General features: G+C 39.3%; 3 protein-coding genes across 3 annotated transcripts; all 3 read right to left on the bottom strand.

The window, feature by feature from the left end:
- Nucleotides 1-30,771: 30,771 nt before the first annotated feature.
- On the bottom strand, nucleotides 30,772-45,109 carry LOC147325703 (uncharacterized). The gene is made up of 23 exons (XM_086300329.1): nucleotides 44,630-45,109; nucleotides 43,815-43,935; nucleotides 43,569-43,731; nucleotides 43,263-43,455; nucleotides 41,840-41,941; nucleotides 40,875-40,946; nucleotides 40,605-40,706; nucleotides 39,648-39,719; nucleotides 39,378-39,479; nucleotides 38,427-38,498; nucleotides 38,157-38,258; nucleotides 37,197-37,268; nucleotides 36,927-37,028; nucleotides 35,973-36,044; nucleotides 35,703-35,804; nucleotides 34,741-34,812; nucleotides 34,471-34,572; nucleotides 33,522-33,593; nucleotides 33,252-33,353; nucleotides 32,932-33,037; nucleotides 31,967-32,125; nucleotides 31,832-31,888; nucleotides 30,772-31,399 (listed from the first exon to the last, which is right to left on the bottom strand). Exons 1-23 carry the CDS (start codon nucleotides 44,666-44,668, stop codon nucleotides 31,152-31,154), a joined length of 2,406 nt encoding a protein of 801 aa, XP_086156455.1. The 5' UTR covers nucleotides 44,669-45,109; the 3' UTR covers nucleotides 30,772-31,151.
- A 908-nt stretch (nucleotides 45,110-46,017) lies between these two features.
- LOC147325701 (uncharacterized) lies at nucleotides 46,018-59,528 on the bottom strand. Its single transcript, XM_086300328.1, has 18 exons — nucleotides 59,012-59,528; nucleotides 58,198-58,318; nucleotides 57,952-58,114; nucleotides 57,641-57,833; nucleotides 56,219-56,320; nucleotides 55,261-55,332; nucleotides 54,991-55,092; nucleotides 54,033-54,104; nucleotides 53,763-53,864; nucleotides 52,810-52,881; nucleotides 52,540-52,641; nucleotides 51,593-51,664; nucleotides 51,323-51,424; nucleotides 51,008-51,113; nucleotides 49,248-49,318; nucleotides 48,874-49,147; nucleotides 46,725-46,883; nucleotides 46,018-46,646 (listed from the first exon to the last, which is right to left on the bottom strand). The coding sequence occupies exons 1-18, from the start codon at nucleotides 59,048-59,050 to the stop codon at nucleotides 46,450-46,452; spliced, it is 2,121 nt and encodes a 706-aa protein (XP_086156454.1). The 5' UTR covers nucleotides 59,051-59,528; the 3' UTR covers nucleotides 46,018-46,449.
- LOC147325702 (uncharacterized) lies at nucleotides 47,873-49,161 on the bottom strand. The gene has a single exon (XM_086302350.1). The coding sequence runs from the start codon at nucleotides 48,842-48,844 to the stop codon at nucleotides 47,873-47,875; it is 972 nt and encodes a 323-aa protein (XP_086158476.1). The 5' UTR covers nucleotides 48,845-49,161.
- Nucleotides 59,529-72,089: the final 12,561 nt, after the last annotated feature.

Genomic DNA, 72,089 nt, shown 5'->3' with positions numbered 1-72,089 from the left:
CTGAACTAAACCCAGGTTTGATTTAGCAGAAAATGACGTATGGTGTGAGGCATGATTTAGGCATTTGATTTAGTGGAAAATCAAACCTGAGCAGGTTTGATTTTAATGTATGTAAGCTATTTCAGTTTGGCATTCGGCCCATTTTTATGGAAATTATAGACAATTTTCCAGTCTAAATGGCAAATAATTTTAAAAAAAAGTTTAAATGTCGGGTTTGTTATGCATTTAAACTGTCCCAAAGGACAAATGCATGTGATATATTTATTTATGGCATTAAGAAAACTTGCATGAAACTTAAGAGAACTTGCAAATAAACTTAAAGAAAACTTAAACAAGGATGACATTATGGCCTCTAATGTGTTTGATATTTTAATTCCACTCAGGGATTCTTTAACAGCATAAAAACTCAATTTGATGCTTATTCAAGGTTCAAGGTTCAAGGTTCTTTATTTGTCACATGCATAGTTATACAAGTATAACACACAGTGAAATGTAGCCTGACACGCTCCTCGACATGTGCAAAAATTTTTTTTTTTTTGGGGGGGGGGGGGGGTAGAGGAAGAACATTATATATATATATATATATATATATATATATATATATATATATATAGTATATACACTGGGTGAATGTGCAGTAGTAGCAGCAAGCAGGTGAATTCTGTACATTAATATGAATAGACATCTGACTATTTTACAGGATAGACAATATAAACATATTTAAAATTAAAGGAATTTGATATGTACATTGTGCCTTGGTTTAGTGTCTGGAAGAGAGTCCTGACTCAGTCAATTATAGATGATGTGAGAGGGCGGGTGTGTGTGTTTAGGGCACGGATGGCTTGGGGATAGAAGCTCCTCTTGAGTCTCTCTGTCCTTGCCCGGAAGATGCTGAACCTTCTACCAGATTGCAGAAGTTGGAACAGTTTGTTGCCAGGATGGGACGGGTCCTTCAGTATCTGCGCTGCTCTAGTCCGGCATCTCCTGGTGTAGGTGTCCTGAAGCGGGGGGAGAGCAATCCTGCAGCAGCGTTCTGCTGTACGGATCACTCTCTGGAGAGCTTTTTGGTCCTTCACACAGCTGTTCCTGAACCACGATGTCATGTTCTGTGTGAGGATGCTCTCCACAGCGCCTGTATAGAAAATCCTGAGGATCTTTGGAGAGACCCTGAACTTCCTCAGTTGTCGTAGGTGATACAGGCGCTGCCTAGCCTTTTTGGTCTGGACCTGAATGTGGGCAGCCCATGTCAGGTCTGAGGAGATGTGGACACCAAGATACTTGAAGGACTGCACCCTCTCCACTGGAGCTCCATTGATGATAATGGGCTTGTAGTCTCTGTGCTGACCCCTTCTGAAGTCCACCACCAGCTCCTTGGTCTTGCTGACGTTCAGCTGGAGGTGGTTGTCCTGGCACCACGATGCCAGATTCTTCACTTCTTCCATGTAGGCCGCCTCATCGTTGTTGGAGATGGCACCCAACACCACTGTGTCGCCAGCAAACTTCACAATGGTGTTGGAGCCATGGGTGGCCACACAGTCTGAAGTGTAGAGGGAGTAGAGCAGTGGCGAGAGGACACATCCCTGAGGTGCTCCTGTGTTGATGGAAAAGATATAAAGGAAAATATATTTTAAATTATAGTTAAATTATAGTTATTACCCTAGGCTTCAGTGTGCATAGTATTATTACTATTTAGAGTGGCATAAGACTAGAGTGGACAGATACTGGTTAAGTTATTATAAGAAACTAAGAATGGAAAAACAACATCCTTGTACTTTACCTGAATTATTCAATAGTTATTCAAAAAACAGACAAAGCGCGGACTGAAGGCAGAACTACATTCTCCCTGGACTGTTGTTTGAGCTTCAGGCTGCTGGGAAATGAATAAATGAGGATGATCAGGAAAGCAAAACTGGACTTACCTGAATTCTCTGTCATATATGTGACAGAAGCCAGGCAGCACACTCAGCCATGGACAATGGTACAGTAAAAACTTAGCTATATATTTAATATAATTCAACAATATAATGTTGTTGTTTTTTTTACAATGTTCATGTTTATAAATGACAGTTTTAAAGATGATTTTAAAAAATAATAAAGGATAGGGGCTATGTTACTTACTTGCTCTTTGTCTTTTTACACTCTAGCTGTTGTTGTTGTTGTCATTGGGTTTTGTCTCTCTCTCTCTTGTAGCTTTTGTTGGGGGATTACTGTGAGACATAGACTACAGGGCTCTTGAATAGGCTGGTTCAGTAGGGGGAATTTGTTTCCAGGATTTTGCTCATCATTATCTGATACAATTCATGAATATTCTAACATAATAACCCTTGTACCCAGAGCCACGACGTACAGGGATAAATACAGGAATAATGTGGTTTGGTGAGTGTAACAGCAGTGCAGGCAGAGTAGACAAACTAAAAGCTCAACGAGTGAAAAGTAAATGAACTTTAAGTAAATATAACCTGTTGCTATGAAGAATGTCTTTAAAATAAACTAAAAAACACCCGAGCCTACTCACACTGTGACCTAGTAATACTGTATTTGGTGCAAATGAACTTGCCTGTATGTGTGCTGGTGGTTGTTTGTATTTTTGTTAAGGCTTGCTGTCAAAGAGTATGGCTGTATTGGAACTTCTATGAAAGTTTCTGTAAACTCATATAACACCAAAATATGCCAGGGAAAAATTTAGATTTTGTACACTCAGATGCTAAGGAAATATACATGGGTCAAACTGCACGAGTGTTTTCACTGTCCAGTGATCTGTAGTCCAGCTCACAAACCTTAAGTAAAACGAATCGTAAAAAACGACAACATCTGCTCTAAACTATTTCTCATCTTTTGTAAACAGTAACAACAGTTGAAGCAGAGCTGCAGACAGGGCAGTCACTATTTGTCTGTCAGTGTTTTTGCCTATGCGAGATTATGTAAGCGTGGTATTATGTAAGAAAGGAAATTTTTATTTAAGAAAAGATGACAAAGAGGTAACATGACAGACTGAGAACCATAAAGGAGAGGGGAGGGGGACAGGACAACAGGAATCAGCAGAAGAAACACAGGGGAAAAATTTGTGCTGACAACATATACACATATAGGGAATGATATGTGGACATTTTAAATGTCACATTATTTTATTATGACTTTGCTACATGCATTACAGTAACAAGTAATAATAATATTAATACATAATAATTGAATACAAATTGAATACATGTACAATATTCCTGAGTAAGTATGCATTTTTGGAAAACAAAATAAACCTGTGCTCAAAAGATTTTCATTTGATATTTATTACTAAATATTTATTAAACAAATTTACTACACCTTAAAATGAATGCTACACATGTACTGCTCCACTTCACATAAAAAATATTAACTCTTTCACTCTTTATATGCTTTCAACATATATGTACAAACAGGGATGAATAATAAGAATAAGAATAACTTTATTTATCCCGAGGGAAATTCTTTTGTCATGTACAACCTCAAAGCAGCAGGAGAGACAGAGGAACAGATGAATAAGATATACAATATATACAATAAGAATAGTAGTATGCATTAATATACAGTAGGATAGTGCAAGACATAGTATCAAATAACTCTAACGAAGTAATACATATAACTACATCCTGGAGAATAAATAACGTAACTATCAGTGCAGGCGATTCTAGAACGTGACATACAAACCTCAGTGTCCCTTAAACCCCATAAAGAGAATAATAATTCCCCAAAGAGTTCCTGAAAACAGGCCTCAGCTCGGTGGCATCTAAAAGAGCAGGGCTACACAATGCCTTCATCCTACAATGAATTTCATTTTGATAGCCATTTGTCATCTGACAACTGGCTGTCATAATCAAAGTAATGACACGATTCCAAGTCGCATAACCAGCTGTGTTGAAAATATTTCCTCCAAACATCTGTCCCCATGAACACACCACTGAACATCAAACGTACACATTTGTCCTGGCAGTAAATTAAAGTACACTTCTAGTTGAAATTATGAAGAGTGAGAGAAAGCTGTGAGCAGCATGCACTCTCACTCTACTGACTCATAAACTCTTTTATGCACAGCTGAGTTGGCTTTTACACACAGCGACGGTTGTTCCTACATGCTGTTGTACTGAAGCATGTAAAAGATCAAAAATCTGAATGACAAACCAGTTACGATGCCTCAAAAGTAAAAGTAGGGTGAAAATTTAAGCCTCACTCTCCTATATGAGAGTTAAAAATGCATTATTGTTTTTCCTTACAAATGTCTTACAAAAATGAAGGTAGGAAGCCAGTCATGTATATCTATGTAAGAACAATCTTTCTTCTTGTGGGGCAAGTAATATGCAATCCGTCTCTCACAATTTATACTGCTGTTGTGGGTCAATCACCATGGCATACACTGCATGGGTATGCAGGTACATGTCTCTGTGGTTTTATGTACATGCGTATGTGTGCGTGTGCTGTCTTCTTAGGCCTGAGGGGCGGCAGGCAGAATGACAGAAAAGAAGATAAGCTGCGGTGACCTCCCTCGTCTTCTCCTCTTCTATACCTATTTAACCTTCCTGTCTGACCCATGGGACATGTGTTTGCTATGCTGTGCACTTGGCAGTGAGAGCGTTCTAACAAATTTAAGCTGCAGATGCTGCAGGTGGAACAGAGACTTATGAAAGAGTTGTGCTTGTGTGTTGCTTGGTGACAGATGTGATGTGTTTCCAAAGAGTGAATTCAAAGAAGTCTTTTCAAGGATGTTGTATGACTTGTCTCCAGGAAAAATAGCACATGTAAAGGTGCTTCTCTCTTTTAAAAAAAAAAAAAGGGTGTTACATCAATCAATTCAGGCATATTTAGTTACATAAAAAAGCATTACTTTGACTTTAAAAATATTATTTCTAAAGTGTTTAAAGCATTGACTTGATGTAAATGCCATTGCAATTTGGGACAAAAATGCATCCAAGTCTCATGCACGTGTGATAAATGTGAATTATCAGGTAAAGATCTTGGGATTTAATTAGCAGGTTACCCTCAACACCTTTTTATGAAATAAGCATGAACAAACTATTGTGTATAAGTGTAAGACCTTTGATAAATGAGGCCCTAACACGTGTTTGTTTTTCAGGGAAAATTGCTCACATGTAGTTACAATTAGTGAAAAACATGCAAAAAAAATACAAATAAAAACTGTTTTTGCTATCTTTTGTCCAGTTCTTGACCAATAAGGAGCTGAAGGCAGGCCACATAATGTAGTTAATTATCTAACTGATTTGTCATAAGCTTGGCATGGTGGCAAACCAGCTGCCTGAGTCACTATTTTCATGGATGTCAACAAGATTAAGCAAATTACATTTGAAATTTTATTTCGAGGGGAAAGCCCTAGAAGTGTTCTGGGAATAACTGGAAGTCACTTTTATTTATTATTTTATTTTTCATGGCGTTATAATACGATACTGGTTTTATAACATAAGCAAGAGGAGACAGGTGGCAGAGTTACCTATGTATTACTGTTACCTCTTGTTTCTACAGTATCGGCATCAGGTGGGATGCACTGGATCATTTGTTACTGTTCCTCTATCTTCACCTACTCAACAACAATTGTGCCATTATTGCTGCGAGGAGGAAGCAAAGAGTTTCGTGAGTTGCCTGAAGCCAAATCTCAGTCTCCCTTTTACATTCTTTTCACTTTCTTTCTTTCTTTGCACCCCCTTACTGCCCTTCACACTACCTCATTCTCCACATCTAATTATTTGGTTCCATATTTCATGTAGTTTAACACTGAAAATATTCACAAGCATATGATATTAAAACATATAGATCTACATTTAAGCACCAACATACACTTCAGTTTTTCTCGCACACCACGTGTCAGCACAGCTAGGAAATCCTGGTAAATGATGCATCAACTCTTGTACTCTGCACGAGTGTCTTTACGTTCAGTGGATTACTTGCTATCATGAATGTGGGCTCCTGCTGGTTTTCTTAACTACATCACATGCTGGGCAACACTTTGTGATTAATATACTTCTTTGGGCTTGTTCCTGTCTTTGTACGCCACCCTTTTTCCCCGGCATGAATTTCTTTCTCATACATAAGCTTTTAAAAGTGTGTGTGTGTGTGTGTGTGTGTGTGTGTGTGTGTGTGTGTGTAATGGTTTGTGAGAGTGTTTTTTTGCAACACATTTGTTGCATTCAGCTTTGGATGTACAAAAAGGTTCATGTCTGAGTTTGTCTGGGGTCTTATTGAACTAACCATCAGATAGTGTTGCAGGAAGGTTTGGCACACTTATCGAGGAAAATGAGAGTTACAACATGTCAGACACTTGGGGTTCACAGAAGGAAAGAAGTAGTGGAGTTCACTGGCCTGTCCACACACATAACAGTCTGAATATATCTGCACTTCCATCTGTCTAGGACAAACACCGACATAATCTATTCCTTAGTATTTTATCCATCAAAACCAAAATGACTTTCCTCGACCCTTATTGTAACCAAATTGTAATTGTAATCTCTGCCGTAAAACCAGATGTTATCTCTCAGACATGGTTTTTAAGATGTCACAAAGTGAGGACTGGCCAAAATGTCCTCATTTGTCTATTTGTGCACATAGTCTGTGTGAAAGATGCCATCTGGTCTGCAAACACTTGCCAACTACAAGCCAAATAGTAGTGAAAATTAAATATATTATTCTCTGTCTCCAATTTGTGTTGCAACTTTTTAAGTTTCACCAATGCTCAGTGAGCAGTTGTGTGTTTGCAGAGAGGTGCCTTCAATGCAACCATGGGAATTGGAATGCACATTTTTCCACTGGTTGCCAGGTGTTTGCTGACTGGTCTCTAGGCCTTTGCAACTCGAAACTTAGCTTGCCAAGTATTTTGAAAATGATCTCTCAGGCTATAATAATTCAACTATAAATGCATTTTTGATATAAATTAGTCTAATTAAAACTTTCTGAGTTCTTTTTTTAAAACATAATCCTCAGTAGGCGTCATCATATATGTATTAGTCATCAGTTTCAATATAAACGATCTACATCTTTCCCACATTTTCATGAACTGACGTTGTTGAAATGAGTCATGCATCCCTGACAAATATTCTCTTTTTATGTACTTATATTTATATCTCTTACCTCAAGGGGTAAGAAGCTATCAAGTCCAAATTCTAAGTCAGCTATATTTATATAACACTTTGGCTTGCCAAATGGAGCTTTACAAAATTTACCACAAATTGTGTTCACAAGAAACATTGCCAGAGCATATGTGTATGTGACCGCGCATACGCTTTGCTAAACCGAGTCTCTTATGTGCCGCTTCAGCAGACAGCAGAAGTGTGCTGTTTTACAAGTTCCCTTTTAGCTGCATATGTAACTCATTTACATGCTTTCCTATAACTATAATTGACTGGTAATTCTTTTTTGAGAGTTATTTTTCTTATGTGTGCAGGTTACTTAACCCTAGAACACTATCGCCGGGTGATTTTCACCCGAGCAAATGTATTTACATAATTTTCAATATGTTGCGTTTGTCTGAGTGTGGTGGGTCTCTGGGTAGCTTCAGCATTGTCTTTGACGTCTTTGAAGGCGTGGGTGTTTCCCTACCCCAAATCCCGCTTTTTCCTACAGGCATTGTAGAATAAGGAGGGGATGTTTTTCTCATTATCATTTAATATTTTAATATGGCATTATTAGTTCATTAGAAGTATATAACCAGCTTTGCATTAAGCATAAATTGAAGTTTTTGACCTTACATTATTCTTTGCATTACAGTGATGGTGATAACTTTAGTTTGATCTTTCCTTGCAGGTACCAGAATAATAACATGATTTTCCATTGCAGATGTAACCCTGATCATTCCATACACATTGCAGTTTGTTGCTTTTTCTAGAGTTGTGCTCAAGGTAATTAAAGGTTAAAAGCTACAGCCAGCGCGAGTCTGACTGATCTATGGAGGGCAAAGGCTTTGAGCTTGGAAGGCCGCACGCGCTTACACAGCACTTATAAGATGTTATTCTTGGTGATTTTGTGCTTAGTCATGTTTTAATATGTTTTAAGTAGAAGTAGCTGATCCAGCAATATTCATTTAATATTATAGACTTGATTTAGAGCAATACACACTGATGGTCTTAACAAATGAAAGAGTCCTCGTAGCTGCCATGTTGTGTCTTAGCAGGGTACAGACGGTTCCAGGAGACGGGGGCAGTCAGCGTCTGCCCTCGGGAAGGAGACAATGTTATTCTTTGTGTTAAATAAAATTGTCAACATTGATTGTATTACACCTGTCACTAAGCATGAGGGGGCGTTCTAATACCCTGATTTCATAAAACTATGGTGATGTGTTTTTTGAGATGAGATCTGAGACTGTCTGCATACAGTGTCCATCTCCCACGTGTGTGATCATTAAATCATCGTTTGACTCAACCCGACCGGACCAGTGTTGTTATTGTGGGTTTTTTCCTCTGGTGTCCATCCCCAATATTTTGAACCTTAACAGCATGTGTTCGGGTGAATTTCACCCGGCAATAGTGATAGAGGGTAAAGTAGGTTTTGGGTGGATTTCACCCGGTGATAGTGTTAGTGTATAAAATCAGGTGATCTTGCCGCATTTCAAGGGTGACAACATTCAGGCTCACCATATTTACTGTCCCTCTTCAACTACAGCTGTCACCCTGTTGCAGGTTTAGTGTCTTTGGCATCTCAGCTAGTGAGTAACACAGAGGTAAGGTTTGTTTAACTTGGCAATTGTTAGCTGATTAGATTTCTTTTTCTTTTCTTTTTTTTTAAATCTAAAAGCTATGTTATATAGCTAGCTGTGGCATGACCTTAGTGGGAACAATAAAAGCAAACAAAAGGGAGATCCCACAAGTGATGAAAGTTAAAGAAAATCACGCGCCAGGCTCCAGTGCATTTCCCTTTACCAAAGAACTAACCTTGGTGTCCTTCCTCCCTGACAAAGCTTCAAAAAAGAAGGTTGTACTGCTCCTGTCATCCATGCATACACAACCAAGCATAGGACCCACTCGTAGGCCCGAAGTGATTGAATTTTACAACAAAACAAAGGGAGGTGTCAATACTTTTGACCAGATGTGCGCTCACTATGGTTGTGGAAGAAAAACCAAGAGATGGCCCCTTTGCGTGTTCTATGGCATGATCAGTGCTGATGTGATAAACTCATGGATCATTCACAATGAGAATGCAATGAAGAGAGGTGAAAACCAAATGCAGAGGAGGCCTTATATGCAGGCTTTGGCATTGGCACTCATCAAACCATGGGCAGAGCAGAGGCTCCCCTCTTCAAATCTGTCACGTCAACTCAGAGTCCTGATCTGTAGCGTGCTCGACATCCCTACCCCTGGCACTCTTGAAGGTGAGGCACGACCAGTGGCAGCAGAAAGCAGTGGTCCCTTAGTGAGGTGTGCCCCACAGGCTTGGACAGGAAGACGCGATACAGGTGCCATGTCTGCCGTCGACCGGTGTGTCCACGCCATTACTACCCTGTGTGTACTGACTGCATGTAAGGAATAGGTAAGTAAGAGTGGTCCTGGAATTTGCATGTTATCCTTATTTAGTGCAGTGGTTATGAATAAATATCAACAAGTGGTGATTTCCAAGGGAATTCATATGGTAAAAACAAATATTTTAGTCAACTGGTCATTTTTACCCACTCAAAAAATGCCATTTTTTGTTTCTCTCTCCTGCAGCTGTTCGCGTGTCAGGGAGACTGTGCCTTCACCAGGGAAGACTCAAATATCCCAGGAATGGGTGGACCAAAGACCAAGTTTCCAGCATCATTATATTTTTGTTTAGGATTTGTTTTGTTCTCCAACTGCTAATTTTCCAGAAATTTTGGAGCATTTTTTAGGGTCCCCCCATGAAACTTTTTTTCCATTTTGTTAGATATGGCACAGCTGAAAATAAAAGAAAACCCCTCTAATTTGTCATGTGTTGTCATATATTTTATATATTTTGATGACAAGTACTTTTTGTTGGGTATATTATATTGGGTAAAAATCACCCGGCGTTAGTGATGGTGTTACTATTTTTAGCGATAGTGTTCTAGGGTTAAGAGTGAAAATAATCAGGATATATTATTGACTTTGAAAGACAATGACTTGATATATACTAAATCTTAAAATACACATTTGGTAACATTCTGTAGCTCTTGTTAAAACTTCATTCAAGTGGAAACTTTGAATTAGCATGCTATGTGACTAATTTGACTTGGAGGTCTCACAGGAGTATCAGTCAGAGAACCTGGCTCACTTCCATCTAAAGGACCTGGCTCACCAAACAAACTCCTTTCCCTCAGCTTTTCACACAGAAGGAATTTAACCTAATTATATTATATTTATATTTAGTAACAAATGAGTGCACTCAGTTGCCGCAGTTATAAAACCCGAATAGAATTTTATTCTTTAAATCTTCTTTAGGAAAAATCTTTACATGGTGTGTGGCACCCAGCCATTTTAGAACATTTTAGAACATTTTTCAACTTAAGAAAATCTAAATTTTCCTAAGAGAATACAAAAGGGAAAGAAAAAAAAAGAATGTGTTAAAGAATTTGGGCATTCTTTTCCTCCTGCAAATGCACCAATGGGTCCTCTGCGTTTATGGTAAAATACTAATTATAAATATGAATTTACAGACAGTAACAGAATAACCATTTTTTCCAGTTTTCCAGTTGCAAGTGTAGGATTAAACTAACTTTCCAAAAGTTCCCCTGTTTGGAAATACATTTTCGTGTCAACACTGAGAACTATGTGCTGGCTCATTGTTGGAAGTGCCTAAGATGGAGAGAGTGAAAGGTGGATGTCAGATGGAGTTTACAAAGGCTGCTGTCATCCACTGTTCCAACTCAGTGGAAGCAGTCTCTTTGAATTGGCCAACACCTGGCCCCACTTGCTCATAACCAAACATAAGCTCTGAAGATAGGAGTGAGAAGTGCCACATCAAACAAATATCATAACAATCATAACATTTTTACCCATTATGTGACTTGTATGGCTCTTTTTTAATTTTAGAGATGATGTGTGGCTTTGATGGCAGTTTTGGTCAATGGCATATACTTACATCCACATCCAATCCGTGCAGAATTTATTGAATTATTTTCTAGATATAAAACAGCCAGACTTTATATGAACATGCTTTTTCTTAAAATCTAATGGGTATGTGAGAAAAGTAAAAAAACAAAAAAAACCCCCAAACATCTCCATATAATAATGGCAATGTTAGATTATTTCATTTTGGTTCTTCTTTTCTAGAACAATTAAACGAGCTCAACAACTTGTAACATATTACAAGTTTTTGCTGTCCCAAGAGGATTAAACCTGGAATTCCCTCTACCAGCACAAGTATTTCAAAGTTTTTGTGTAACAAACAAAAAAAACCTGAACATCTCATGAAATAAAAGAGGACAGGTAATGTTTTACTGTGATGTTGTAATTGCTTAGAGAACTTGTTACATGCATCAAAGAGACAACACATCAGTCCAACATAATACAAGGAAAGCGCAAATTATTGGGCATTTTGAATGCAGGAGCTGGTAGAATTGAAATAGTAATTAGCTTGAGGATGCAATAAATATCAACAGAGCATTTATGTATTTGTTCATTCTTTGGCTCATTCTTAAAGTAGTGGGGCACAGATGCACAGGTATATTCTCTGTCTCTTTGATCGGATGAACCCACTCACTTGGTTTGAATACATATTATTCAGAGTTTCTATGAAAACTGCTAATTCAGACTAACTTTCCTACACAACATATCAGAGAACATATGATTAAGCTCTCATGTGGACAATTAATGATTCAGAAATTTAGCAATGTGTTCCACTTTACTCCATTTTGTTTTCTGTATAAACAAGTCCAATTCGTTGCTCACTAAGCTGCCTTATGTTCCTTTTGTATGCCCATCCTTGCTCTGACATCTTACTCATTGTTTTTACTTTCTCCTGATTCCCTCTTCCACCCCTATCTTCCCATCCTTAATTTGATTTTATTTGTTCTTCTGATCAACCCCTCCCACAACCCATCTCACTCTATTTTAGTTAATCATTTTGATTGACTCGATCAATATGAGGAAGTGGGGTTGCACAACAAAGCATTTCTTCTGTGAGCTCACTGCCTCAGCACAAATTCAACAAACTCTAAACGGCTTAGGAATCATATTTTATAACAGTGTGCAGATACAGAACGGAAGAAGGAAAGGCGTGTCACATGTTACTGACTTTTGATGTTTCGTAACATATGGACCAAAAATACCATTATTTTTTGGGCTGTTGCAATTGTGCACTGTTTGTAGAAAATGTGATTTAAAAAAGAAATAGCTGAAACTTGCAGCTTTAATAGACATGCTATTAGAATGGGCACATGTATAATTCCATATATAGAATTTTATTTGTAGAGACTACAGATACTGTCCTTCTAGTGTAGTAAGTTATATGACTTATGTGATGTGTCACTAGCTTAAGTACCGTCTTTACAGAGGAACATGAATAATATTTCACAATTTACATGACAAAGAAAATGAAGCAAATAAAATGACCTAACCTACCTTGGACAAACCAATATCTTAATGTCTGAATGAAGAGCAGACGTGTGTACTTCAGATGCACTAATCGTTCCATTGTAAGCTGGTGTAGAAGTAGTAGTTAGTGTATGAAGCACATACCAAGTAATCCTTTTGTGCATTTCAGCAGAAATGTTGGTAATACCTCTTCTAAAAGTGGAGTCTTTGAATTTCATGGATTTTAAACTGTTTGACATGCTTAATTTAAGAAGAACCAAGTGTGACAAATTTTCTTATTATTTTACCTTTAATTGGATGTCCACATGAATTCCTCAAAGCATTTCAACTGTTTTCTTTTCAGCTATAACATCAGGTATACAATTACTGAATGCTGAAAATCAATAATAGCAACAACAATAATACAACAAGGAAACAAGCAGTAACATGTTTGGACAGATTTTTAGCAACACTACTTTGCTTACATTTGATTATACCTCAGAAAGAAGTATCACCTCACTTGGTGTTATTCATATTGTGAACCTCATATAAAAAGAGACAGACGCAGTTGGGTCGAGAATGAAAACAGACATCTGGACAGAGAAATTTAAATCTTTTTTTTCACCCTGTCAGAGCATTGGATTAGGGGAATGCACAGATGGAGTCAGACCCAGAGCCCAAAGACCAATGCTGCAGAGGTGTTTGAAGGATGCTGTTATCAAACAATCCAACTAGCAGTACTTGCAAAGCATACTGGCCTTTAATCTATGGGTGACTCCATGAACAATGATCTAAATATTTGATTTTTCAAAGAATTAACATTGTATGTGTGTGTGTTTTACTATATACTTTATAAATAACAGTAATAATCGTATCCCTATTGTAATTTGTTGCTGTTTATTTATCTGTTGTATTTGTAGAACAGAAAGGTTTCACAGCGTTTCATCTTGTTTTCGTGTACTTTCTGAATTCTCCATCTGATGTTTGCTTGTGCAGTATCTGGCTGGATGGCAGCTGCATCTTTATAATTCATATGTAATTTAGCTGTGTTTTCAAAGCCTTGTTCCTGGTGGAATTTCCCAGTGTTTGTTGTCAAGTATCAACCTCTTATAATGGAAATGTCCCCTTAGGTATGTTGACACTGTGTGACCAAGGGAGAACAAGAAAACATGAAGGACTTTTCTTCTTCACTCGTTTACGCTCTCATTATATGCCGGCAAAATACCCTTCAAAAGGTAAGAAGGGGGTTAAAAGGGGAGAGACGAAAACCAGGAAGAAAGAGAATATAAATGAGAAGGAAAGAAATTAAGCCACAGGAGGTAGAGAGAGGTATACACAAGGGGAAGGGGAAGTAAAAAAGGATGAAGCACTAACTGCAGTGGCGAGCAGGTTGTTGGCTGAGCTCCAATGAGCTCATTGAAGACGACCCTGCTGTCAGCTTCTATCACTGTGACAGACAGAAGTCCTGCCACTTGGGGGCCTGCTAAGACACATGCATATACACATGCACACACACATGCAGCTGAACACCAGAGGGCAACCTCCAGAGCGGAAAAATGAAGCCAACAAGGACGACAAAAACCGCAGTTCCTCAAGGTTCCACTTGAGGCTGTCTCCAAAAGGAACTGAATCCCATATTAAAATGCCCGCATGAAATTGCAGCATCAAAAAGCATGTTTACAGCCTGATACTAAAAACAGTTTTGGCCTCTAAGGATAGTTTCCCCTTCAGAACAACTCTGAGTGGGGTGAACTTCTGTTTGCAATTTATCCCCCTGTTATCTGAAGTTAGGGATATGGAAATGTTGATTGACAGGCGTCCTGACACAGGTATGCAGAGCAGCTCACCACCTACTAGGCCTCATCCATTCCTTTGAGTCATGAAACTGGGCCTCTTCACTCTGTACCTGTGCTGCTGGTGTGTTTTGCACCAAGTCTATGCTAAATTCAAAACAAATGTAGAGAGAGGTGGTACAATATGGACATACTGTTTGTGCAATTTAAGAAACAAACATAAAAAGAGTATAGAGCAAATACATCCATAATAGAGACAGTCAAGCATGCATATGTATACTGGGGTCAAAAATTATGCTTAGATGCATACATACTGTATAATATAGCCTCACACATAGGCGTACAGTGCACACAAACACACACAAATTATGACAGCATACACACTGTTACACATTCAAAAATTCAAACACTATTGTGCACATATACTACACTGAATTATACTTGGGCAATACCTACTCTCTTATCCTTATATTACGTTTACATGCACAATATTTTTTTAACCTTAACTCTAAAGGAAAGGAAAAGTCAAATTTTAAAAAAGCTGTAATAAGTGTAAGTAAAGAGTAAAAGAAAATGAGCACAAGCTTAGATCTGCATGTATATGAAAACACTAACAAACAGAACACATGGAGAAAAACACTAATTTGCTCAATCATTCAAGGATGTCTGTCTTGCAGCTTGATAAGACACACTGCTTCTGCTTTCCCCTGTGTGAAATATGATCCCACAAAAGCCATTTGTCTCTGTAAATTTGTGTGAGTAAATGACATATGTTGCTTTCTTCCTCTCCTCTTTGTTTCTTATAATTTGGACACCTCTGACCTGCCATGTTCCAGTCTCCCCCCTAGGACGATGTAACCAATCCGAGGTGGACTTTCTCTGTGAGGGAAATCCTGTTAGAAACCTTGTCGAGCAATTAGAAAGCCCGATGGGAACCCTGGTAGAGTAAGATGGGTAAGATGATCAGCTCCTCAGAACATCTAAGAGAGACAGAAATAGCTTGCCTCTCCCGCTGATGGTGTGTGTGTGTGTGTGTGTGTGTGTGTGTGTGTGTGTGTGTGTGTGTGTGTGTGTGTGTGTGTGTACGCGTGTGAGAGTGTAAGAGGATCTGAGTGTGCATTTCTGTTGTACGTGTGTGTGTGTGTGTGTCTATCATGAGACAGGCAGGTTAAATAGAGGCAGCAAAGCCATTACCGTACAGCATGCCCGATCAATAACCGCACAGTTTTCCAGACCTCCTTCTTGCCCCACTAATTATCTGTCATCTACCTCTCTGTCACTGATTTCCTGTTGTCTGAAATGCTGTCAGCATGTGGCCAGATTTTGGATGTTCACCTCAGGGTGTTTTATTAAAAGCTAACACTGAATTACTTGAATTTCTTTGTGTTCTCACAATCTACGAAATAAGCATAGCTCTAGATTATTGCCAAAGAAAATGGATGTTGGGAAGATGATATTATGACGATATATGAATTTAGGTTATTTTAACAAAAGATATTTGTCAATACAAAGTTTACAGAGGTGGGAACTTTGCATGATAAGGACATGTAATTAGTAGAGAAAGTGCATGAGACATAGAAAGGAAACCAGGGGAGACAGGTAAGTGACAGGCAGTTAAAAACTGGAAAGGCGGATTTGGAGTGTGAGAGGATTTAGAGACGTTCACTTTAAACATATATTGTTGTTGCTCCAGAGGCCACAGCACTAATGACTAAACAGTCTCTTGCTGCCTGTTGTTTTCTAGAAAGAACATCTGCTTCAACTGTAATTGGATTGTTTTACCAATAGTTGCATTCCCTTGTGTGCTAATTGGAATTCCAGCCTGTCAGAAAAATCAACTTTGGTACACTGAACATCAACAGGTGTGTATGTCCTTTGATAAATCCCTACTTTCACTTATTTCTTATTCTTTCCTGCACTTTTTCCTTTTCCTTTGTATTCAGTTCCTTACTACACCATGAAGGCACACACCCACACATGCATCTGTGCACACACGCACACACACACACAACCATACACTGGGCATCTTCTATCTTTAGGTTTAGCTGAGCTGTGATTACCATCAAAATAGCTTTCTTTAAAAGGGCTACAATAATAGCTGTTAGGCAAAAGGAGACGCTGTCTTATCTTGTCTGTTCTCATCCTGATTAGTACAACGGACCTCTGCTGAGCTCCTCAGTGATCCTTATGGAAAACTTTTCCCCCTTCTTGCAGTTCTTAAAATGGGGACATAAATGGCCTGTGTCACATTGTGTGAATCAAATAATAGAAAAATATATATTCTTTGTGGATGTAAAAGCATAAAATGTTAGGGAAGATAGTCACAATTGATTTTAACTAAAGAGCAAATTTAGAAACCTTTTTTTTTTCAAGTTGATGCAGATAAGCTACTGCATAACTGAGTTTTCCAAAGTATAGCAAGGGAAAAACAAATAAACAAACTAAGGTATCCTTTAAATATTAAATTACAGAATGTGTTACAAAGGTATTTGTAATACTGTCAGTTTTGTAGATGCCTCGGCATTCAGGAGAGTGATCTAAGATGATAAAGGATATATTATTAAAAAAATATACATTTATTAACTAATTGCTCAAATAGGAAAAACAGTCTTTGCAATTACTGTAAATTATGTTCAGTTGAGTCTTGGCAAACACAACTGGCAAAAATAAAATGCTGCTCATCATGCACTTTATCCAGACATGTAAAAGATAATTATAGTCCATTACTGAGATCTGAACGTTATTTATTGAAAAGTTCTATATTTTAGACCAGGAGTGTCCAAACTTTTTTCACTGAGGGCCACATACATAAAAATATAGGGCCACTTACTAGAAATTAGGTATATATATTCTTAACTTTAGTGTATTAAAGTTAGAAAAATCACTTAAAAGTGGTCGAATATGTTATATTGTTGAATATAATTAAAGACAAAACTCATCACAGCTTAAATGGATCTTTATGGATTTATTCAGAAAAAGCTTTGGTAGCTCATTCTCAGAACAGCAGCCTCAGATTTCTTCTTAGACAGAAGATTTACAGCGCAGAGAAAATAAACAATAAAGGAGAAAATGGGACGGGTAAATTTCAAGTTTGTTATTTAAGTTATTAGGCTTAGCAACACACCTATTAACGTTTGTTTGAAACCGTTATCAACATTAACAGACTGAACTGGACTTAATAACAGGAGTGCATAATTTTAGTAAATTATTCTGGTGAGTATCAGCTGCGCTGGGTATGTAAATCGGGCCATCCAGCTGCGGTGCTGATCACCACTCGTGCCAAAAATCCGGACAAATGTCACTTGATCAAGGAGCAAATCTGCATCAGATGAGATCAGCTGACTTTGCGTGTGTGCGCTGTGCACAGCGGTGTGCACTCTGTGTGTTAACAAGAAAAACGCATATAAGAAAGTGGTGCGCGAAAGCAGGGTAGTGACAGAATTGATGCGCATTATTGATATTTGAAGTATGTGTACCTGCACATGCATGCTTATTAACTAGAGATGGACCGATCCGATATTACGTATCGGTATCGGTATGATACTGACCTAAATTACTGGATTGGATATCGGAGAAAAATAAAAAATGTAATCCGATCCATTAAATATCACGAAAGCACCTCACAAAACTTGCAACCCGCTGTAACTCACCTCAGAACGTTAGCACGTCGGAGCAGTATGCATCACGTGATAGAGCGGCTGTGGCATGCGGGACCTGTTGGTGGTCTGGATAGCATGTGGAGCTTCGCTAGCAACCCGGCATGTCATCTCCGACAAAGTTATCCCCGAGAGAAGTAAAGCAAGTGTGTAAGTCCATCTCTGAATGTATGTAAAGCATTCCTGCGTTAAGCTTAACAAGCGACTGCCTCTTCTTGCTGCTACTTCAATCATGAAACTGCTTAATGATCAGCTGATCGGCTTTTCTGTCGCGAGTCCGTCTCTCTGGTTTGTTTTTGGCCCACTTTGCACCAGAAAGAGGAAACCAGTGGCTGAACAACAGCAGCACGTTTAAGCTTGATAAGCTGTTGTTAGAATTTATTTAATATTACTTTCTACTCGAGGATCTTTTTCTACGTAACTGACGGCTGGTAACTGTGCAGGGGCGGATCTAGCAAAGTTTAGCCAGGGGGGCCGATAGGGCATTAACAGGGAAAAGGGGGCACAAAGACATACTTTTCTTTCTTATTCTCATTTAAAATGTCTAGCTTTTAATAAATAATTATCCGAATCTTACACCCAAAGTTTTAATTTGATGTAAAATGAATAGAAGTCAATTACTGTATATAGTATATAGTGACTATTAAGTCTAATATATATACCCTAGTAAGCTATAGTACTTTTTCCTTTGGGAAGGTACCATCTGTGCAGTCTGCAATTTTGTTGAAGAAAGATGTTGAATCTATTTAATATTTCTTGAAAAATAATTGATTTCTGTGCATTTTTTTTCACACTGAATCAAATTAAGGTTGATTACGTCGATTAAGCATCATGAGGTGGAGTGTGAGGGGTGGTTCCCTATTTTTTATTTATTTATTTTTGTTGTTGCTGGGAGTTGGAACCCTATTAGTTAGGTTGCTTAATATTTATGCTAAGTACTCTTTAAAATACCAGAATAGGGAGGATGGTGTAGGTTTAAGTTTATTAGATTGATCAGTATTGCTGAACTATGAATTTTTTTTTTTTTGCATACAGGTATAACAGAATAGCTTTAGTGTAGTTGTTGTTTTAAACTTGAGTATGAACTTATACAAAATGCAGCAAGATATTTAAAAAAACAGTTTTGTTGATTAAAAAACACTATATCGGATTCATATCGGTATCGGCAGATAACCAAATTTATGATATCGGTATCGGTATCGGACATAAAAAAGTGGTATCGTGCCATCTCTATTATTAACACACGGGTACTGTGGAATATATTTTTACTCACCTAAAGTGCTCGTGCTCTTGTCCACTCCCCGCAAAAAAATTGCAGCTGTGCGGTGTCTGTGGCATCGGTGCTCTCATCGCATGCGATGGAGTAAAAATCAAAAGCAAATCCAAAGTACCATCAGGGTGTACACCCCACCCCTGGCGTCGTTGCCCACCTCTCAATTTTAAATACACGTAGACATTGAGGGCTAGCAGGAGGGACCATGCGCTTACCTGCTGCTCTCTGGCAGGTAGCTCCAAGCCCTCCTGGGTTTTAAATGCACCTTAGAACACACATGCATCAACATTACAATGAGCGGGTGGAGGGAGGTTTGGAGTCTTCTCTCACCCCCATTCTCTGCGACCTGCTGGAGCGGGGGGGCTAGGAGGAGGAGTTGGCCGTCCGACTGCGGTCTGGAGTGTGGGGCCTCCCTGCTGCTGCGGAGTCGGGGCGGTCTGCCTCCCCCCACCGCAGGGAAAAGGGTAACACCACCTGGGTCTGGGTGCAGTTCCCCCCCTCCAGGGGCAAGGGTACCTAGACCCGGGGCTTAGAGTACGCTTGGGGAGTGTGAATGTATGTACAGTGTCTCTTTATGTCTGTCCCCACGTTGGGTGAGTGCTGAGTAATTGCATATGAGAGCATGAGGGTGGGAATGGATGTTTGTATATGTGTGTGCCTGCATTTCTGTGTCTATATGTCAGGTTGGGTGTCAGGCGCCACCTCTCTGGGGACATCTTAGGCCCTCCAAGGTATGGAGGCCTATCTCCCCCTACCACCACTTCCCCTGCCAGTGGCGGACCCCCTCAGACATCGGTGCGTTGGTGGTTCTTTGTGTCCGGGGATGGGCGTCCAGGTACACACCGGCTCACTCCTTGGCGGCCGCTTATCGGGGCCTGGAGCCTGGGGCTCGCTCGGGCCACTTTGGAGGTGGGGTGCCCCCGGCCTCTCGGCCTGGGGCTCGGTCACTCAGGCGCAGCTGGCTGCCGGCGGAGCTCACGGGCGCGTCACTGCAACTCCCCCTGGCTTCTGCTCCGCGGCTGCTGAGTGAGCCCTCATCTGGGACTCTCCTCAGCTCTTTCTGGGACAGTGGCGCGGCTGCCCCTCTGTTGGTCTTCCTTGGTCTCTTGTGTTCTGGGGGCCTCTGGATGTCTGGAGTTTTGATCTCCTCCATACCTGCTTCATGCCCTGGAGGACGGGGCTGTGGCCCCCCCACACCCTCTAGCAGATCATTACATGAAGGAACCTTTTAAAAAACAAAAAACAAGCGCGTCCATGCTCACAGGTGTACACACGGGTGATCACACCCACAAACTACACCCTTTTTGGCTCCTACCTCAAAGCACACTGTGTTCTGTTGATCTTATGTGCTGCACAATAATGTTTAATATTTAGTATTTACTGTCATATTCCCATATATCATTGTGATGTTGTTTATTCTATTTGTTCTCTTCTGCTTGTTTTCTTTTTTCTTTCTCAGCAGGTGACCCAGGTGATCGATATATGCATTTTTTTTTCTTCTTTTTTTTTTTCTGCTCATTCTGTTGGTTTTTGTTTTTTGCCCTTCTCCCCCGTCCCTCTTCTCAGCTGTTTCTCTTTCCCTCTTTCTTTCCCCCAGTCAAGTCTGTCCCATATTCAGTAAGTGAAAATAAAATAAACAATAAAAGGTGAATCAAATGGACCATTACGGCAAGGCTGGGATGGTCAATTTGGTAAAGTAAATCCGTTGGGCATCTTTCTTTGCCTTTAGACAACAATTCTGATGGCAAAAGAGCCAAACGGGACAGGCAAAAATCAAATCAAATCAAATCAAATCAAATCAAATCAAAAGCACAGCTTTATCAGACAGTTGCAGTTTCTGGACAACTGGATTTCTGGACACGCTGACATTGTTGATGTCCTGCACTTTTTCCGGGCACATTATTTCGGTGACTTTAACGAGGCAGTGCTTTATGAGGTCTCCATCTGAAAAAGGCTTACCATGTCTTGCGATGAGTTGGTCGACCTCATAGCTGGCTATTGGAGCCTTTTCCTGGACCCTTTGAGCACGAAAAAAATACTGTTGCTGACCCCGCAGAAGAGCTACCCTTTCTGCTCTCGCTCAGCACCAGTGTAGGATGCATAGGCCTGATGTTTGGTTTCATAATGACGTCGTACATTATACTCTTTCATAACTGCCACAGTTGGCCCGCGGGCCGGAGTTTGGACACCCCTGTTTTAGACAAAAACACCATTGATTAATGCAAAAAGGAAATAAACATTGTTTGACGCTTTTGTTGTGCCAGCATGTCCTTCCCAAATATTCATCGTGCATCTTTGTATGCTTTCAAGTTGATATAAGCTAAAAGCCTAAATCACCTCAAGAGCTCAAAAGCTTTTGACTGATGAGCTTCTGTGTCACCCCTCATCAGCAAAGCTGCGTGCCACTTCTTGTTTTGCAAGCTTTTGCACAACAATCTCCTCCTCCATGTGAGCTCACTTGTGATATATTTTGCACACAGCATGTCAACTCAACTTCACACTTAACATCTGCACCGCGTGCTCCCCCCCCCCCCCCTCCCCCCATCCTGTTCTCCTGCTCAGCTGGCATCAAAGGCTCGGAGAGAGGGAGAGATAGAGCTGCCCTAAGTGCCAAGGCAGTTGGATAGTGATGAGTGATCGACAACGTGTTTAGCATACTAAACACAAAAAGGGGGATTTTAATTCTACATCTGGCCCTTGTTCAGAAGATGAGATTTTTTTCTTCCCTATTTGTCCTATTTTTTTCCCTACACTTTTACTTCCAGTCTTTCAATTTCTCATGTTTTCTTTTTTTTGTAACTTATTCTGATATTTGGCCTATCTGTACAGTGTCCTACTTTTTTTCTCCCCCAGATGCATATATTGCATGAGATGGCAAAGGACGGTAGATTCCATACACAAAGACACTTCAAACCCTGAGCATGCATCTTGTAAAACAATCAATATGGCAGTGGGCCACATACTTACACAAGCACATAATCTGCCTAAGCATTCCTTTGCATTGACATGTTGACTTGTATGCATCTCTTATTGTCTTCTTTTTTGTTTCGGTTTGCTTTTACAGCCAATATGATGCATATGAAGATCAAAAGTAAAGTCAATGAATAGATGCATACTTGCATAATGTCCAGGAATAAATCTATGTATAAATACATAAAATGATAAAAAAATAAAAAGAAGCCCAATACAATACAAATGTGAAAACGAGGTGGCCGAAAAAAATTCTGAAAATACTGGTACACAAGAAGATTAATAAGAAAGGTGCAGCACCGGAAGATTTCAGACTCTGGAACAAACTAAAGGCCTCTGGGAGGTACAGGAAACAAGCAAACTACAAGAAAAAAAACAACAACAACAGTGAACAATGATTCACAGCCAGGATGCTGAAACAAACCAACAAAGGATCAACTAAGCTTCATTAAATTCTGGACAGCATAAAGACAAAAGTCTATAAAAACAAACACAAACTCGGAGGATACAGACTATTAACTTATTAAAATCGATATTAATAAATACTTTTCTGGCTTTTAATCTATTGGTGGTTTTTCTTAAAGCTTTCTCTGCCAATAATAAAATACTCCAGCAATTGGTGTTTTCATGTTATGTGATAGTGTAAAACGTTTCTGCTCTGTATAGTAAAAAGAAAAAAGGGGATTTTTTTTCAGTGATTAGTGAATTACAAATGAAAAGTTCAAACACTCTGGTGGGTAAAGTGTTGAAGTAATTTGGTGACTAGTTAGTATTTCTTATTCATCAGCCTTGCATGCTGCAGTTCCCTTGTGGAGAGTTGTGCAAACCAGTGTTTAGCTTGAATTTTCGTACTTTTGGTGAGCTGCCTTGAATTTTATTAACATTCTGATGTCTTTCAGCATTTGTCTCATCTGGACTATTTCTTAATGTTCCCAGCCTTGAGGTAATTGTCACCCTAAAAGGTTTTTCTTAATTGATTTTAATACTAAGAGACTTTAATTTTTGTCAAACACAGAACTTGAAATATTTCTCAGTCAGAAGCCTCCATCAGAATTCTACAAGAAAAGTAAGGTAAGGTTATTTGAAGAAGTCAATAACTGCTAAAGGTTGCTGAATGTACAGATATATAGATTGATAAATGAAAATTCTTTCATTTTACTAAAGGGCAATGTATTTACTAAAATCAATGAACCTAACCTAAAGTAAACCTAATACAAAATCTAAGACACAATTTACTCTTGCGTGTGTATATGTATCTGTAATATTATGGATAAAACAAATGTGACTGTGACCATCTGAAATGTCATTTAATGCATTCAATTAATATGTACATATTGTATGGCCAAATGTTTATGTTCGTCTGGGTTTGGGTGCATCTTATAAGCTCTTATTGTGTGATACAGTGGTGAAGCATGTGACACTATGGCTGGCCAATTAATAAGGCAGAAAGCAGCTTTATGATGCGCTGATTTGCAATCAAAATATAAACTCTAACACAGCTGATTAAGGCAGAGATGGAAAAAGAAAAGCTCTGTTTTTGAGGAGCGTAGTACTTCCAATGTAAAATCTAATTCTCCTGTGTTAGTCAGCTTTCATCAGTTGAGGATCCTGCCTCAGTTTACCAAAAAGCCTATTTAGCTAACAGTCTTTGACAGATGTTTAGAGAAAGTGCTCCTCTGGTTAGGGAAAAAAAGAAGAAGAAGAAAAAAACAAACAAAAGCATCTATTTATTACACAGCTAAAGTAAAGCTGTTGCTGATTTCACAACAGTTTGCTTTAAAATAAAGAGCAAAAAATAAACATTAAGATGTTTTCTCATGGTCTCATAATTTTACCCATCAAAGGTTTATTAATAATGTTACAGATAGCTTAACAAAAGGGAGTAATAAGCAGTCCAGGAGCAGTGTCAATTGATGCTTGTGGTGGACACAGCCAAAGGTTTTTCCTGACATGGAGGAACGATTGGCACTGAATGATTTATCTAAGGCCTGGACAACAGTCATCTGTATTTTGAAAAAAAAAAAATTAAACACATTTACTAATTTGAGTTTGATTAAATCAAGCATGAGCAATATATTTTATATCAGATTTGGTAACACACACTCATTACCTTTGCTATACATGGGGCTAATTGTCCTTAAATGTGTTTTAATCCATGATACGGTCCACAAAAAATAACATGGGTCAGTAAGAGTTTTAGAACAACACAAACATGTAACTGAGTCTTTTGATGTCACTGGATCAGTGACATCAAAAGGAAACCTTTCACAAAACCTTCAACCCACCTCTACCATGAACAAGTGCCTCGTCACAACAGAGCTAAAGGTAAGTTAATATATGTAGCTTGTAGGTAAATATGCCCAGTAAAATGTATTAAGTACCTTAGCATTGTGACATGGAGAGAAACTAACATAGGTAGCTATCTTACAGAAACAACCACATTATTTTTAGCCTTTCATTTCTCTTCATAAGTAGGTCAATCCCTGCTAGGTTTAAAAAAAAAAGACTTACTAGAAAACAGTCACATGGACTTTGAAATATCTGCTTTGCAGATGAGCACCAGGTCTGCTGCCATTTGGAGTCAGCTGCCTTTTAAAAGTAATGTTAGTAAATCGAGACACCAATAAACTAGAGTACAACTCAGTACCAACCAGTTAAGTCAAATCCTCCATCATAAAGAGCTGCATTGCTGATGCAGCTGGTTACTGGTGCAAGCTGGTGCATGGAGACAGGTTGCCTCCCTTGTGATATAAAGTGGTCACCCAGTTGTTGGGTTGTTCTCAACCTCTGGATGACCAGCTGGTTCCCACAACTAATTTCCATCAGTCTCTGGCAGCAAAAGATTGCACTGCAGTCCTCAGGCAACCACTGATTTTTCCCTAGTTGGAAGGAGGTTACAATCTTATTTTTAATCTTTTGCGACTAAATGATGAAGCCTGGCAGCTTGTAGCTTGGGAATTTTAACTGCAAGCCACATGACATGTGATCAGGGATCAAACTACTGTCAGTAGCATTTGTTTGATCACTGTTTGTTACTTAGTTACTTGAAAATGAACAATATTTTAGTCCTGAGATATTTTAAGGATGTAGACAGTGCAGAGAGAGCAACAATGGTAGGTTAGAGAGAGAGAAGACTGCGTTAAGCACTTATGGTTTTAAAGACAAGGTTTTAAATAAATGTTTTTAAACAGGGAAAACTAACAAGCATAATAACTGTAGTATTCTGATTCTGAATTCTGTAACTTGTAAATGTGCCATTTCAGCTTGATTTTGGAAAAAAAAAAGATCTATAATGAAATTATTCAGGTAATTTAAAAGTAACAATTTTGATGATACAGTGTGAAATTATTTTATAAACAGTTTCTTTGTTGTTGTTATTGTTGTTGTTATCATTATTTCATGTATATCAATCGTTTCGGCCACAGACGTTTGTCACCTGTCAGTAAAGACATTTCTTTTTAAGAAAACAAATATTACATCAATAAATTCATCAGACATAACAAGAAGCAACACATTCAACCATGCTTTGACTTTGGTTTTAACAAAAGCACATTCACAAATACACAAATGTACATACAAAAAACATTTTTTTATATAAACAATGTGAACAAACCTTCAAGCTTGGGACTTGGGACTCATATGTTGTTGTTTTTTTGTTTGTTTGTTTTTTGTTTCATTTCATTCTGATTTCACATTTTATTAAGACACTGACTCATGAGCCTTCTACAGTAAAATGCTATTTCACGTTTTAAATCATTGCTTTTATATTTTCTCTGTTTGCTGTCAAAACTTTCTACCTCCTGTTGTCTATTTACATCCAACTTTATGTCATATCAAAGTTTCTTATTTTATACAGGACTGCAATAAAACTAAGATTGCTGAAACCCCACGAGCCTACTCAATATTAGGCAGTTTTAATGTCACACTGTGAACTGTTTGTATGGAACAAAAAAAAAAAAAAAAAAACACCCCCAAAACCAAAAAACAGTTTGTTTAATAAAATGCCCACTGTTGTGGAGTATTATTACATCCCTGTTTCCAGGAGCAAGTTCTCTGATACAGCAAACATTTTTATCCTTCTCATGTACTCATCAAACTGACATCTCACTTGGTTCAAGAGAGCTGAGCAGCACTCAAGAGGGGATCAAAAAATCAGGTTTGCCATTTCAGATTTTAGCATTCCTGTTGATGAGCACACTGGGCAACGTCAGCTGAGCCATGTTTTCCCAAAGCTCCTCCTGTCTGACACATTTTTTAGACCTTTTGGTTTTTCCCTACCTCATGACAGGGGTCGCTTTTAACTTGAACCAACTATGCTTAAACCAGGCTGTGACTATTTGTTCAGTTGTCCTCAATTATACATCTGCTCATTATGTTTGAATCACAGTCACATTCTTACACGAGATAAGCAAACATAAAACATACTGAATAGAATAAACACATCACAGTCCACTGAAAGGAACACATCACAATCAAATGATAATACTTTCAGTGCACACATTGCAGCTGTCCACAGTTATTCACCCCCAGACACCCTCAAATCCCTGCTTCATTTCCCACCTCCTCCCATGGAACTGAAATAACAATGAAGGCCACTGGATGATCTGGATAACAAAGAGCCCGTGCAACTGTTTGCCTTATAGAACCAGTTCACTCATTCAACTGATGGTTTTAAATTATAGAAGCAAAATAACTGCAAATGCAGCAGTGTGCACTCTTATGCATACAATGTTTACTTTTTCATCCTCACCTTTTTCTGATCTCCGCTTGCCTTATGAATTATGAGTCTTGACAAGAACGTGGGTGGAAGTAGGGTGAGATTAGCACTAGAATAATTCTCAGGGAGCTTGCTGGGTGAATGAATAGTTAAATACAGCATGCAATTTTGACATGGATGAATGAGATTAATTAATATTTTCACACAAACAAGTAGGAGTTCATTCAAAAACTTTACTTAATCATAACTTTAGCAATGATCAGTTTGTGTTATATACTTGAGTACCTTTTAATTCCCTCTATAACTTTCACCAAGATATATGAGCCACATGTCTTAATCTTTGAATTCAGATGTTTTCGGTCCAATTGCTGCAGGTGTATAAAATCAAACACCTAGCCATTTTACAAACATTTAGGAAAGAATGGGTTGTACTTAAGAGCTCACTAAATTTGAGCATACCCATATGGAAAAGATATATATAAATCTTATAAAGTTTGTATCTGTCTTGTGTGAAACTTGTATGAAAAGCATATAAGAGTGAAAACAGATATAAGATCCCTTGAAAAATTATATAATGAAACAATGTATGAAAGTAATGAGAAAGTGGCCACTTTCATGAGTAAATCATGTAAGCCTTATATGATTTACTCATGAAAGTGGCCACTTTCATGAGTAATCACATATAAGTTTTTACTATTTCTTTTCTGTATGGGTAGTTCTGTAATAGGATGCTAGTGTTGCAATAAATCAGTTTGTGAAATGTTTTCCCTCCTGGTTATGTCATGACTATAGCATTTAGTTATTATTTGAGATTAATAATAGATATCTTTAATCTCTGGCTCTCTTTATCTAGTCTTCTTTCCCTCACTCCCAACCTGGAGTGGCAGATGGCTGCTTCTCCCTAAGCCTGCTTCTGCCAGAGGTTTCTTCCTGTTAAAGAGAGGTGCTGAGCGGTATAGTCACCAATGCTCTGCTAACTGAGTACCTGCAGAGTTCCAAACCTCCACTGGCAGTAACATCAACACAACAAACTGTGCACCGTTTACTTAATGACATCCCATGGTCTAGCAAGGGGGGCAACTCCAGGACTGGAGGACCAGTGTCCTATCACTTGGGTGAACACACCTGAATCAAATGATTAGTTCATTACCAGGCCTCTGGAGAACTTCAAGACATGCTGAGGAGGTCATTTAGCCATTTAAATCAGCTGTGTTGGATCAAGGACACATATAAAGCCTGTAGGACACTGGCCCTCCAGGCCTGGAGTTGCCCATCCCTGGTCTAGCAGCTCCTGTAGATGTTATGTGTAGGTGCCTCAGTACTTTTGTCTATATAGTGTATATTATCTACTTACTTACCTGTACGTGCATATCAGAGTTTCATCTCACATTGCTCCAGGGTCTAAGAGTCACTCTCATCTGCATTGTCAACTTAAATTGGAGTGATACCTCTTTTTAAAACCTGTTAAAGAACAGTTAAAAGTACTGCATTGTGCTACACAATTAATTAAAACACAGCTTGAAGCACTCTGCTCTCTCCCTCTGTCACAAGGAAACACGCAGCTTTCTTTCCCTCTGATTAAGTTATCTGTAACTTCTTTATTCTGTTTAGTTCAGTTTCCTTCTTACTGCTGATGATTAGTTCAGACAGTGAGAAGATATATGTGAAATATATCTACATATCATTTCAATGAAAAACACTGTCTGAGTTTTTTTTCTGTTTCTAATATTCTAATTCTAATACTGACAGTTAATCAACAGCTTTAAGATAAAAGCATTTTTGATGTGTAAGTATGAGTACGTGCCAATAATGTGTATCTTGCAGTGATGTTAATGACCAGCTCTTCTGTTTCTTAAACGACAAACAGGAATAGATTACATTCAAGGCTGACCTTTGAATAGATAGATCTGATCATCGGTCATGAAACCCCACAAAAAAACCCAAATCAATTCTGACTTAAACATAGCAATGAAATAGGAGAGACATGCTCAGAGCTGTTTCCAAACAGTGCTTTGAAAAAAAAAAAACCTGTGCAAACAAAGACAACCATAAAATCCTCAGTGCACACAAAAAGTAACCATGTCTGAACGAGCTCAGATCAACCATGCCTATCACAGTCTGAATAAGACCCACATGAAACATCCTAAATTAAAAGCGTATGTTGTTTGGCTTAAAGCTATAGTGACCCTTTAATCATTTCCTTAAGCTTAACTGGAATAAAAGTTTTGAGAAGTGATGTGGCTAAGATGACAGCAGGGATTGTAACATTTATGCACATAATCAAATACAAACCAGTACAGATGTTACTTACAATATTCAGATCATATGTGATTAAGAAACTCAATATAAAAAACAGATACAATTTTACACAAAACACAGATTTAAGAGAAATCCCCTTGACCACTGTTCTATTTTTTGATTCTCTGTAAATGACTTAAATTCCACTAGACTAAGTTTGCAGGTCTTTCTGTAGATCAGTCCAGGAAAACAAATATTAGAAATTTTAGGAATATTTAAAATATTTCTAAAAGTGAACTGAGGTGAGATTTTTATATATAAAAGTGAACAAATGGAAAAACCTGTGAGCATACAGAGATGCTCAGTTAGTAACAACACAGAGAAAGTTGTGATATTAACAATTCTTATACCCAGTAATAAAAATAAATCAAAAAAGAACAGCATGGGTTTTAGTCGGGTGTAGATGATGGTGTCTCATCTTAAATGATGACTCTTTTCCATTTTAAAACAGTATAAAGTTGGATGTGTCTGTATTTATAACTAAGCATTACTACTACTACTATTACTGGGACTCAGCAACATATAAGACACACTGTAGGAAACCAAGTGTCTGTTCTATTGACAGGTATGAGCAGTAGAGAACTGTATCATCTGGGTAAAGGCAGAAATAAATGAATGTATTAAAATCAAAACATCATTTTTATGTATGGGAAGAGCTTTGGTGCTATCAAGGGATATAGTTGGATAAAGGGTGTGATGAGAAGGAAGGCCCATCAAAGAACGGAATAATATGGAGGCATCCTTTTTGGATACAGGAAGGAAGGCCCAGCAAAATGTGTGTTTTTGTGTTCTAGTAGGCAAGTAATTTGAAAGCCAAGCTATAGTTTTGCTTGGGTAAATCTATAATACAATATCCTCCAAGGTGACATGATCAGTTGTGTCAAAAACCTTCAACGAATCCAGAAAGAAAACCAGCACAGTATTTTTTTGTTCATTGGTTAGTTTGACATTTTCAATTTTCAATCAGTTTAATCGGTCTTTATATGGCAAAACACAACTAGATAGTTCTTCAGCAGAGAGGGACTTTTCTTATTAAGACTACTCAAGCTGAGCAAATACACATGTAAACACACTGCAATCTGCCTTCCATCAAAAACATCAGTTGAACGTAATCCTTAATGGCTGAGGGTGCACTTTTTATCAAGAATACCTGCCATGAGGCAAACACGCATGCGTGCACACACACACACACACACACACACACACACACACACACACACACACACACACACACACACACACATACGGGTCTATGTGGTATGGCGGGACTATACTACGTCAATCCGCCCGGTGGTGGTTTAAGTGGACTACCCTTTTGAAAGGACTTAGAGCCAAGGGAGCGAGGTTAAAGTGTTCGAAAAAATCTGAAAAAAATTTGGGTCACTTCAGACCTCATACACTCCCTATAGAAGTCTAGATACACTGATACACACCAACCAGACTCTATTGTGTTTTCTGGAGACATTGTCCACTTGACAACAATGTGTTTTATGAGGTCCAAAAAAAGCAATATTGGGTCTTTAAAGGGACAATGATGTAATATTTAAATAGCTCATCATTACCATGAATACACATCTGACAGGACACAGGATTACTGGAACATCATTTTATTAGTGTTCTTGGATCTGAACATTAATTTTAACCATAAATAAAAAAAGAAATCTATGGACAAAAATGCCCACGCTTCCCACAGAAATATAAAAATATAGAAAACAGAAAAATTAAAAACATTTAAAATGAATTTTAATAGTTTAAAGGTAAATATTAAGGGGAGAAAATATGCATTTATAATTTTTTATTTTAAATATAACCCGTCAAAAAAAACCCTAAATAAATTAAATGTAAAAATTATGAAATACAAACTACTTCTGTATTTAACAAGAACTTTTTTTTCTTTAAACAGAACATCAGTGTTAACAACAATTGGCAATCTGACCAAGATGTAAAACCACAGCTCTCTAAACAGTTATTTTAGTTCATTTTTTTCTGCCTTTTTGCAGTTAATCCTCTGTTTCTTACAAAATCTCTTATGTTTTGAACTGTTCTTCCTGCCAACACCGGATCTTCTACCAATTTGCAATGACTGCATTCATTTTTGGTGGCTAGTTTCCCTTCGTTTATGTGGTCTTTCAAATGCCTCATCACTGCAGCAACCTCAGCCTTGGACCACATGTTTTTGGGAGCTCTTCGGGAATTGTGGGATTGAGCAGCATTTTTCTCTGGAAGATATATAAAGTAGTAGTAGTTAAAACAAACAAAAAACCAAACAAAAAAAACAAAAAACATTTGCTTGTTAAAAGAATGGATGCTACCCTGTACTAACTTCTGAAATGTGTTGCTACCATCAATATCAAAACGAGCTAAAATTCTGTTTGAAAATTTATCAAATTTCTAAAATGAGACAACATTTAGTGTTCCGCTGTGAATAAAAGACTGAATAAAAAGTTGAATAAAAGTCTCTTGATGCATGCTCAATCATCCAGGTAAGTAAATCCCAAAACGTTGATTCTGTTAATCTGGACGTAGCGTTTTCAGTGGGAGAAACATTTTGTCACTCATCCAAGTGACTTTTTGCCACCACTCTGCAGTTTGCCATATGTTGCAAAGTGATGAAACAATAATAAGCTTCGAGAACCAACTGCACCCCTTACCTTCAGAGGGAGCAGCAGTCTCACTTGCTGCAGGCATTGTGAGTAGTCCTTCATCTGCTGATTACACAATTTGATTAAGTTTTAATATTTGTAACAAACATTTTATCCACAGAAACCAAGCTAGTGGTAACTTACCACAATCTACAGTGTCTTGGGGCTGCGCTGTGTTTGTGGAATCAGCTACTGCATGTACAGGCTCACTGGTGCCACACGCCGACATTGTGAGTGATGTGTCATCATCATCTGATTCACTCTCACTGTCCTTTGTTTCAGCATCACTTAATGCAATTTCATCTGAGAAATTGTGGGGGAAAAAAAACCCCAAAAAAACCAAACACATACAACCCCCCCAAAAACCTCACATTAACAACGAGATATGACAAAAAACAGAGCAAATACTGGAAATTATAGTACATAGTTTTACTATTTAAGGCCTGCTGCTGGGTTGTTGCCCTCCTATGGCCTACTCCACATCCAGGTAGCACCTCCATGCTCTGGACACTACACTAACAGACACAGCAAACCTTCTTGCCACAGCTCACATTGATGTGCTACGCTAGATGAGCTGCACTACCTGAGCCACTTGTGTGGGTTGTAGACTGTCTCATGCTACCACTAAAATGAAATCACCGCCAGCATTCAAAAGTGACCATAACATCAGCCAGAAAGAATAAGTGCTGAGAAGTGGTCTGTGGTCACCACCTGCAGAACCAGTCCTTTATTATGGTGAATTGACTATAATTTCCACTTGTTGTCTACTCTATTTGCAAAACAGCATGTGAAACTGGTTGTCAGTGTTACTTCCTAAGTGAACAGTTTGATATAACAGAAGTGTGACTGACTTGGAGTAACATCGCATTGTTTAAGTGTTCCCTTTATTATTTTGAGCAGTTTATGTTATGGAATGGGGAATTGAGGACAATCCCAAGTATACCATTTTTACAAGGTCCTGCACCAATGAGGTAATACTACATTTCTTTAATTAGACGTGACCACCCATTAATTAAAAAGGGAGCAGTGTTCATTTCAGCTAGTCTTAACTTGTTGAACTCCATTAATGCTTTTTACTATATAATGTACCTATTCACTAAATGTCTCACCTTTGCACTTATAGCCAAGCCACTTGAGGGAGGAAACCAGTCCCACACACTGAATGCACTTGTCCAAAGATGATATTGTTGTGCACACCAGACGATGATTGTGACACTGTTAGCAAAATATTGCAACATTTATTTGTTTTGGACAGTTGGAAAGGTGAGGTGTTTTCAATTCAGTTGCAGATATCAACTAATAAACTTCGTCCATGTAAATCACATCACACCCAGGTGACTGCCAAACACACACACACACACAGCATCCATAAAGAATGATGATAGATTAAATTATTAGTTCATTAAGTGGTACACTGGATTATATTTACCCTTTCAGGCTCTGGATGTTTCAGGTCCAGATCATTGTTTGGAAAGCTGTTTGGTTGCGGCTTTAGGCAGCTCACAGTCTTCTGAATCTGGCTGGTCTCAGTCTTCGTGTGTAACAGATAGAGAATGAAGACAAAAGAACAGTAATCTGACAGTTACTAAAAATGCATCACTCAAGAGGATGAATAGACCATTTCACTATCGGCAAATAGCGTAAGGTACACATCGTGCATGAGAAACATTCATTAAAATCTGTCCTAGGTCAATGTTACCTCTTCAAAATCTTGCACTGAAGAAGAATGCATGGCTTCTGAGCCTTGCTGAGGCATTTCTTCATCAAGATCCTGCAACAAAGAAAAGATGGCACAAAGATTAGACCAAGTGCTCTTCTTGCAACTGTACTGGGCAGGCCTGTGCTTCTGTTTTTAATTTGCATGTGTGTGTGTGTGTGTGTGTGTGGGGGGGGGGGGGGCTTTCCACTCAAGAAATGTTTTCTTCTGAAAAAAATACTGGCTACAATAATTAACAACTGATTCCTTTGCAATCATCCATCCTCTTCCACTTATCCTTATCAGGATTGTGGGGTAGCAGTTTTGGGGCCTATACCAGCTACCATAGGGCAGTACAACCTGGACAGATCACCAGTCTAACATGGAAGGACAAGCATTTGCATTCACACCAAAGGGCAGTTTTGAATCACCAGTTAACCTAACCCCATAAGCTACATCTTTGGACTGTGGGAAGAAGCCAGAGTACACAGCCAGAGAGAGCCCATGCACTAAAGCAGTAAAAAGTGCCTAAAACAAGTTAAGAAGTTGTATAGTACTATACATCTTAATGTTCAAGCCTGAGTTTCAAAAAATTTCAACATAGAAACAAAGCACATGCAGTCAGTTCTGCATGCTGTAGGTCAAACTGTCAAGACATACGAGAAGACCCCTCCTAAAACCAGAGTGATGTCACCATGAAGCAAACTTTGACGGAGTCCCCCAATAACAGTGTGGTCCTCCTAAGTCACATTTGGGTGGTTAACACACACACACACACTCAGATGTTATCCAGACTTGCACTTTGAAACAATGAAAAGGACCTACAAGCCACGGTCCATGTAAATCACATCACACCCAGGTGACAGCCAAACACACACACACACAGCATCCATAAAGAATGATGATAGATTAAATTATTAGTTCATTAAGTGGTACACTGGATTATATTTACCCTTTCAGGCTCTGGATGTTTCAGGTCCAGATCATTGTTTGGAAAGCTGTTTGGTTGCGGCTTTAGGCAGCTCACAGTCTTCTGAATCTGGCTGGTCTCAGTCTTCGTGTGTAACAGATAGAGAATGAAGACAAAAGAACAGTAATCTGACAGTTACTAAAAATGCATCACTCAAGAGGATGAATAAACCATTTCACTATCGGCAAATAGCGTAAGGTACACATCGTGCATGAGAAACATTCATTAAAATCTGTCCTAGGTCAATGTTACCTCTTCAAAATCTTGCACTGAAGAAGAATGCATGGCTTCTGAGCCTTGCTGAGGCATTTCTTCATCAAGATCCTGCAACAAAGAAAAGATGGCACAAAGATTAGACCAAGTGCTCTTCTTGCAACTGTACTGGGCAGGCCTGTGCTTCTGTTTTTAATTTGCATGTGTGTGTGTGTGTGTGTGTGTGTGTGTGTGTGTGTGGGGGGGGGGGGGCTTTCCACTCAAGAAATGTTTTCTTCTGAAAAAAATACTGGCTACAATAATTAACAACTGATTCCTTTGCAATCATCCATCCTCTTCCACTTATCCTTATCAGGATTGTGGGGTAGCAGTTTTGGGGCCTATACCAGCTACCATAGGGCAGTACAACCTGGACAGATCACCAGTCTAACATGGAAGGACAAGCATTTGCATTCACACCAAAGGGCAGTTTTGAATCACCAGTTAACCTAACCCCATAAGCTACATCTTTGGACTGTGGGAAGAAGCCAGAGTACACAGCCAGAGAGAGCCCATGCACTAAAGCAGTAAAAAGTGCCTAAAACAAGTTAAGAAGTTGTATAGTACTATCTATCTTAATGTTCAAGCCTGAGTTTCAAAAAATTTCAACATAGAAACAAAGCACATGCAGTCAGTTCTGCATGCTGTAGGTCAAACTGTCAAGACATACGAGAAGACCCCTCCTAAAACCAGAGTGATGTCACCATGAAGCAAACTTTGACGGAGTCCCCCAATAACAGTGTGGTCCTCCTAAGTCACATTTGGGTGGTTAACACACACACACACACTCAGATGTTATCCAGACTTGCACTTTGAAACAATGAAAAGGACCTACAAGCCACGGTCCATGTAAATCACATCACACCCAGGTGACAGCCAAACACACACACACACAGCATCCATAAAGAATGATGATAGATTAAATTATTAGTTCATTAAGTGGTACACTGGATTATATTTACCCTTTCAGGCTCTGGATGTTTCAGGTCCAGATCATTGTTTGGAAAGCTGTTTGGTTGCGGCTTTAGGCAGCTCACAGTCTTCTGAATCTGGCTGGTCTCAGTCTTCGTGTGTAACAGATAGAGAATGAAGACAAAAGAACAGTAATCTGACAGTTACTAAAAATGCATCACTCAAGAGGATGAATAAACCATTTCACTATCGGCAAATAGCGTAAGGTACACATCGTGCATGAGAAACATTCATTAAAATCTGTCCTAGGTCAATGTTACCTCTTCAAAATCTTGCACTGAAGAAGAATGCATGGCTTCTGAGCCTTGCTGAGGCATTTCTTCATCAAGATCCTGCAACAAAGAAAAGATGGCACAAAGATTAGACCAAGTGCTCTTCTTGCAACTGTACTGGGCAGGCCTGTGCTTCTGTTTTTAATTTGCATGTGTGTGTGTGTGTGTGTGTGGGGGGGTGGGGGGGGGCTTTCCACTCAAGAAATGTTTTCTTCTGAAAAAAATACTGGCTACAATAATTAACAACTGATTCCTTTGCAATCATCCATCCTCTTCCACTTATCCTTATCAGGATTGTGGGGTAGCAGTTTTGGGGCCTATACCAGCTACCATAGGGCAGTACAACCTGGACAGATCACCAGTCTAACATGGAAGGACAAGCATTTGCATTCACACCAAAGGGCAGTTTTGAATCACCAGTTAACCTAACCCCATAAGCTACATCTTTGGACTGTGGGAAGAAGCCAGAGTACACAGCCAGAGAGAGCCCATGCACTAAAGCAGTAAAAAGTGCCTAAAACAAGTTAAGAAGTTGTATAGTACTATCTATCTTAATGTTCAAGCCTGAGTTTCAAAAAATTTCAACATAGAAACAAAGCACATGCAGTCAGTTCTGCATGCTGTAGGTCAAACTGTCAAGACATACGAGAAGACCCCTCCTAAAACCAGAGTGATGTCACCATGAAGCAAACTTTGACGGAGTCCCCCAATAACAGTGTGGTCCTCCTAAGTCACATTTGGGTGGTTAACACACACACACACACACACTCAGATGTTATCCAGACTTGCACTTTGAAACAATGAAAAGGACCTACAAGCCACGGTCCATGTAAATCACATCACACCCAGGTGACTGCCAAACACACACACACACAGCATCCATAAAGAATGATGATAGATTAAATTATTAGTTCATTAAGTGGTACACTGGATTATATTTACCCTTTCAGGCTCTGGATGTTTCAGGTCCAGATCATTGTTTGGAAAGCTGTTTGGTTGCGGCTTTAGGCAGCTCACAGTCTTCTGAATCTGGCTGGTCTCAGTCTTCGTGTGTAACAGATAGAGAATGAAGACAAAAGAACAGTAATCTGACAGTTACTAAAAATGCATCACTCAAGAGGATGAATAGACCATTTCACTATCGGCAAATAGCGTAAGGTACACATCGTGCATGAGAAACATTCATTAAAATCTGTCCTAGGTCAATGTTACCTCTTCAAAATCTTGCACTGAAGAAGAATGCATGGCTTCTGAGCCTTGCTGAGGCATTTCTTCATCAAGATCCTGCAACAAAGAAAAGATGGCACAAAGATTAGACCAAGTGCTCTTCTTGCAACTGTACTGGGCAGGCCTGTGCTTCTGTTTTTAATTTGCATGTGTGTGTGTGTGTGTGGGGGGGGGGGGGGGGGGCTTTCCACTCAAGAAATGTTTTCTTCTGAAAAAAATACTGGCTACAATAATTAACAACTGATTCCTTTGCAATCATCCATCCTCTTCCACTTATCCTTATCAGGATTGTGGGGTAGCAGTTTTGGGGCCTATACCAGCTACCATAGGGCAGTACAACCTGGACAGATCACCAGTCTAACATGGAAGGACAAGCATTTGCATTCACACCAAAGGGCAGTTTTGAATCACCAGTTAACCTAACCCCATAAGCTACATCTTTGGACTGTGGGAAGAAGCCAGAGTACACAGCCAGAGAGAGCCCATGCACTACCAGCAGTAAAAAGTGCCTAAAACAAGTTAAGAAGTTGTATAGTACTATCTATCTTAATGTTCAAGCCTGAGTTTCAAAAAATTTCAACATAGAAACAAAGCACATGCAGTCAGTTCTGCATGCTGTAGGTCAAACTGTCAAGACATACGAGAAGACCCCTCCTAAAACCAGAGTGATGTCACCATGAAGCAAACTTTGACGGAGTCCCCCAATAACAGTGTGGTCCTCCTAAGTCACATTTGGGTGGTTAACACACACACACACACACACACACACACTCAGATGTTATCCAGACTTGCACTTTGAAACAATGAAAAGGACCTACAAGCCACGGTCCATGTAAATCACATCACACCCAGGTGACTGCCAAACACACACACACACAGCATCCATAAAGAATGATGATAGATTAAATTATTAGTTCATTAAGTGGTACACTGGATTATATTTACCCTTTCAGGCTCTGGATGTTTCAGGTCCAGATCATTGTTTGGAAAGCTGTTTGGTTGCGGCTTTAGGCAGCTCACAGTCTTCTGAATCTGGCTGGTCTCAGTCTTCGTGTGTAACAGATAGAGAATGAAGACAAAAGAACAGTAATCTGACAGTTACTAAAAATGCATCACTCAAGAGGATGAATAGACCATTTCACTATCGGCAAATAGCGTAAGGTACACATCGTGCATGAGAAACATTCATTAAAATCTGTCCTAGGTCAATGTTACCTCTTCAAAATCTTGCACTGAAGAAGAATGCATGGCTTCTGAGCCTTGCTGAGGCATTTCTTCATCAAGATCCTGCAACAAAGAAAAGATGGCACAAAGATTAGACCAAGTGCTCTTCTTGCAACTGTACTGGGCAGGCCTGTGCTTCTGTTTTTAATTTGCATGTGTGTGTGTGTGTGTGTGTGTGGGGGGGGCTTTCCACTCAAGAAATGTTTTCTTCTGAAAAAAATACTGGCTACAATAATTAACAACTGATTCCTTTGCAATCATCCATCCTCTTCCACTTATCCTTATCAGGATTGTGGGGTAGCAGTTTTGGGGCCTATACCAGCTACCATAGGGCAGTACAACCTGGACAGATCACCAGTCTAACATGGAAGGACAAGCATTTGCATTCACACCAAAGGGCAGTTTTGAATCACCAGTTAACCTAACCCCATAAGCTACATCTTTGGACTGTGGGAAGAAGCCAGAGTACACAGCCAGAGAGAGCCCATGCACTAAAGCAGTAAAAAGTGCCTAAAACAAGTTAAGAAGTTGTATAGTACTATCTATCTTAATGTTCAAGCCTGAGTTTCAAAAAATTTCAACATAGAAACAAAGCACATGCAGTCAGTTCTGCATGCTGTAGGTCAAACTGTCAAGACATACGAGAAGACCCCTCCTAAAACCAGAGTGATGTCACCATGAAGCAAACTTTGACGGAGTCCCCCAATAACAGTGTGGTCCTCCTAAGTCACATTTGGGTGGTTAACACACACACACACACACACACACTCAGATGTTATCCAGACTTGCACTTTGAAACAATGAAAAGGACCTACAAGCCACGGTCCATGTAAATCACATCACACCCAGGTGACAGCCAAACACACACACACACAGCATCCATAAAGAATGATGATAGATTAAATTATTAGTTCATTAAGTGGTACACTGGATTATATTTACCCTTTCAGGCTCTGGATGTTTCAGGTCCAGATCATTGTTTGGAAAGCTGTTTGGTTGCGGCTTTAGGCAGCTCACAGTCTTCTGAATCTGGCTGGTCTCAGTCTTCGTGTGTAACAGATAGAGAATGAAGACAAAAGAACAGTAATCTGACAGTTACTAAAAATGCATCACTCAAGAGGATGAATAGACCATTTCACTATCGGCAAATAGCGTAAGGTACACATCGTGCATGAGAAACATTCATTAAAATCTGTCCTAGGTCAATGTTACCTCTTCAAAATCTTGCACTGAAGAAGAATGCATGGCTTCTGAGCCTTGCTGAGGCATTTCTTCATCAAGATCCTGCAACAAAGAAAAGATGGCACAAAGATTAGACCAAGTGCTCTTCTTGCAACTGTACTGGGCAGGCCTGTGCTTCTGTTTTTAATTTGCATGTGTGTGTGTGTGTGTGTGTGGGGGGGTGGGGGTGGGGGGGGCTTTCCACTCAAGAAATGTTTTCTTCTGAAAAAAATACTGGCTACAATAATTAACAACTGATTCCTTTGCAATCATCCATCCTCTTCCACTTATCCTTATCAGGATTGTGGGGTAGCAGTTTTGGGGCCTATACCAGCTACCATAGGGCAGTACAACCTGGACAGATCACCAGTCTAACATGGAAGGACAAGCATTTGCATTCACACCAAAGGGCAGTTTTGAATCACCAGTTAACCTAACCCCATAAGCTACATCTTTGGACTGTGGGAAGAAGCCAGAGTACACAGCCAGAGAGAGCCCATGCACTAAAGCAGTAAAAAGTGCCTAAAACAAGTTAAGAAGTTGTATAGTACTATCTATCTTAATGTTCAAGCCTGAGTTTCAAAAAATTTCAACATAGAAACAAAGCACATGCAGTCAGTTCTGCATGCTGTAGGTCAAACTGTCAAGACATACGAGAAGACCCCTCCTAAAACCAGAGTGATGTCACCATGAAGCAAACTTTGACGGAGTCCCCCAATAACAATGTGGTCCTCCTAAGTCACATTTGGGTGGTTAACACACACACACACACACTCAGATGTTATCCAGACTTGCACTTTGAAACAATGAAAAGGACCTACAAGCCACGGTCCATGTAAATCACATCACACCCAGGTGACAGCCAAACACACACACACACAGCATCCATAAAGAATGATGATAGATTAAATTATTAGTTCATTAAGTGGTACACTGGATTATATTTACCCTTTCAGGCTCTGGATGTTTCAGGTCCAGATCATTGTTTGGAAAGCTGTTTGGTTGCGGCTTTAGGCAGCTCACAGTCTTCTGAATCTGGCTGGTCTCAGTCTTCGTGTGTAACAGATAGAGAATGAAGACAAAAGAACAGTAATCTGACAGTTACTAAAAATGCATCACTCAAGAGGATGAATAGACCATTTCACTATCGGCAAATAGCGTAAGGTACACATCGTGCATGAGAAACATTCATTAAAATCTGTCCTAGGTCAATGTTACCTCTTCAAAATCTTGCACTGAAGAAGAATGCATGGCTTCTGAGCCTTGCTGAGGCATTTCTTCATCAAGATCCTGCAACAAAGAAAAGATGGCACAAAGATTAGACCAAGTGCTCTTCTTGCAACTGTACTGGGCAGGCCTGTGCTTCTGTTTTTAATTTGCATGTGTGTGTGTGTGTGTGTGTGTGTGTGTGTGTGTGTGGGGGGGGGGGGGGGGCTTTCCACTCAAGAAATGTTTTCTTCTGAAAAAAATACTGGCTACAATAATTAACAACTGATTCCTTTGCAATCATCCATCCTCTTCCACTTATCCTTATCAGGATTGTGGGGTAGCAGTTTTGGGGCCTATACCAGCTACCATAGGGCAGTACAACCTGGACAGATCACCAGTCTAACATGGAAGGACAAGCATTTGCATTCACACCAAAGGGCAGTTTTGAATCACCAGTTAACCTAACCCCATAAGCTACATCTTTGGACTGTGGGAAGAAGCCAGAGTACACAGCCAGAGAGAGCCCATGCACTAAAGCAGTAAAAAGTGCCTAAAACAAGTTAAGAAGTTGTATAGTACTATACATCTTAATGTTCAAGCCTGAGTTTCAAAAAATTTCAACATAGAAACAAAGCACATGCAGTCAGTTCTGCATGCTGTAGGTCAAACTGTCAAGACATACGAGAAGACCCCTCCTAAAACCAGAGTGATGTCACCATGAAGCAAACTTTGACGGAGTCCCCCAATAACAGTGTGGTCCTCCTAAGTCACATTTGGGTGGTTAACACACACACACACACTCAGATGTTATCCAGACTTGCACTTTGAAACAATGAAAAGGACCTACAAGCCACGGTCCATGTAAATCACATCACACCCAGGTGACTGCCAAACACACACACACACAGCATCCATAAAGAATGATGATAGATTAAATTATTAGTTCATTAAGTGGTACACTGGATTATATTTACCCTTTCAGGCTCTGGATGTTTCAGGTCCAGATCATTGTTTGGAAAGCTGTTTGGTTGCGGCTTTAGGCAGCTCACAGTCTTCTGAATCTGGCTGGTCTCCGTCTTCGTGTGTAACAGATAGAAAATGAATATACAGTGCATTTTTGAAGAGGATTTTGAAACATTAAATAAACTGTATGAGAAAGATAAGTTTCAAGCTATTGTCTTTAAAATATTCACTGTCATGTATAGAGAATTTAAGGCCCTATGATTAAGAGACAAATAGTCAGTGTGATTTCTTTATTTTTTAAGCCATTGCTAAAGGAGTAAAACAATCACCTGTAGCAGCAACGAACTGTCACTAGGGCCCATTTATCTTCGAGGGACAAAATTTAAAATGAATCTAACTAAAGAGGCTACACAGCAAAATCTCCAGTGTTAAATTAACACTAGAGAGTGTCTATATGGGTCCACACAACACTGTTGAGTGTTGAATTAACACTTTTGACAGTGTTATATGTTTAAAAGTAACCTAGTCAGTTTTGAAGATTAACAAAGACTAACACTGAGCAGTGCTGATTTTCTAACACTGGAATATTTCTAACATTTTGAGTTATTTTCCAGTGTTAGAAAATCAGCACTGCTCAGTGTTAGCCATTGTTAATCTTCAAAACTGACTAGGTTACTTTTAAACATATAACACTGTCAAAAGTGTTAATTTAACACTCAACAGTGTTGTATTTAACACTCAGAGGTGTGGACCCTTATAGACACTCTCCAGTGTTAATTTAACACTGGAGATTTTGCTGTGTAGAATCACATTAAACATCAATCACTGTTAAAATTTAGAAACCGAAAGCCATTTTTTATTTCTGCATACCTGCTGATATTTTTTTAGTGCTTTTAGAGGGCTTTGATGTGGCAGCCATCACAATTGCCTGTTTTCCATTAGTACCTACCCCTGTTTTTCCAGTAGGTTATAGTACCATGTAGTTTTTCAGTAACTACTGCACCAAGGTTCCAAGTGATCCAAAGTGATCAGAAAATTTGACATAGACTGAATGCCACCAGGTGGCTGGTCAATGGTGTCACTCGATAAGTTATGAGTGCGCCTCCTTCGTGAAAATCCAAGCCATCATTTTTGAAACTCTGAAATGTTTGAAATAGCGACCAAAATTAACAGCGTGATCCCTGAATTGAACACTAAAGTATAGACTGAGCAGCAGGCATTTTGTCACCTTGACGTCCATGCTTGCTGTGGCATTTATATCACTGGATGCTCGGCTGCATTGCTATAGTTACCCCAGGCACAGTAGGTGATACTCAATTTCAGTGAAAAACTAGATGCCGTAAGTCACGTTAAGCCAATTTGAGTAGGTACAAATGTAAAAATGGCTTAGGGTATGCAATTTATCAGTTCCAAAAAGTACAATTGTAGAAATACCTTGCATCTCCAGAGCCAATCCGAGTCACCATAATTATAGTCTATTTCTTCACCTGGACTTATGTCTCTGCTTGCAAATAAGCATAGATGGGGCTTTCCATTGATATTTAATATTTTCATCTTAGCACTTGGACTGATGTGGTTGTCGTTGACAAGTCTGCCTAATGACCCATCTTCTTGAGATGCATCCACACTGTGGGGTTAGGCAAAAAAGTATTAGCTTAACTAGTTAGGAAGCTTTTTTTTCATAAATCAAAAGCAATGTGTAATTTAATCTTAATCAAACTACACTGATATAATACGCACCACCAGAGTTTTCCATCAAACTTGAATTCAAACATGAACACCTTCAGGCTGTCATGATAAACTCTGTGTCTCCGCTCACATTCTTCTTTTGTTATGAGTTTACCTCTGTATTCCAAAAGAAAGTCTCCTTTTTGGAATGGAACAGTCGTGAAAATGCCCCGACCTGAATTGCAGAGGCATACCAAGTGAGTGACAAAAGACAAAGTGACAAACTCCAAATCTAATCCAAACTAAAGACCAACTTACCTTTGAAGGCATTTATGTAGTGGATATCAAGTCCCAGTTTGTCCCTTCCAGCAGAAACATGACAGACTGCATCCTCCCGTGGAGGAATGCGTCTCCTTCGCATGTTCTCCTGTACGATTGGCTGTATTACCAAAGCATATAAAGTATTACGATTATCGTCATCATTGTCATCATCATCAGTAGTAGCAGAACTAGCAGTAGTGTAGTTTACAGCATAAACACAGCTGACTTATTCATAGTGCTAATTTATGCCTTCTTTTAAAATGTTAAAGGCCTAGTACTCAAAATGGCGACATGTGACATTTCTGTAATGGCGACTGCAGAGAGTGATACAAGTACTGAGAAAGCTTAGGCATCAAAACTGTAAGAAGTTTTTTCTTCAGGCATATAAATAAATACACGACTAAATACACTTATACCCTTGCTTTTATTTTAGGGCTGTCAGCAGAATGGACAGACATTGGACAAACTGCCCGAAATTAGCTAACAGCGACATCAGGGATTTTGACTCAGACTGCGCTGGTTTAATTGTTAATCGCGTTAGTCGCGATGTCGGCATTAACACGTTTAAGCCACAATAATGCTTTAACACCGAGTAAATCCTAACACGGGTTAGCCCGCTTTATCGCGTTGACGCGGTTAGTCGTCAGCCCTATTTTATTTACTCAATGACAAACGCTGGGGCCGTTTTACTTCTTCAAAGACTCACTAACAGTCCATAAAGCATAAATTAAACCAGTTTAATATAGGCCTGTGCACCTATAATTTCATATAGTATTAAAGTCATGGTGCATTTTACATTAAAAAAGGCTTACCTTTGTGTTTTTAATCCGTCTTCGTATTGCCGTCGACATACACTTGTTAAAGGGCACGCGCGCGAAAGTTGTGGCGCCGTTTCCTGTAGGTACCGCCCATATATATAGCCTACCAATCACAATGACTTCCGGCCGTGTGTATTGAAAATGTGTATTAAATTGCAGTACCTACACACATCCACTCTAACTCGAAACGTCGCTGTGCAATACACTGGAATACACAAAAATCAGGTGAGGGGGTATAGGTGGACTTTTAAGAAAATCAGAAAATCTTTTAATTATAGTTTAATAAATGAATTTACACTACAGTTTAAGCAAATACAGGTCAAAAGATAAATAATGACCTCATAAGAAGTAGAAAAAATTATTATTTAGACACTTAAAAATGCATTTACAAGTCATGTTTTAGGGGGACACATGAATACACAGCAAAAAGTCGAAATGTCCCCGGAGCCCAGGTACAGCGCAGGTCAAATGTCAATCCATACCACACACACACGCACACACACACACACACACACACACACACACACACACACACACACACACACACACATACGGGTCTATGTGGTATGGCGGGACTATACTACGTCAATCCGCCCGGTGGTGGTTTAAGTGGACTACCCTTTTGAAAGGACTTAGAGCCAAGGGAGCGAGGTTAAAGTGTTCGAAAAAATCTGAAAAAAATTTGGGTCACTTCAGACCTCATACACTCCCTATAGAAGTCTAGATACACTGATACACACCAACCAGACTCTATTGTGTTTTCTGGAGACATTGTCCACTTGACAACAATGTGTTTTATGAGGTCCAAAAAAAACAATATTGGGTCTTTAAAGGGACAATGATATAATATGTAAATAGCTCATCATTACCATGAATACACATCTGACAGGACACAGGATTACTGGAACATCATTTTATTAGTGTTCTTGGATCTGAACATTAATTTTAACCATAAATAAAAAAGAAATCTATGGACAAAAATGCCCACGCTTCCCACAGAAATATAAAAATATAGAAAACAGAAAAATTAAAAACATTTAAAATGAATTTTAATAGTTTAAAGGTAAATATTAAGGGGAGAAAATATGCATTTATAATTTTTTATTTTAAATATAACCCGTCAAAAAAAACCCTAAATAAATTAAATGTAAAAATTATGAAATACAAACTACTTCTGTATTTAACAAGAACTTTTTTTTCTTTAAACAGAACATCAGTGTTAACAACAATTGGCAATCTGACCAAGATGTAAAACCACAGCTCTCTAAACAGTTATTTTAGTTCATTTTTTTCTGCCTTTTTGCAGTTAATCCTCTGTTTCTTACAAAATCTCTTATGTTTTGAACTGTTCTTCCTGCCAACACCGGATCTTCTACCAATTTGCAATGACTGCATTCATTTTTGGTGGCTAGTTTCCCTTCGTTTATGTGGTCTTTAAAATGCCTCATCACTGCAGCAACCTCAGCCTTGGACCACATGTTTTTGGGAGCTCTTCGGGAATTGTGGGATTGAGCAGCATTTTTCTCTGGAAGATATATAAAGTAGTAGTAGTTAAAACAAACAAAAAACCAAACAAAAAAAACAAAAAACATTTGGTGGTTAAAAGAATGGATGCTACCCTGTACTAACTTCTGAAATGTGTTGCTACCATCAATATCAAAACGAGCTAAAATTCTCTTTGAAAATTTATCAAATTTCTAAAATGAGACATTTAGTGTTCCGCTGTGAATAAAAGACTGAATAAAAAGTTGAATAAAAGTCTCTTGATGCATGCTCAATCATCCAGGTAAGTAAATCCCAAAACGTTGATTCTGTTAATCTGGACGTAGCGTTTTCAGTGGGAGAAACATTTTGTCACTCATCCAAGTGACTTTTTGCCACCACTCTGCAGTTTGCCATATGTTGCAAAGTGATGAAACAATAATAAGCTTAGAGAACCAACTGCACCCCTTACCTTCAGAGGGAGCAGCAGTCTCACTTGCTGCAGGCATTGTGAGTGGTCCTTCATCTGCTGATTACACAATTTGATTAAGTTTTAATATTTGTAACAAACATTTTATCCACAGAAACCAAGCTAGTGGTAACTTACCACAATCTACAGTGTCTTGGAGCTGCGCTGTGTTTGTGGAATCAGCTACTGCATGTACAGGCTCACTGGTGCCACACGCCAACATTGTGAGTGCTGTGTCATCATCATCTGATTCACTCTCACTGTCCTTTGTTTCAGCATCACTTAATGCAATTTCATCTGAGAAATTGTGGGAAAACCCCCCCAAAAAACCAAACACAAACCCCCCAAAAACCTCACATTAACAACGAGATATGACAAAATACAGAACAAATACTGGAAATTATAGTACATAGTTTTACTATTTAAGGCCACCACTCTGCAGTTTGCCAAATGTTGCAAAGTGATGAAACAATAGACTTCAAGAACCTTAAATCATGGACATTTAACAGAATGGTCTGTGCTTTTAGGTTTTAATTCGGTTGATAAAGCATAATATTCAACTACTGCCCTAATATTTGCTCCTTTCAATACAAACCTTCTATTTTGATCTCATCCAGTGATTTCCCCTGGATCTGGGAAAGTTGTCCTTTTTCCAGTGTTAAAAGCAGTTTGGAAATCTTGGCCAGCTGTGTTGTGGGAACTGGTAATCTGTAGAATTCGCGGTGAACGCGGATATCATGACCCAGGAAATCTGCAACCTGATCAAGTTCGTTGTTTTTCAAATTAAGGACTTGTGAGAGTGTGGCAACATGTTTTCTGAGCTGTGTCGATCTTAGATACTCAGGCTGCTTTGCTCCACACTGGTGTGCATGAACACGCAAGGAGTCCATTCCTCTGTAATGACTCATTGATCGGGGTCTTGCAAAGAGGTAGATATTAGTGGCACAAATACCACAGTCAGGCCTCCTACTAACCAGTAGTGACAGAGCATCCAGCATGCTTGGTGTTAGCAGAACTGGAACATTTCTGTCCCTTTTTCCCATTATTTCTATTCTACAGAAATAGTTACAGAGTCTCTGTTCCATTTCTGAGAGCCCCATGGCAACATCTGTGTGGAGTGCTGTTTTGTCTCTTTCAAGAAAACTTTTGAGGCGCATCTTTGAAACCTCTCCAGAACGTCTTCGGTTGAACACAATGATTTGTGAGAGTGTAACTTGTGCAAGTTGGGCATAATTCTGAGCTGTGGCTTCGTTCTCCAAGCTGCAAAAGGCACTTTCTGCAGATTTTTAAAGGTAGTGATGGAGAATCCGAACATCTTCTGTAAAGGGCAATGTTGATGGCTTGTTAAACTTTGCCTCACTCAATGTGTTCAAGGCACGGTGAGACACCATCTCAGACCATTTGGAGACATACAACTTCTTGAACGCATCAGTGGACTTGATTAGGGCTTCATCCTCTGTCATGAGGGCACGACAATGGATAATGTCAGACATTTTATGCAGTGTATGTCCCAGTTTCAGCGCAAGGCTTGGAGTTTTGTATGACAGTGTCTCTTCATCAAAACCTGAAACTTTCTTTACTGCTTGCACAACTCTCTGGAAATTAGCAGGCTTAATAGCTTCTTCCATGTTATGCACTGAGAATTCTGTGCGCAGACACAACAACAAACGTCCCGCTTCACGAAGCTTCTGTCGTATATAATCATACTTTGTAGGGTCTTGTCCATGTTTATTGTAGAGGGACTGGGCAAACTGAATAACAGTAAAGTCATTTCGCACAGCTGAGGCAATCTCATCTTGTTTCATAACAGCAAGAACCTTCCAGACTCCACTTGACACCTGCGGATAACACTGAGACTCCAGAGTTAAAGCCAGGCCGAGTACTTTGGTTCTTCCAGGTTCTTTATCCGTGTCATCTTTTGGTTTGTTAGGACATCTGCGGACATGTCTCCAAAGATCCTTGCGAACATACATCCCTTGACAATAAAAGCAATGAGCAAACTTTCCCTCTACTGCTTTAATCTTGGGTCTTCTCTTCACTTTCAGTGGTCCCACTCCACCATGCAAAACTGCAGCATTATGCTTAAAATTTCCCTTATTTCTCAATTTCTCTAACAGACTTTTACGCTCGTTTGAGTCTCTAGGCAGGGAAAATGCATGCACAACATCAGGAGCCGTTTTGTGCGTTTTCAGGTGGCGGGAAATTTTAGCTTGTGGTTTGCCACAAAAATAGCAGTAATTTCTTTTACTTAAAGTCATTTTTTCTGATTCAGTTTCGCAAAGCTCACTTTTATCTTGTGGCTTGTCCTTTGTCAAGTTGTGGATTAAATTCGTTGAATCTGATTGTTCATGCGCTTTGGAGATGTCATCTTGGCATAGCAGACCTTTTGATGTGCTTGGCAATAATGAGATGTCTTCATCTGAATCTTCATCATATGACTCTGAATCTGGCACATATTCTTCTTCTGATATGCTGTGGTTGCCATCATCATCGCTTGATATTTGATCCAGAACTGAATGTGGCAATCCATCCTCCCCTGAATATTCAGAAATTTCTTCTTTCTGGAATGTAAGAACAAAAGTTTTTTTAATTGATCAATACTTTAGACAGGTAAAAAATAAACTGAAAAAAAGTCAAGCCAAATATGAATGGGATACACACCTGTGTTGACTGGTGGCAATTCTGATTTGCCAATTTTGCAAGGCAAGATTTGTGCCAGACCCCTAAACAAACTGAAACACATTTTGATAGACTTAATTTAGCTTTGCAGTTCTATTTAAGTGAAGTAGTTTTTTGTCAAAGCATTGCAGTAATGTCAAATGCTGAAAAAACAAAAAAAAACAAAACTGTTCACATTAAGGATATTTTAATGACTACACATACACTGCTAATCCCCCTCCCCCCCCCAAAAAAGGACATCCCAGATGTGAATGAAGGAATTATTCTTATTAAATACTTTGTTCTTTAGGTAGTTGAGTGGCATGAAAGTGTGTAGTTGAATGTGTGTGGCCTCCAGATGCCTGTACGACTTCCCTACAATGCCTGGGCATGCTCGGGATGAGGTGGCGGATGGTCTCCTGAAGGATCTCCTCCAAGACCTGGACTAAAGCATCTGCCAACCCCTGGACAGTTTGTGGTGGATGGAGTGAGACATGATGTCCCAGATGTGCTCAATTGGATTCAGGTCTGGGGAACAGGCGGGCCAGTCCATAGCATCAATGCCTTTGTCATGGAGGAACTGCTGACATACTCCAGCCACATGAGGCCCAGTGTCGTCTCGCATTAGGTGGACCCCAGGGCCAAATGCACCAGCATGTGGTCTCACAAAGGGTCCGAGGACCTCATCTTGTTACCCAATGACAGTCAGGCTCTCTGGCAGGCACAGAAATGCCACCCCTCACCATTACTGACCCACTGCCAATATGATCATGCTGGAGGATGTTGCAGGCAGCAGAACATTCCCCACGGCATCTCCAGACTGTCACGTGCTCAGTTTGAACCTCCTTTCAGCTGTGAGGAGCATAGGGTGCCCGTGCTGAAGTTGCCAAACTTTGTGTTTTCTGGCAAATGCCAAACATCCTGCATGGTGTTGGACTGCAAGCTCAATCCCCACCTGTGGATGCTGGACCCTCAAGTCACCCTCATGAAGTCAGTTTCTGACCATTTGAGCAGACAGATGCACATTTGTGGCCTGTTTGAGGTCATTTTGCAGGGCTCCTCTTGTTCCTCCTTGCACAAAGGTGGAGGTAGCGGTCCTGCTGCTGGGTTGTTGCCCTCCTATGGCCTACTCCACATCCAGGTAGCACCTCCATGCTCTGGACACTACACTAACAGACACAGCAAACCTTCTTGCCACAGCTCACATTGATGTGCTACGCTAGATGAGCTGCACTACCTGAGCCCCTTGTGTGGGTTGTAGACTGTCTCATGCTACCACTAAAATGAAATCACCGCCAGCATTCAAAAGTGACCATAACATCAGCCAGAAAGCATAGGTGCTGAGAAGTGGTCTGTGGTCACCACCTGCAGAACCAGTCCTTTATTATGGTGAATTGACTATAATTTCCACTTGTTGTCTACTCTATTTGCAAAACAGCATGTGAAACTGGTTGTCAGTGTTACTTCCTAAGTGAACAGTTTGATTTCACAGAAGTGTGACTGACTTGGAGTAACATCGCATTGTTTAAGTGTTCCCTTTATTATTTTGAGCAGTTTATGTTATGGAATGGGGAATTGAGGACAATCCCAAGTATACCATTTTTACAAGGTCCTGCACCAATGAGGTAATACTGCATTTCTTTAATTAGACGTGACCACCCATTAATTAAAAAGGGAGCAGTGTTCATTTCAGCACGTCTTAACTTGTTGAACTCTATTAATGCTTTTTACTATACACTGTACCTATTCACTAAATGTCTCACCTTTGCACTTAAAGCCAAGCCACTTGAGGGAGGAAACCGGTCCCACACACTGAATGCACTTGTCCAAAGATGATATTGTTGTGCACACCAGACGATGATTGTGACACTGTTAGCAAAATATTGCAACATTTATTTGTTTTGGACAGTTGGAAAGGTGTGTTTTCAATTCAGTTGCAGATATCAACTAATAAACTTCGTCCATGTAAATCACATCACACCCAGGTGACTGCCAAACACACACACACACAGCATCCATAAAGAATGATGATAGATTAAATTATTAGTTCATTAAGTGGTACACTGGATTATATTTACCCTTTCAGGCTCTGGATGTTTCAGGTCCAGATCATTGTTTGGAAAGCTGTTTGGTTGCGGCTTTAGGCAGCTCACAGTCTTCTGAATCTGGCTGGTCTCAGTCTTCGTGTGTAACAGATAGAGAATGAAGACAAAAGAACAGTAATCTGACAGTTACTAAAAATGCATCACTCAAGAGGATGAATAGACCATTTCACTATTGGCAAATAGCGTAAGGTACACATCGTGCATGAGAAACATTCATTAAAATCTGTCCTAGGTCAATGTTACCTCTTCAAAATCTTGCACTGAAGAAGAATGCATGGCTTCTGAGCCTTGCTGAGGCATTTCTTCATCAAGATCCTGCAACAAAGAAAAGATGGCACAAAGATTAGACCAAGTGCTCTTCTTGCAACTGTACTGGGCAGTCCTGTGCTTCTGTCTTTAATTTGCATGTGTGTGTGTGTGTGTGTGGGGGGGGGGCTTTCCACTCAAGAAATGTTTTCTTCTGAAAAAAATACTGGCTACAATAATTAACAACTGATTCCTTTGCAATCATCCATCCTCTTCCACTTATCCTTATCAGGATTGTGGGGTAGCAGTTTTGGGGCCTATACCAGCTACCATAGGGCAGTACAACCTGGACAGATCACCAGTCTAACATGGAAGGACAAGCATTTGCATTCACACCAAAGGGCAGTTTTGAATCACCAGTTAACCTAACCCCATAAGCTACATCTTTGGACTGTGGGAAGAAGCCAGAGTACACAGCGAGAGAGCCCATGCACTACCAGCAGTAAAAAGTGCCTAAAACAAGTTAAGTTGTATAGTACTATCTATCTTAATGTTCAAGCCTGAGTTTCAAACCACATAGAAACAAAGCACATGTAGTCAGTTCTGCATGCTGTAGGTCAAACTGTCAAGAAATACGAGAAGACCCCTCCTAAAACCAGAGTGATGTCACCATGAAGCAAACTTTGACAGAGTCTCCCAATAACAGTGTGGTCCTCCTAAGTCACATTTGGGTGGTTAACACACACACACACACACACACACACACACTCAGATGTTATCCAGACTTGCACTTTGAAACAATGAAAAGGACCTACGAGCCACAGTCCATGTAAATCACATCACACCCAGGTGACTGCCAAACACAAACACACACACAGCATCCATAAAGAATGATGATAGATTAAATTATTAGTTCATTAAGTGGTACACTGGATTATATTTACCCTTTCAGGCTCTGGATGTTTCAGGTCCAGATCATTGTTTGGAAAGCTGTTTGGTTGCGGCTTTAGGCAGCTCACAGTCTTCTGAATCTGGCTGGTCTCAGTCTTCGTGTGTAACAGATAGAGAATGAAGACAAAAGAACAGTAATCTGACAGTTACTAAAAATGCATCACTCAAGAGGATGAATAGACCATTTCACTATCGGCAAATAGCGTAAGGTACACATCGTGCATGAGAAACATTCATTAAAATCTGTCCTAGGTCAATGTTACCTCTTCAAAATCTTGCACTGAAGAAGAATGCATGGCTTCTGAGCCTTGCTGAGGCATTTCTTCATCAAGATCCTGCAACAAAGAAAAGATGGCACAAAGATTAGACCAAGTGCTCTTCTTGCAACTGTACTGGGCAGGCCTGTGCTTCTGTCTTTAATTTGCATGTGTGTGTGTGTGTGTGTGTGTGTGTGTGTGGGGGGGGCTTTCCACTCAAGAAATGTTTTCTTCTGAAAAAAATACTGGCTACAATAGTTAACAACTGATTCCTTTGCAATCATCCATCCTCTTCCACTTATCCTTATCAGGATTGTGGGGTAGCAGTTTTGGGGCCTATACCAGCTACCATAGGGCAGTACAACCTGGACAGATCACCAGTCTAACATGGAAGGACAAGCATTTGCATTCACACCAAAGGGCAGTTTTGAATCACCAGTTAACCTAACCCCATAAGCTACATCTTTGGACTGTGGGAAGAAGCCAGAGTACACAGCCAGAGAGAGCCCATGCATTACAGCAGTAAAAAGTGCCTAAAACAAGTTAAGAAGTTGTATAGTACTATCTATCTTAATGTTCAAGCCTGAGTTTCAAAAAATTTCAACATAGAAACAAAGCACATGCAGTCAGCTCTGCATGCTGTAGGTCAAACTGTCAAGACATACGAGAAGACCCCTCCTAAAACCAGAGTGATGTCACCATGAAGCAAACTTTGACGGAGTCCCCCAATAACAGTGTGGTCCTCCTAAGTCACATTTGGGTGGTTAACACACACACACACACACTCAGATGTTATCCAGACTTGCACTTTGAAACAATGAAAAGGACCTACAAGCCACGGTCCATGTAAATCACATCACACCCAGGTGACTGCCAAACACACACACACACGGCATCCATAAAGAATGATGATAGATTAAATTATTAGTTCATTAAGTGGTACACTGGATTATATTTACCCTTTCAGGCTCTGGATGTTTCAGGTCCAGATCATTGTTTGGAAAGCTGTTTGGTTGCGGCTTTAGGCAGCTCACAGTCTTCTGAATCTGGCTGGTCTCAGTCTTCGTGTGTAACAGATAGAGAATGAAGACAAAAGAACAGTAATCTGACAGTTACTAAAAATGCATCACTCAAGAGGATGAATAGACCATTTCACTATCGGCAAATAGCGTAAGGTACACATCGTGCATGAGAAACATTCATTAAAATCTGTCCTAGGTCAATGTTACCTCTTCAAAATCTTGCACTGAAGAAGAATGCATGGCTTCTGAGCCTTGCTGAGGCATTTCTTCATCAAGATCCTGCAACAAAGAAAAGATGGCACAAAGATTAGACCAAGTGCTCTTCTTGCAACTGTACTGGGCAGTCCTGTGCTTCTGTCTTTAATTTGCATGTGTGTGTGTGTGTGTGGGGGGGGGGGGGGGGGCTTTCCACTCAAGAAATGTTTTCTTCTGAAAAAAATACTGGCTACAATAATTAACAACTGATTCCTTTGCAATCATCCATCCTCTTCCACTTATCCTTATCAGGATTGTGGGGTAGCAGTTTTGGGGCCTATACCAGCTACCATAGGGCAGTACAACCTGGACAGATCACCAGTCTAACATGGAAGGACAAGCATTTGCATTCACACCAAAGGGCAGTTTTGAATCACCAGTTAACCTAACCCCATAAGCTACATCTTTGGACTGTGGGAAGAAGCCAGAGTACACAGCCAGAGAGAGCCCATGCATTACAGCAGTAAAAAGTGCCTAAAACAAGTTAAGAAGTTGTATAGTACTATCTATCTTAATGTTCAAGCCTGAGTTTCAAAAAATTTCAACATAGAAACAAAGCACATGCAGTCAGCTCTGCATGCTGTAGGTCAAACTGTCAAGACATACGAGAAGACCCCTCCTAAAACCAGAGTGATGTCACCATGAAGCAAACTTTGACAGAGTCCCCCAATAACAGTGTGGTCCTCCTAAGTCACATTTGGGTGGTTAACACACACACACACACACACACACACACTCAGATGTTATCCAGACTTGCACTTTGAAACAATGAAAAGGACCTACAAGCCACGGTCCATGTAAATCACATCACACCCAGGTGACTGCCAAACACACACACACACGGCATCCATAAAGAATGATGATAGATTAAATTATTAGTTCATTAAGTGGTACACTGGATTATATTTACCCTTTCAGGCTCTGGATGTTTCAGGTCCAGATCATTGTTTGGAAAGCTGTTTGGTTGCGGCTTTAGGCAGCTCACAGTCTTCTGAATCTGGCTGGTCTCAGTCTTCGTGTGTAACAGATAGAGAATGAAGACAAAAGAACAGTAATCTGACAGTTACTAAAAATGCATCACTCAAGAGGATGAATAGACCATTTCACTATCGGCAAATAGCGTAAGGTACACATCGTGCATGAGAAACATTCATTAAAATCTGTCCTAGGTCAATGTTACCTCTTCAAAATCTTGCACTGAAGAAGAATGCATGGCTTCTGAGCCTTGCTGAGGCATTTCTTCATCAAGATCCTGCAACAAAGAAAAGATGGCACAAAGATTAGACCAAGTGCTCTTCTTGCAACTGTACTGGGCAGTCCTGTGCTTCTGTCTTTAATTTGCATGTGTGTGTGTGTGTGTGTGTGTGTGGGGGGGGGGGGGGGGGCTTTCCACTCAAGAAATGTTTTCTTCTGAAAAAAATACTGGCTACAATAATTAACAACTGATTCCTTTGCAATCATCCATCCTCTTCCACTTATCCTTATCAGGATTGTGGGGTAGCAGTTTTGGGGCCTATACCAGCTACCATAGGGCAGTACAACCTGGACAGATCGCCAGTCTAACATGGAAGGACAAGCATTTGCATTCACACCAAAGGGCAGTTTTGAATCACCAGTTAACCTAACCCCATAAGCTACATCTTTGGACTGTGGGAAGAAGCCAGAGTACACAGCCAGAGAGAGCCCATGCATTACAGCAGTAAAAAGTGCCTAAAACAAGTTAAGAAGTTGTATAGTACTATCTATCTTAATGTTCAAGCCTGAGTTTCAAAAAATTTCAACATAGAAACAAAGCACATGCAGTCAGCTCTGCATGCTGTAGGTCAAACTGTCAAGACATACGAGAAGACCCCTCCTAAAACCAGAGTGATGTCACCATGAAGCAAACTTTGACGGAGTCCCCCAATAACAGTGTGGTCCTCCTAAGTCACATTTGGGTGGTTAACACACACACACACACACACTCAGATGTTATCCAGACTTGCACTTTGAAACAATGAAAAGGACCTACAAGCCACGGTCCATGTAAATCACATCACACCCAGGTGACTGCCAAACACACACACACACAGCATCCATAAAGAATGATGATAGATTAAATTATTAGTTCATTAAGTGGTACACTGGATTATATTTACCCTTTCAGGCTCTGGATGTTTCAGGTCCAGATCATTGTTTGGAAAGCTGTTTGGTTGCGGCTTTAGGCAGCTCACAGTCTTCTGAATCTGGCTGGTCTCAGTCTTCGTGTGTAACAGATAGAGAATGAATATACAGTGCATTTTTGAAGAGGCTTTTGAAACATTAAATAAACTGTATGAGAAAGATAAGTTTCAAGCTATTGTCTTTAAAATATTCACTGTCATGTATAGAGAATTTAAGGCCCTATGATTAAGAGACAAATAGTCAGTGTGATTTCTTTATTTTTTAAGCCATTGCTAAAGGAGTAAAACAATCACCTGTAGCAGCAACGAACTGTCACTAGGGCCCATTTATCTTCAAGGGACAAAATTTAAAATGAATCTAACTAAAGAGGCTACACAGCAAAATCTCCAGTGTTAAATTAACACTAGAGAGTGTCTATATGGGTCCACACAACACTGTTGAGTGTTGAATTAACACTTTTGACAGTGTTATATGTTTAAAAGTAACCTAGTCAGTTTTGAAGATTAACAAAGACTAACACTGAGCAGTGCTGATTTTCTAACACTGGAATATTTCTAACATTTTGAGTTATTTTCCAGTGTTAGAAAATCAGCACTGCTCAGTGTTAGCCATTGTTAATCTTCAAAACTGACTAGGTTACTTTTAAACATATAACACTGTCAAAAGTGTTAATTTAACACTCAACAGTGTTGTATTTAACACTCAGAGGTGTGGACCCTTATAGACACTCTCCAGTGTTAATTTAACACTGGAGATTTTGCTGTGTAGAATCACATTAAACATCAATCACTGTTAAAATTTAGAAACCGAAAGCCATTTTTTATTTCTGCATACCTGCTGATATTTTTTAGTGCTTTTAGAGGGCTTTGATGTGGCAGCCATCACAATTGCCTGTTTTCCATTAGTACCTACCCCTGTTTTTCCAGTAGGTTATAGTACCATGTAGTTTTTCAGTAACTACTGCACCAAGGTTCCAAGTGATCCAAAGTGATCAGAAAATTTGACATAGACTGAATGCCACCAGGTGGCTGGTCAATGGTGTCACTCGATAAGTTATGAGTGCGCCTCCTTCGTGAAAATCCAAGCCATCATTTTTGAAACTCTGAAATGTTTGAAATAGCGACCAAAATTAACAGCGTGATCCCTGAATTGAACACTAAAGTATAGACTGAGCAGCAGGCATTTTGTCACCTTGACGTCCATGCTTGCTGTGGCATTTATATCACTGGATGCTCGGCTGCATTGCTATAGTTACCCCAGGCACAGTAGGTGATACTCAATTTCAGTGAAAAACTAGATGCCCTAAGTCACGTTAAGCCAATTTGAGTAGGTACAAATGTAAAAATGGCTTAGGGTATGCAATTTATCAGTTCCAAAAAGTACAATTGTAGAAATACCTTGCATCTCCAGAGCCAATCCGAGTCACCATAATTATAGTCTATTTCTTCGCCTGGACTTATGTCTCTGCTTGCAAATAAGCATAGATGGGGCTTTCCATTGATATTTAATATTTTCATCTTAGCACTTGGACTGATGTGGTTGTCGTTGACAAGTCTGCCTAATGACCCATCTTCTTGAGATGCATCCACACTGTGGGGTTAGGCAAAAAAGTATTAGCTTAACTAGTTAGTTAGGAAGCTTTTTTTTTCATAAATCAAAAGCAATGTGTCATTTAATCTTAATCAAACTACACTGATATAATACGCACCACCAGAGTTTTCCATCAAACTTGAATTCAAACATGAACACCTTCAGGCTGTCATGATAAACTCTGTGTCTCCGCTCACATTCTTCTTTTGTTATGAGTTTACCTCTGTATTCCAAAAGAAAGTCTCCTTTTTGGAATGGAACAGTCGTGAAAATGCCCCGACCTGAATTGCAGAGGCATACCAAGTGAGTGACAAAAGACAAAGTGACAAACTCCAAATCTAATCCAAACTAAAGACCAACTTACCTTTGAAGGCATTTATGTAGTGGATATCAAGTCCCAGTTTGTCCCTTCCAGCAGAAACATGACAGACTGCATCCTCCCGTGGAGGAATGCGTCTCCTTCGCATGTTCTCCTGTACGATTGGCTGTATTACCAAAGCATATAAAGTATTACGATTATCGTCATCATTGTCATCATCATCAGTAGTAGCAGAACTAGCAGTAGTGTAGTTTACAGCATAAACACAGCTGACTTATTCATAGTGCTAATTTATGCCGCCTTTTAAAATGTTAAAGGCCTAGTACTCAAAATGGCGACATGTGACATTTCTGTAATGGCGACTGCAGAGAGTGATACAAGTACTGAGAAAGCTTAGGCATCAAAACTGTAAGAAGTTTTTTCTTCAGGCATATAAATAAATACACGACTAAATACACTTATACCCTTGCTTTTATTTTAGGGCTGTCAGCAGAATGACAGACATTGGACAAACTGCCCGAAATTAGCTAACAGCGACATCAGGGATTTTGACTCAGACTGCGCTGGTTTAATTGTTAATCGCGTTAGTCGCGATGTCGGCATTAACACGTTTAAGCCACAATAATGCTTTAACACCGAGTAAATCCTAACACGGGTTAGCCCGCTTTATCGCGTTGACGCGGTTAGTCGTCAGCCCTATTTTATTTACTCAATGACAAACGCTGGGGCCGTTTTACTTCTTCAAAGACTCACTAACAGTCCATAAAGCATAAATTAAACCAGTTTAATATAGGCCTGTGCACCTATAATTTCATATAGTATTAAAGTCATGGTGCATTTTACATTAAAAAAGGCTTACCTTTGTGTTTTTAATCCGTCTTCGTATTGCCGTCGACATACACTTGTTAAAGGGCACGCGCGCGAAAGTTGTGGCGCCGTTTCCTGTAGGTACCGCCTATATATATAGCCTACCAATCACAATGACTTCCGGCCGTGTGTATTGAAAATGTGTATTAAATTGCAGTACCTACACACATCCACTCTAACTCGAAACGTCGCTGTGCAATACACTGGAATACACAAAAATCAGGTGAGGGGTATAGGTGGACTTTTAAGAAAATCAGAAAATCTTTTAATTATAGTTTAATAAATGAATTTACACTACAGTTTAAGCAAATACAGGTCAAAAGATAAATAATGACCTCATAAGAAGTAGAAAAAATTATTATTTAGACACTTAAAAATGCATTTACAAGTCATGTTTTAGGGGGACACATGAATACACAGCAAAAAGTCGAAATGTCCCCGGAGCCCAGGTACAGCGCAGGTCAAATGTCAATCCATACCACATAGACGCACTCACACACACACACACACACACACACACACACACTCACTCACTCACAACGTCAGTCACCCTATTCTCCTCAAAACTATATATTAGACAGACACCATGCTGATGGCTGTCATTATCTGTTTTGGCAGAATTTTGCAATACTTTGTCCACAGCAAGGCCTTTGCCCTCTGGCATTGAAAGTCCTACAGACAGCAATTTGCATCCCCAGCCGAGCCCATCATATTAGGGCTTAACACAGGTTCATAAGGGAGAAATACTCAGCAAAACCGCTGAGACGAGAGATTCATGACATGACCAGACCTGTCATATTTTCTGCTGCTTCTTAGTGTTTTATGTAATATAACTGCCAAGACTAATGAAATTCATCCAGTTCTAAGCACAAATGCTTACTACCAACCAATTAATTTTCCTCTTCTCCTCCCAGTTTGAACCTCCACTGGCCTGTGGACTGCAGCTCTGGTTGAATAGCTCCCGCTGTTATTCTGTGGAGAGTTTGGACAGCTGCATTTCTCATGTGGTAAACACTGAGTTGACAGCTTCTTCTTTTCACCTGACAGAATGAAACTTTCCTGGGAGGATGTGACGCACTTAGAAGCTCATGCAACCCCCCCAGATCCTGTTACTTTTCCCACAGGCGCTCTGGTCAAGCAGTTAGAGCCACCAGTGTAGTGACAAGAACACAATCCCTGACAAGTTTCCCATCCATCAACAGTGCCAGTAAAATTTAATGTGGAGGTGACTTGATGGACCGAGGTATTTTCTTTTAAACACTTTGTTTTTCTTTAAACAGAGCCCATTGCTTCTCATTTTCTGTGAGTTTTTGTAATAACTTGCAATCATTGATTGATATTGAAATAATTGGTCAGCAACAATTCTCCAAGCCTTGAAATTTTTATTCATGGTGTTCACAGTGATCACCAAAGCCTTTTACTGTAATGACGTGCTGCCGCTAAGACCTCGTTGCTGTAATGTTTTCAAAATACCCCTGCCAGAGATCTTTTCACAGACCTCATAATCAGGAGTGTGGTACGATGCAGAAATGAAATAGGAATGCTGAGCAATTTGAAAGTATACTCCAGGTGCTTATAATATCAGTAATGAGTCCTTTGTTCTGTTTTGATATTGTAAAGGCCTATATCATTAAATCATTATGCTAATTTGAAGTGCATGCTTTCTGTCCTAAATGGTCCTAAGGTGTAAAATCCAATGATCTGTATTTTACGGCTCCAGATGTCTTAAAATGTTTTAATTACAACATTGACAAGTGTTAAAAACTGATCTGGACTGGGAAGCTAGTGTTACTTCTGTACAGTTGCATATCATTTAGTCTTACATTGGAATGAGATTTGGGAAAAATACGAGAACGCTGTAAAACTACAAAACAGAACCAACATCACAAATGCGCAACTTTTTCAGAACTTTTTGATGTGCTCTCAGATATTGTGCTCCTATGTGATGTTTGAATTAGCATTTCTTTTCATCCAAAATAACAAAAAAATATATATATATATAGAAAAACAAAAACCAAAATTCAAAGATCAACTTTCATAGTCTTTCTATTTTGACAAAGAAGGTATTGAGCTGTAATTGTAATGGTTGTAAAGTTAACTTTAAGTTAAGTTGTTGAAACTTTCTGCACGTCTCTAAGTAGCTTACCTTAAAGCAATAATGCCCTATTATTACGACACACAGCTACTTGAGGGAATGGGGTGGAAAAATGGACTGAAAAAATAAATGAGTCTGGATTGATTAAAATAGGAGCTTTTTATATGCATTCCATCTGACGTATATAACAGTGACAACTAAAATATACTGCTGAAACACTTTCCATGCAGGTATGCTTTTAGAAGTCATCAAAAGAGACAGCAAATGTTTTATGAGTCACCGTGTAAACATAACATCAAACTGTGCAAAAAAGCTTGAGATTTGACAGTTTCCAGGAGCTCACTAACTATAGAAGCAAAGTTGCCAAGTCAGATGAACCCAGTTGGCAACACAGTGATGCTAGTTTAAAAGGTGAAGCCATGTCAATTCAGTTAAGGACCATGTACAAGTGTCTTTGTGATCACAAAGATCAACAAATAAATGTTGCTGTGTTTTGGTGGGATATGTGTGATATTGCTTTATCTGTCAGATCAGTGAACTTGCTGCACATCCATTGATTTAGCCTCCTACTTTTCTGTCCATCTTGTTATCTTTCACTGTGTTTACCTGCCTGTAAAGCTGTCTATAACTGTCAGACAATCGCAGCTGACATGTTCTTGTCAAAAAAATCTGAACCTTGCAATGACAATTTAGTGGACTGTCGGACTGACTTTGTAGAGCCCACAGCCGGATGGAAGTAGATGGATCAAATCAAATCAAATCACTTTTTATTGTCACATCACATGTGCAGGCACACTGGCACAGCACATGCGAGTGAAATTCTTGTGTGCGAGGATGGGTGTGTATGTGTGTGTTTGTGTAGGTGTGAGTGTGTATTTGTGACTGCTATAGTCTGCAGGGAGTAGAAGGTTGAAAGGGTCAGCTTTGGTGATAATTGTAATCATAAATACTTTTTGATAGGTGAAATCTCATAAGTGCTAATACCTGATAACATGAATCTTGTTGCACACATTCTTCATGGTGTCGTTCAGCAGTGTTGGGGTCATTAATCGAAAAAAAAAAAAACAAGCATTAATCTTTACTTTATTGAATAACTATGTAAGAAATAAAAAGTAACTACATGCAGAAAAACTACTCATTTTATTGCTCCCTTTCATTTCCTTAGCAATTACCAGATAACATTCCAGCACTAAGCGTTGCCTACATATAAGCACAAATCCCTATCCTTTGTCCAACATACCTCCTAATTTTGTGGTCTGTTTAATCTGCAGAAAAAATGTTTAACCTCACGACCAAACCAGGATCCTGGGGGTGTTTCTATGTGTATTGTTTTTGCAGTAAGTGATGAGCTCACTATAGTCTAGATGCCAAATTCTTAATATACAGTATTCTGCTGCTGTCATAAATCAGTAAATTTCAAATGTGAGTATGATGGAAATGTGTTGACAGTGGTTCTGCAGTTAGAAATTGTATAGTCATAAAAACCTGTCCTTTCTTCCTTCTCTTATCTAATAAAATAAGTGTTGTCTGCTCAGTTGGGGTAGAATAACCTCCACCTTAACATCTCACTGGGTCTGTGGTCTCTCACTTCTACCTTGTGTTAGTATCAAAACAACATTTATATCTTTATGAATAAAGTAGTAAAACTCAACTACTGTAAGAAGAGTTCAAGTTAGATATCTGCACATTGCAGTCATTGATTCCAGCAATGATCCATTATTTTGTCAACATGTTCGCGTTGTTTTAGTGCCAGATGTTTAGCCGACATCATCTTATCCCCATGTGTTTAATTAATAGACTGAACATTAGCCTGGGATTTGGGAGTTTCAGTTGACCCCACATCAAACAAAAGGAAATAATTTACAATAATAATAATTATTATTATGAATAATTCAAAGTAGTTCTGTTTCAAAGTTGTGTGTTCTTGCTGACTTGCCTTGACTTTAGCCCTACGACATGGCTATTCAACTACGAAGTTAGTTGGGCCAGATTTTCAAACCGAGGAATTTATCTGGGCCAGATTTTTTTTTTTTGAAGCCAGTAAGCAGCAGATCATGATCAATTTCAAACCCACACAACTGTATTGAAAAACAAGTATTTTTTTTATTCCTTTTCCCCTGTAAATCTGGTGACCTCTCACAAATGCACACCAAAAGGTCCATTTAAAAAAGGGAGCTATAACTAAACTATTTTTTGCACATTTGAAATAATAATAATAATAATAACAGAAAACATTTTGATAATTCCTTTTCAAATTAAAATAAATATTTCGCTGACCACTCTCTTTTCCTGCCATGGATGGAGCCCCATCCGTCACAAGTATACAGACACGCTTCATATCCAGACCATTTTCCTCAAAAAGAGCTGAAATCTTCTCAAACATCATTTCGCCAGCTTTGTGTCCCTCTAACGGTAGTAAGCCGAGCAATTTCCCATCCAAAAAACGGACATATACGCACAACTGTGCATTATCAGTTCTGTCTGTGATCTCCTGCTATAGACATTACATCAGTTTTCTTCAGGTCATCTAACAGCATTTCAAACTCCTCTGACGCCAGAACTTCAACTCTACGAATATTTGAACTGTTCTACAGGGGTACGTTTTTAATAGCAGATCTCACACTTACTTTAATTTTTTCATCACTTTTCACTGCATCCACCACGGCCAGCATGCAGTATTTCACTGTTTCAGAATCTGTGAAAGGCCTTTTCTTCTTCGCCAAGAAGCAAACACGGAGGGAAGATGCTGCAGCTCTCTCTTGGGCTGTACAGGACCCTCACCATGGTCGTACAACTCCGGTTGTAAGATTATTAAACTCGGTAAAAGTAAAAAAGTATTTGTCAGTCCAGGCAGGGTTAAACCGACAGTTTTCATTGTCAATTTTGCGCTTTTGGAGTGAGAAAGACATGCTGTTGTTGCATCATATATTACGATGATTGTTTAATATGTTTACATCACGGTGCATTGTGGGTTAAATATTGCTAGGCTACTAGGAGTGTTGCATTCACAGTCTACACTACGCTGTAGGAATTTTTAATTTTTTTAAAATTAATTAATGAATTAATTTTTTGCATTTTCTGTGTTTCTGCCAGGACCACAGGCAGGGCCACTCGCAGGTTGCTTCTGGGCCGCATTTGGCCCGTGGGCCGCCATTTGAATAGGCTTGCCCTACGGTTTTGACCGATTGCAGAACTTTTGTTTCTTAATTTTGTTTCTTATTTCTATAATTCTGCATTTTGATTGCTGCATTATTTTACATGATAGGCTCAAGGTTCTGGCTTCGATCTCTGGTTCAGCACTAGACTGGTTTTCCTCCTATTTATCTAGAAGGACATTCTCTGTTAGGACAAGCAAGTTCTTCTCTTACACTACTTGTCTAACCTGTGGGGTTCCACAAGGGTCAATACTGGATCCACTGTCATTCTCCTTCTGACCTCTTGCCGTCCTCATACGTGTCCTGCACCAGCCTCACATAGTTCTCTGCCACTCTTCATGCAGTACCACAGATCCTCTCTTAGCACCCAATCATATGCTTTCTCTACATGCACAAAGAAACAGTGCAACTCCTTCTAACTTTTACCATATTTCTCTGTATCCAAGTTTCTCCATCAACACTCTCAAAGCAAACAATGCATCTGTAGTACTCTCTCAGCATGAAGCCATACTGCTGCTCACTGACTGTCATCTCTCTTCTAGCTCTTCTAATCTAGCTTCACTGCTTGCTACAGCACATTGCCCCTTCTGGTAGACCAACAACTACAGTTTTCTACAAGTACTAGTACTGTGTGTTAATGGAGCTAGTTATCACTAATGATGACTTAGATCTCAGGTGGTGAAAATTATTTGTGACTTCAACAAACAGAGCAGATATTTATGAGCGGTAAAATAAACATTTCCGACAGCCTTGCTGGATTTTAGACGCCAATCTGACGTCAGTCTGCAGCTGCTGTGTATTAAATTAGCTGTAACTTTTTGACTCTGTTCGACTTATAGAAAAGTAAAACTAACTAATTTATCATTAGGTCCTGACCAATCTTGTCTCTGTATCAGCTAATTAGTATTATATTTCTTTCTGTTGTGCCATATCCTTAAATCCTCATTTTGGGGATACAAAGTTGGACTCTGCAGCTAAGTCTGAGACATTGCAGGCAATAATTAATCTTGGAGGAAAGACTTCTTCAGTTAGTTTTGAGCAACTAAAACAATTCTGGTCAAATCTGTAGTATGCCCGTCTCATTTATGTTATCATCTTACATGTCTATGTATGCCTCAAGTAATTGTACACTGTGCCTTTTGAGCCCTACAATGTCAACGGACCACTGTTTGTGCTGTTACATGTAAAAAGGCTAAAACTAAGACTAAAGGTGTCTCTCCGAGTTAGTGATAGTAAAACTGCACATGCAGTTGTGATCAGAAGTTTACATACACTCATCTTGGGCATGACGGTCAAGGTAATTTTGGTCTTTTAATGGTTTCTTTGAGCCGGTTGAATGGTATACGACATACATCTTTTTTTCTTTTTTCTTTTTTTTTAAGCAAGAATTGGGTGCACAAATTTAAATTTATTTGGATTTTGCCTAGTCCACACAAGGTCAGTATAGATATACACACATTTTCTTAAATCTTTTAATTAGTGGTGCTGAGGGCTCTTCAGTGTCTTTTAAGGCCAATGCCTAATAATTTCTCATTAATGATCATGATAAAAGCACAAAAAGGCAAAGTGGGCTTTTTCACAAAATATTTCAGTTGTTACTATTTAATTTAACAGTGTTACTGTTAACTAAATTAATTTGGTAAGGCACTGCAGCGATCAGCCAGCTAATGCTCCCACGGGTTGTTCTTGGCTTTTGGTCAAATTCACAGTGGATCAATTGACAACTCCCCCCACCGCCTTTCTCCCCAACTGCATCATGGCATTGGATTAAAGAAAGAGAAAAACAAGTCTGAACTCTAGACAGTCCCATAACTGCTTCAAACATGGCAAATATCTTCTGTCTTTTCCTCGTCTTCTTTTATTACTTCTGCTTTTTTTTAGTCCTTCCGTCTCTCTGAAATATAAATCCGTGAAACAGCAGGTGACACCACAGCACAGCAGGATTTTGTATTTTTAATATCTTGTCTATTGAAGTGAATAATTTTAAGGAAAGTTCAACTCTGGTGCATCCAAGACAGTCCTGAAATCCTGAATGCCATGGTTTGCATTCAGCATGATATCAGGGTTTGCAAGACATCATAAAAATATACGACCCAGTATCACAGTAAAATGTGTAGTAGGCACACCAGTCCACTGTGTCCATGTCACATTTTGGAGGGGCAAAGCGTTGCATTAATGCATGCATAAATTGCATTACTAGCAGGGGGAGATAATATACAGGGAGTGCAGAATTATTAGGCAAGTTGTATTTTTGAGGAATAATTTTATTATTGAACAACAACCATGTTCTCAATGAACTCAAAAAACTCATTAATATCAAAGCTGAATGTTTTTGGAAGTAGTTTTTAGTTTGTTTTTAGTTTTAGCTATTTTAGGGGGATATCTGTGTGTGCAGGTGACTATTACTGTGCATAATTATTAGGCAACTCAACAAAAAACAAATATATACCCATTTCAATTATTTATTTTTACCAGTGACACCAATATAATATCTCCACATTCACAAATATACATTTCTGACATTCAAAAACAAAACAAAAACAAATCAGCGACCAATATAGCCACCTTTCTTTGCAAGGACACTCAAAAGCCTGCCATCCATGGATTCTGTCAGTGTTTTGATCTGTTCACCATCAACATTGCGTGCAGCAGCAACCACAGCCTCCCAGACACTGTTCAGAGAGGTGTACTGTTTGTAAATCTCACATTTGATGATGGACCACAGGTTCTCAATGGGGTTCAGATCAGGTGAACAAGGAGGCCATGTCATTAGTTTTTCTTCTTTTATACCCTTTCTTACCAGCCACGCTGTGGAGTACTTGGACGCGTGTGATGGAGCATTGTCCTGCATGAAAATCATGTTTTTCTTGAAGGATGCAGACTTCTTCCTGTACCACTGCTTGAAGAAGGTGTCTTCCAGAAACTGGCAGTAGGACTGGGAGTTGAGCTTGACTCCATCCTCAACCCAAAAAGGCCCCACAAGCTCATCTTTGATGATACCAGCCCAAACCAGTACTCCACCTCCACCTTGCTGGCGTCTGAGTCGGACTGGAGCTCTCTGCCCTTTACCAATCCAGCCACGGGCCCATCCATCTGGCCCATCAAGACTCACTCTCATTTCATCAGTCCATAAAACCTTAGAAAAACCAGTCTTGAGATATTTCTTGGCCCAGTCTTGACGTTTCAGCTTGTGTGTCTTGTTCAGTGGTGGTCGTCTTTCAGCCTTTCTTACCTTGGCCATGTCTCTGAGTATTGCACACCTTGTGCTTTTGGGCACTCCAGTGATGTTGCAGCTCTGAAATATGGCCAAACTGGTGGCAAGTGGCATCTTGGCAGCTGCACGCTTGACTTTTCTCAGTTCATGGGCAGTTATTTTGCACCTTGGTTTTTCCACACGCTTCTTGCGACCCTGTTGACTATTTTGAATGAAACGCTTGATTGTTCGATGATCACGCTTCAGAAGCTTTGCAATTTTGAGACTATTTTTGACTTTTCTGAGCCTGTCAAGTCCTTCTTTTGACCCATTTTGCCAAAGGAAAGGACGTTGCCTAATAATTATGCACACCTGATATAGGGTGTTGATGTCATTAGACCACACCCCTTCTCATTACAGAGATGCACATCACCTAATATGCTTAATTGGTAGTAGGCTTTCGAGCCTATACAGCTTGGAGTAAGACAACATGCATAAAGAGGATGATGTGGACAAAATACTCATTTGCCTAATAATTCTGCACTCCCTGTAGTTAAAGCCACAAAGTCGATAGTGAGCAAAAAAACATATTAAGTTAGTTCCAGAGTCCTTAATAGGCAGAGGTGATTAAGCGTACATAAATGTAAATGTGTTAATAATGCCTGTTTAAACACTTTCCTGTGATTATTTTCATGTTGGCTTGAACTAAAATATCTCCCTTTGCTGTTATTGCAATTGAATGCAATTTACTGCAACTTCTGCATGCGTATACATTTCACGTTTTGGAGAGGCAAAGTGTGAAATGGACACGGTGGACGGGTGTGTCTATTACACGCTTTGCTGTGATATTGGGTTGAAATGTAAAAGTGCGGTTGTATGGACCACCTCGATTCTTTTAGTTCAGTTTGTATTTGCATGCCTTTTTACTGTGTGTCAAAATTGCTGCACTAAATCTTGTAATACAATGCACAATGTAAGACAAAATGTGGGTGAAATGAAAGATTTCTGCTGATGTTTTTTCTCAAAGGCAAATGAACAAAACAGTTAATGTTTGGAAATACTACTAGGCTATACATTTACATGCGTTACACCCTTTAGAAACTTAATTCCATATTTATCACAATATGCAATGTATAATATAGTTTCTTATTTAAACATATGTAAAATTTTACTGGAAGGTAAAGTCTTACATTTTTGTTTTCTGATTCCTTTCTCATACTGTAACTGACATGGAGACTTCCCATACAACTGAAGCCACACTAAGACAGAGATGATCAACATGTCACCAAAATCTAATATATTACATGGTATCATAATTATAAAAATGTGACATACATAACAGTATATACGATAAGTAATTTACCTTTCAACCTTTCTTCAGGTGGTATGTGTGAATATGCTTTAATCTTCTATAACAGTGAGTACTCCATTTGCTTTTCTAATTGGTTTTCAGCCTGAATTACTTTTATATCTGCAATTCTGACAGCCTCACTACCTTTAAAAGCCCATCATCTTGGCTTTTTTTTCTCTGAATGTCTGTGAGCCTTTAGGCTATCTTGTCTGCTCTTCTGCCTGCTTTCCTTCTGGTGCCTGGTTGTCTTTTTTTCTGCTACTTTAGCTGACTCAATGCCCATGCATGGTGGTGTTTAAGTATATCCCAGCTAAGTGCTGGAGGAAACTGATATATGAGAGGCAGTTAGTGCTGCACTTTGCCTTCTGGGGCTGTTAATCAAAGATTTTGACTCTTTTAAGTTCTCACTTTACAGTGTAAGGCTTCAAAGCGCACCTTGTTTTAACAGTTTCCAAATATAATCAGTGATGCATTGAATAAGTGAGAGGGGAACAAAGAGGTATTTTGACAATTTGGTCCCTGTACCCATATATTTTTTTTTACATTCTGCTTGTAAACCTAACGTAATAGCAATCTGATAAGAAACAATGCATGGAATAGTAGCTGAAAATTCTTTGGCCCTCGTTTGTTTGTGGTAAATAAGGAGCATGATTAACAACAGACATTCAAATAGAAGTATGTTTTTTATAATAAACTATTATGAAACAGTGTCTTTGAATGATTCTAGGTGCACCTTTGATGATGAAATTGTTGGGCTATCCTGCGTTTTGTTTTTTTGTTTGTTTGTTGTTGTTGTTGGGGTTTTTTTTTGGGGGGGGGGGGGGGGGTAGTTAATTCTTCTCATTTATTGGTAATTCTGATGTTAGCTTCCTCAGTAACAAGGTTAAGAGACAATTTTGTAAATGTGTATTTTCCTAAAACATCTTGCAGTTCCTGGTAGAGTTGGTATTGGATCAATACCTGCATAATCGAACTGATTCTTCAGTTTCAGTTTTTCTCTTCTACATTCAGCGCATTACTCCAGTTTCATCAAAAAGTAGACATGTCTGCAAACATCACTCCTCTCACATCTCACATGCACATTTTGCTCCTCTCCCTCCCTTATTCTGTTGTCGTGCCGTCACATGACTCAGTGCTGCTGAAATGACACGTGTAGGCTGCAGTGAGCAACAGCGTGATGGCAGAGAGAAAGACGAGCATCGTGTGGAGACATCTTACGACAGTAAATGAAAGTATTGCAAACTCTGATGTGTGTAGGCAGACTGTTCACTACTGTGGCAACATCAGATGAAAACCAGTGAAAAAGAGAAATCCAAAAGAAACAAAAGGAGGAAAAGGAGGAGGGAAATCCCTCAGACAGACTCAGACCCCCGGCAAAGAGACAGAGGTCACTGGCAAAGTCCTTTAACAGAGGCAAAGAATATCCAGGTAGCTTGCACAGTGGGGGAAATGTCAGCTCTTCAGTACGTTAAAGTGTTATTGGTCATCATGCTTGTTACTGTTGCAGACTGATTACCAAGAGACTCCATTCAGACATTCAAATAATATATTCATCTCACTGAAAAAATGGGTTGAATTATTTGACTGGAATTGAAAAACTCAAACATGAAATATGAAAATGTCTGAACATAAGTCTTTTTTGTCATTTCCAGTCATTTTCAGCCAAGCAAATTTACATTCCAGGTCTGAAAAATACTCTGTTTTACTACAGTGAAAGGTGTATTTTGTGGATGAACGGCATGTAAATGTATTATATCAATAGCTACAATGACCTATAAGGAGCTGTATCAACTGTGCATCATTTTTATTTATGGTTATAATCAAACAACACAAAAATGAATGGTAACAGGCCAAACATCATGGCACGTGATAATTAGTGAAACACAGACCAGTGACAGCACGTTTTGAAAATAACACCGCTGCACAGAACGCTGAGTGATGTGAGTTAGCCATGAAGCATAACACTTTTTTAACAGCATGTCTGTATTGAAGAACAGTAAGGATAGATGGAGGATGAAGAAAAGTGAGTAAGAGATGCACTTAAATAATTTGTGACCAAGAGATGAGCTGAGTGTGCTGTTTTAAAGTTGCCAGGGCTGCTTCGGTGCTGGACTTTCACTGTGCTCAGGACGCAGGCAGCTTGTCTACACACAGGGATAGGGAATCAAACATGTCTCTCTCAAGGCTAACAGGTATTTTTCCTGTCAAAGGAATAATTTGTGCCCCAAGGTTTGTAAGCATTCATCTAAATGGTGTGCCTTCTGAACCAGGGCTTCACAGCTGTGCCGTGGAAGCATTGATGCAAACCAAGTGTATTTTTACTTTACGTGACAGTAAAAACTGGCTGACCAAGACCTGACTCTATACTACTTATGCAAAACATTTAAGAAATCAAGTGTAGTTTTCTTAAAGTCATGTAATAAATTATTTCCTTGGCTCCTATACAGTAACGTAGAAGTAATATCCATTTTGATCTGAAGCTATTTTTTCTGATTTGACAGCTATGCATGAGGTCGTTGATGGGAGAGATGTAAAGGAAGACTGACACTCAGAGACAGGAAGTGTGTCTGGCAGTGCAGATGTGTGTGCATGTGTTCCTGACAAGTGAGCATAAATCTGGGTAATATATCTGTGCTGACACAACACTACAGCTCCTGCTCACCCACAAGCATATGATCAAACATACAGATGCCCACATGTGGTTCCACTCCCAACACACACTCTCAGGGAAGCACATATATACTACTGATCCATCCTATTCAGCCAGTCTACCACTAGACCCCTTTTAAGCTAATTGGGTCTACAGCAGTGATGCTAGCAAAGCTCATTACAGGTTGTCTGACACAATCATTTTGGAACTGTACTTCATTGTTTCCGGTCTCTACACTAAAAAGCAAAATTGCGTAACAATAAAAATCGAATAATATTATTGTTTTTATTAAATCTTCTCCCAAATTCACATTTGGGGAAAAGATGATAATTCATGTATTTGAGGAGTTCTGTCTTTTAAATGTCATTACAAGATAAAAGATCAAGTTTAAATGAAGCATTTTCGATTTTTGTATCTAGCAATTTTATATCTGAAAGCATTATTTGTCAGTAAATTATATGTGGATAAACAGTAAAGCGGTGGACCAAATTCTACACTACAAATCACTGTACTCTTATTGTACTTTTTTACTATAAATCACAATACTTTGATGAAAGATTATGGATACATCACCACGGTTTAATTTAATCTGTAGTTACATGGTAGCTTTTGAGCAACGCTTTATG

The sequence above is a fragment of the Aulonocara sp. 'chitande type north' Nkhata Bay genome, linkage group LG7 (genome assembly GCF_057382095.1).
Source record: "Aulonocara sp. 'chitande type north' Nkhata Bay isolate Kocher_YH1m ecotype deep benthic linkage group LG7, A_spYH_male_GT1.1, whole genome shotgun sequence".
Lineage (NCBI taxonomy): Eukaryota > Metazoa > Chordata > Actinopteri > Cichliformes > Cichlidae > Aulonocara > Aulonocara sp. 'chitande type north' Nkhata Bay.
Note: the sequence above shows the minus strand (reverse complement) of the source record. Positions and strands in the feature narration are given on the sequence as shown.

Excerpts from the sequence above, each read along its gene's own strand:
- LOC147325702 (XM_086302350.1), bottom strand. The coding sequence starts at position 48,844 with ATGACTTTAAGTAAAAGAAATTACTGCTATTTTTGTGGCAAACCACAA.
- LOC147325703 (XM_086300329.1), bottom strand. The coding sequence starts at position 44,668 with ATGTCGACGGCAATACGAAGACGGATTAAAAACACAAAG. Across the intron at positions 43,456-43,568 it reads TTTGATGGAAAACTCTGGTG|TGTGGATGCATCTCAAGAAG; the intron begins GTGCGTATTATA and ends CTAACCCCACAG. Across the intron at positions 38,259-38,426 it reads CAGTGCAAGATTTTGAAGAG|ACTGAGACCAGCCAGATTCA; the intron begins GTAACATTGACC and ends TTACACACGAAG.
- LOC147325701 (XM_086300328.1), bottom strand. The coding sequence starts at position 59,050 with ATGTCGACGGCAATACGAAGACGGATTAAAAACACAAAG. Across the intron at positions 55,093-55,260 it reads CAGTGCAAGATTTTGAAGAG|ACTGAGACCAGCCAGATTCA; the intron begins GTAACATTGACC and ends TTACACACGAAG. Across the intron at positions 51,665-52,539 it reads AACATCCAGAGCCTGAAAGG|GATCTTGATGAAGAAATGCC; the intron begins GTAAATATAATC and ends TCTTTGTTGCAG.